The sequence below is a fragment of the Astatotilapia calliptera genome, chromosome 16 (genome assembly GCF_900246225.1).
Source record: "Astatotilapia calliptera chromosome 16, fAstCal1.2, whole genome shotgun sequence".
In the NCBI taxonomy this organism is placed as follows: domain Eukaryota; kingdom Metazoa; phylum Chordata; class Actinopteri; order Cichliformes; family Cichlidae; genus Astatotilapia; species Astatotilapia calliptera.
In genome coordinates, this window is record NC_039317.1 from 25,307,183 (window position 1) to 25,360,245 (window position 53,063).

The window sequence follows — 53,063 nt, forward strand, 5'->3', positions numbered from 1 at the left end:
CATCTAGATTGGATGGAGATGCGTTTCCAGCAAGCTGCAACCTCACTGTGTGTGAAGGACTTTTGAGAAGACTGTCTGAGTTTGACATTTGCCATGTTTGGAGTGAGATGGCAATGAAAGAGATAGTGGGACAAAGAGATACACGGGACAAAGCTGAAGAAAACTGACTGCCATTGGACTGAAAAGTGGGAGAGAAGAAAAGGAGCAGAAGAGGGCTGAGGCTGCGGTTTTAGTGTGGGGAATCAAATTGGGTTAAAGCATCCGGGGAGACAAGCGACTGCCTGGAAGTGGAGGATTGACACAGTGTCCAGACCACCACAAAAGGGGGAGGAAGACAAGCACTGAGGTATGCAAGTGTACTGTTAGAAAAATGGAAAGGTGACACCACACATGCAGAAAATATGCACCAGAGATAACAAAAAATCATACACAAAGTGTTACACATTAAAAGATGGTATTTGTAGAAGGGGTTGACAACACTCAGCGTGGTTGCCTATGGTAACCTGCAAGCATTTGGGGTTTAGCTGTGCCTGCCTATGACAGAGTTTTTCATTTAGATGTTTCTGAAACAAAATTTGGAGTGAACGGAGTCTTGTTCCAGAAAAAAGGGGGAAGGTACATAAAAGGATACATAAAAACAGAAAATGTATTAACCCGACTAACACACAGACACACACACACGTAATGAAGATCAAACATAATTTTAAGTAGGTGACACTGTTACCGTCATCCTGTCTGGTTTATTGAGTGGGTTGAGAACTGATACATAGATGACTGAATTTGTATTATTTTGGGGAACATGATAGCAGGGGTGAACAGAATCCTGCAGCCAGAGTTTAAATGAGTGAAACTAGCAGATTTTTTGGGGGTTTTTTTGTTTTGTTTTGTTTTGTTTTTGTTTCTGAAGTATGGGGAAGGTTTTACCATGGCACCATGTTTTAGATTTGGTGTTTTCTCACCTATAAGAGAAAGAATATTCTGTGACAAGTCTTAAGACCGGGCTTCTGTATTTTTTATTTTCTTTTGTTTTTCAGTTTTATTTGTCATTTTTCAGTTTATTTTTATTTTTTGAACAGTGCACTGATTTCTGTTTGTGAATCTCTTTTCTTTAAGCAGATCTGCATGTCGAGAATTAAAAGTGCTACACGTCGTCGAGAAAATTGTTGCAAGTGAGTTTCTCCACATTAAAATGGGCTCTGGAGAAAGCCACTTATTTGGGACAATTAGAAAATGAGAGTCCCTGCCTAAAAAGGATTCAGCGTAGTAATCCGATCTAAAGTTCTTTTCTTTTGAAATGACGTCATTTTGCTGAGAGTGGAAACTAAATGCGACGATAGGTTCCACTATCAGCAAAGAAAGAAAGAATGGATGAATGAATGAATGAATGGAAATAAAAACAAACTGACTGACTGGTAAAATCTGACAAGACTTGACCACGACTCAAGGTTAACCTCCACCTAGACAGGATAAAAGGGTGGATAAATTTATCTGTTTCCTTTTACAGGAGCAGAAAGATGAGAGCAACATCTGAGGTTGTGTGACGGTTTAACCTTTTAAATTTTCTATGTTTGTGAATCTACCAGGGGTGTGTTGCTCACAGAAGTTACTGTGAGAAAGTGTGTACACACCTGCGCAGCGCTAACATTTGCATTCTCTTTTCTACAGCATTACAGTTCTTCATGTGATTTGATGATGTGATTTCTAACAGAACAATTGGTGGATGTTTGTTTCTCTACTACAGGTTATGAGTTGGTGATGCTGTTACACTGTGTTGTTGGGAAAATGTTGAAAGTTACTTTGACGATGTGAATAATGTGAGAAATTTCCTGTGTTGAAACCAGTGTCATTCTTTTTACAGCAGGCTTAATTTTATGGCCTTTTACAGCACCTCTGGAATGTGGATGGCCGACGCCTGCCCACCACACGATCCATGTGTGTTGCTAATGTTTGTTTTTTTCTTTAAGAGTGCATGTGGAGGATTCAGCAGAAGCGGACAAGTGACATGAGAAAAACAAATAAGGGATGCAGTGTTTATGGAATAGTTGAATATGGGCTCATTAGCCTGCCACTATTGAACTCATAGTGATAAAATGGGTGGAGTGACATTGTTTAAGGAAAGTCACAGATTAAATTATGGAATAAATTGGGATGATTCATGATTTGGGACAAATTATGGTAATAATAGTGATTTAATGATTGGAGAAAACCTGCACATGATACTTGTCTGTTATGCTGAGTACTTTATCACTCTTATGATCTATAGTTGGTTGCAAATGTGAAGTTTGATTTAACAGATTTGTCTTCCAGGTTATAGGCTCCAGGTGGAGCTGGGAATTAAACAAGCTTAACATGTGACCGCTGGTTAATGTTTTTACACAGGGTTACAGGTTGGAGTATGGCTGCTCCAAGTGGGAAACCCTGGAGATTGTTTTAGAGAGAATGTGCAACATTCTTGTGCATGTCTCATTGGGGAGTTGACACATGGTGAAAGCCATGAGGCAAGAGGAGTGTTATTTTTTCATCTGTAGATGTCGTGAGGTGCCATGACGAGAAGGAGTGGCTGAGAGGATCGTCCAAAAGATGGGAGCTGAGGCCAGGAGAGAGGCTTCAGGAGGATCAGAGATCATCTTCAGCACAGCAGACATCACACAGAGAGCTGTGCTGCTGAGCTTCCAGGAGATCAAGAGGAGACTTCCCACAGCAAGATTTTAAATAAAATGAAAGATTCAATGTTGACGCTGAGGAAGACAACTAAGGTGTATGACGTGCTCTGCCTTAAATCTTCAGCAGCGTTGGAACATGAGAACCTGAGGGATGGAGAGAGCGTGCCAAGCTCTAAAAGTGACAGCGCAGAGGAACTCCAGCGATGGAATTGTGATTCTGTGTGAGGCACAAATACTAGGAGACTGGGAAATAGTTGACACCACTTTTCCCAAGGATGAAGATCACCTAAAGTGTGTCACTTTGCCATGCAGATTTGATGCTCTGCAGAGAAGCCTTCTGTGAGGGAGAGATGTAAACAGACGAGCCTTTTATCTACATTTAATTTATGTCAACTTCTCTAGGCTGGTTGAGGCGGAATTGGAGAGAAACGGTAGTGTTAGGTGTGACTGTGGTTATTGTAACTATGATTATTTTTTTATAAGTGAATTGCCCAGAGACAGACCTGAATCCATTCCAGCGACTTCAACGTCACAGGCCACGGTGAAGCAAACCAAACGTAGTGAAACAGGTAAATCAGATGAGTGTTTTGATTATTATGGCGGTATAGAGTTGGACTACGTTAAAGGGTCCACAATCTCGTATACATTTGATCTTTGTGCTGTCATTAAATGCAAGTGCTTGCTGAACAGTTGAGTCCAACATCTTTAATGGCAGTACAAAATCGGATGGCGTTAGATATGTTGTTGGGAGAAAAAGGGGGCGTTTGCGCGATGTTTGGGGATATGTATTGTACTTTCATTCCAAATAACACAGTTCCCGACGGCTCTGTGACCCGAGTTCTGGAAGGCCTAAAGATTTTGTCCACCGCAATGTATGAGCATTCGGGATTAGATGACCCGCTGGAAGCGTGGATGACCTCTGTCTTTGGGCAATGGAAAGATTTCATTATGTCAATTATGGTTTCTTTGTCTGTTTTTATTGCAGTATTAGTGACGTGTGGGTGTTGTGTGCTTTGTATCAGAGCCTTGTTCGTAAGACTCATCAATCGTGCTGTGGGAGAATCTGATACAAAGGCAGACACCATGATGCCACTTTTGGGAAATGGGGAGTCACAGTATGAAAACATTATGGTGAGAGATTTAGTTTAGTTTTATCTGCCATATGGCAGATAAAAAGGGGGATTTGTAGGAGTGTTTAGCTTATTTTAGAGTTTAGAAATGTGTTAACATAGAATGTAGAACTATTGTAGAGATACTGACACTGCCGTCAATATAATAAAGGCCTCACTGTGTCGTGAACTTAGGAGTAGATTGTAGGAGACCCCTCCCCCACTTCAACTGTGAAAGTAAAACAGAGAGGAGTTAATGCTGAGTGGAAATTCCCCAGAGAATGTTTGGGTGGGGGTCTCAACATTTGTAACTGGATAACTGTGGTCTGGAAGGGACATGGTTTTATGACCTAGGGAGTCACCTACACCCACAGTGTTTTAACTGTCACGCACACACATCCACATGCACACTCACTCATGTGCACTCAGACATCCACACAGGTATGCGTACACAGTCACACACGAGCACTCACATAGACACGTGGGAACGCGCACATGTAGGCATTCATGTGCTCGTGCACATAGACAAAGACACAGAGTTTGCAGCACACCGTGGGGGGTTTTATGATAGGGTCGCCCCTACAAAACTGTGTTTCACAGACAAAGGAGTGAAGATTTCTTGCAGAGGGACACACGGGCCTCGTCTTCCCTTCTAGAAATGCATGCTTGAAGATGAATAAAGATGAATAAAGGTTTTGTGAAATGACTACTGAGTTCCGGTGGCGTCTCTGGAAGTTTCGATTAATAAAAGAACCGGGGTAAAACTGATTTCATAACACTGGATGGACTGAACTGAAAACACACATGAGGAATGGACGGAATGACAAGACTGGGAACTGAGGGCTTAAATACACAGTGTGGAGTTGTGATATGATGTGATAACATTAGGTTGCTGCATTATAATTTGAATGTATAATATTGTTGTCAGGCCTCTGTGTAACTGTAGGAGAAAAATAGTTTGATAGAAACAGCATTAGAATAGAATAGAATAATCCTTTAATTGTCCCACAAGGGGAAATTTGGTTGTAACAGCAGCCAGAAAGACACATATAGAAACAAACAGGACACAGAACAGAAACATATACTCATCCCTGCTGGACAACATCTCCCACCCCATGCAGGAGACTGTGACAGCACTGAGCAGCTCATTCAGTGGCAGGCTGCGGCACACACGGTGTGGGACCGAGAGCTTTCGCAGGTCTTTCCTCCTCACTGCTGTCAGACTCCACAACAAAGACTTTAACTGATCAAACACACACATCCACACACTCTGAGTGCAATACTCTTTTTCTGACAAAGTTGTATTTTTACTCAGTTGTATAAAGCATTTGCATTCTATTTATATCCTATTGTATATTTTATTCTATTTATTGTACTGTATATAGTATTTTATTTTATTCTATAATTAATGGGAGGTGAAGAGGGACAGCAGACATTAGTCAGGTACAGAAGCAGCAGCTCAGTGCTCTGTTATGTTGTTATTTTAAAAAGGTAGATGTGCCCTCTGATCATGGATAATCAGTCTAATGAAAGAAGTTTCATTCTGTCAGGATTTAATGAGACGATGAATTTCACAGTACCCCTCTTCTCAGTTACTTTACTGTATTACTGTGTGATTTTGTTCTTCAATATTTCTCTTGTGCTGCTCATTGTCTTGGATGAAAGCCTCCATGAACCTATGTACATTTTCCTGAGTAGCCTTTGCATTAATGCACTTTATGGAACCACAGGTTTCTACCCAAAATTCCTTTCAGATTTACTGTCGTCTTCTCACAGAATCTCCTATGAAGGGTGCCTTTTACAAGCTTTTATCGCGTATTCATTTTCTTTTTGTGATTTGTCTATTTTAACTGTCATGGCCATCTGACTTCTGTGATCATAAATGTCACTGTAATGGCTTTTGATTCGATGTACTTGCGCTTTGGCTCCAGAGATTTATCCCAAAGCCTCCAAAACTTCATCGCTCTTGAATTTCTCATCATCACTCCAGTTACAAATCCTCTCATGTATGGATTTAAACTCACCAAAATACGAAACAGAATCTTGAGTTTAATTCATTTGAAAGGGAAATGATTTCCATTAAGGTTTGATTTCCTTATTTAAAATAATTCAAAAATATTCAAAACAGATGCAGCAATATAAATACAAGTCTTTCTGAAGGCACTTGATTCAGAAACATTTAGTCATGTTTGCCTTGTCTAAGGCAAACATATATTTGGACTAGACTAATTTTACTAATATTCTTTGTTACATTTGTCATAATATGACATATATTTGTCATATATGTCATATATTTGTCATATATGTCATATTTGCTCGATCCAGCACGAACGTTAAATGAAAACAACATTTTTTTTCATGTTTTTGACTAAGAATTTCATTTTAAAAAGGATTCTGCATGAGTTTTTAAGTACTGTTGTAAAATTCATCTATATACCATTCAGAAATCATCACAAATTGATATTTCATTTCTTTGCCTTGCTGTGTCTTCATGTTCAAGGTAGATGAGCTGATATATGTGCAAGTTGATTAAACAGGTTTATTTCAAAGTGTTTTAGGTTTAAAGTAAACAAAATATTGTATGAAATATTCTGTTGTAAATGGCTGGTTAGTGCAGGCATCCCTGTGTGTTATATCTCAGTTTATCACAAAGATCAGTTAACAATGCTTAATGTTTCTTTTTTTTCAATAAACATGTTGCATGTATAAATATAAGGATCAGTGTTATTAGTTTGTATTTATATTTTCAGTAGTATGTATTTATTTATATAGAGTTTTTTTTATTATTATTTTGGAAAAATAGTAATAGTAATTGAACTGTTACCTACTTTTATTTGGCTTTTTTTCTTAATTTATATGTAAATTTCTCTCTGTACATTAATTAATGACACCATAATTCTGTACTTTTTGAAATCTGATCATATATCCCCATTGCTTGACATACTGTAGTATTTATCCATTCATCCATCCATCTTCATCCGCTTTATCCGAGGCCGGGTCGCGGGGGCAGCAGCCTAAGTAAAGAGGCCCAGACCTCTCTCTCCCCAGCCACGTCCTCCAGCTTATCCGGTGGAACACCAAGGCGTTCCCAGGCCAGCTGAGAGATATAATCTCTCCAGCGTGTCCTGGGTCTGCCTCGGGGCCTCCTCCCGGTGTCATATGCCCGGAACACCCCAATCCGTCTGTCGATCTCCGGCTCCCTTCTCCCATCACTCGCGAACAAGACCCCGAGATACTTGAACTCCTCCACTTGGGGCAGGAACTCATCCCCGACCCGGAGTGGGCACTCCACCCTTTTCCGGCTGAGAACCATGGCCTCAGATTTGGAGGTGCTGATCCTCATTCCCGCTGCTTCACACTCAGCTGCGAACCATTCCAGTGCGAGCTGGAGGCCATCACCCGATGAAGCCAACAGAACCACATCATCTGCAAAAATCAGAGATGAGATTCTGAGGCCACCAAAGCGAAAGCCCTCCGCCACTTGGCTGCGCCTAGAAATCCTGTCCATAAAAATTATGAACAGAACCGGAGACAAAGGGCAGCCCTGGTGGAGCCCATCACCCACCGGGAACGAGTCCGACTTATTGCCGGCAATGCGAACCAAGCTCTTACAACGGTTGTATAGGGATCGAATGGCCCGTAGCAATGGGCCAGACACCCCATACTCCCGCAACACCTCCCACAGGACACCCCGAGGAACACGGTCGAATGCCTTCTCCAAGTCCACAAAACACATGTAGACTGGTTGGGCAAACTCTCATGCACCCTCAAGTATCCTCGAGAGGATAAAGAGCTGGTCCAGTGTTCCGCGACCAGGACGAAAACCGCATTGTTCCTCCTGTATCCGAGGTTCGACTAGTGGACGAACTCTCCTTTCCAGCACCCTGGCATAGACTTTCCCAGGGAGGCTGAGGAGTGTGATCCCCCTGTAGTTGTGTTGGGATTCAGAGATTCTTTTATTGCTACCATATAATTTGCCTTATGAAGAATGTATTAATAACATGTTTCACAGTATCATTTATCAGTAATATTTCCTACAGGGTTTATATTGTATTGAATATGTCTGTCATCACATTGACCTTTCTATTTTTATAGGTTGAGTTCATTTTATACACAATGCATAAATGTGCTTGGTTAGAGTTGATGTTCCATTCTAGAAGGTTTTAAGCTTCACTGGTGAAAGTGTCCAGATGATACATGCTGAGGGGAGATGAGAACATAGCAGGTTAATTGCATGCACGCTTACGATACACATATTAATCTAGTAGCAGGTCTGAGCGAAGGCCTAAGCGTCTTCTGCTTCAGTTTGAGACTGGCTGCAAAGTACTCTACTTAGTGATTAATGACGAGGGTCCATTATTAGCTCTCAGAGATGCTAAGACCTGAAGTTATTACCTTAAAAGGCAAGTAATGTAGAAAGGAGAAGTTATATGTCGGTGTAAGGTTATATGTACGTGATGTACCCTTGTCTGCACGAGTTGAACTTTTGCCCATCTGTCACCATGTATTTTTGAACTGTATTGACGTAGGTGTGATATTTTGTCCTATAAAACCAGAACCCAATGTATTCTTGTCAGAGCAACCCATTCCGTATGCTGACGGTTGGTTGTTCTCCTGTGATAATAAAACTCATCGTTTGATTGCACTTTTCCGGAGCCTCCGTAGTTTGCTGTCTGGTCTAAAGTTGATCGATCTCGCAGCAGTTGGAACACACCCTCCGGTCCCCCTTCTTAAAGATGGGGACCACCACCCCGGTCTGCCAGTCCACAGATACTGCCCCTGATCTCCATGCAACATTGCAGAGGCATGTCAACCAGGACAGCCCTACAATGTCCAGAGCCTTCAGGAACTCGGGGCGGACCTCATCAACACCAGGGGCTCTGCCACCAAGGAGTTGTTTAACTGCCTCAGTGACCTCACCCCCGGAAATTGGCAGGTCATTCCCCTCATCCCCAGACTCTGCTTCCTCCTCGGAAGACGTGTCAGTGGGATTAAGGAGGTCATCGAAGTATTCCTTCCACCGCCTGACAATTTTCTCAGTCGACGTCAGCAGCGCTCTGCCAGCACTATACACAGTGCAGGTAGAGCACGGCTTTCCCCTCCTGAGACGCCTGACAGTTTTCCAGAATCTCTTCGAGGCAGTCCGAAAGTCTTTTTCCATGGCCTCTCCGAACTCCTCCCACACCCGAGTTTTTGCTTCAGCCACTGCCCGAGCCGCATTCCGCTTGGCCTGTCGATACCTGTCGGCTGCCTCCAGAGTCCCACAGGCTAACCAAGCCCAATAGGACTCCTTCTTCAGCCTGGTGGCTCCCTTCACCTCTGGTCTCCACCATTTGGTTCGGGGATTACCACCACGGCAGGCACCAACCACCCTGCTGTAACAGCAGTCTGGCGAGGAAGGAGCGGCTAGCCGGTCCAGCGGGCATGTGGTGTGGAGGTTAGCCGGATAACACGGAACCAGTCGGTTAAATCCAATAACAGACCTTTATTCGCCGTCAGCAACATTACACTTTATAAGCCAGGTCTCCTCGGCTGTACTCGTCCGAACCTACATGCGCGGGGATTGGTACCACCAGCGCCAGCTTGTCACAACAGTAAGTAAGGTGCTTTCTTGGAGCATGGAACATGAGCAGCATGAAATGGCTGCCGCTAACAACTCACACACCCACTAGGAGACCCCCACAGCTACTACAATAGTTGGGCAACCCCCCCTAGTGGTGCTATAACCCAAAAGGTTTGTTACACTGCGGCCGCAGCTCAATGCAGCAGCTTCGGCAATGGAGACGCTGAACATGGTCCATTCGGACTCAATGTCCCCAGTCTCCCTCGGAATGCTGTTGAAGCTCTGCCGGAGGTGTGCGTTGAAGATCTCGCGGACTGGGGCCTCTGCTAGACGTTCCCAGCACACCCTCACTACGCGTTTAGGTGCACCAGGTCTGTCCAGCATCCTCCCCCGCCACCTGATCCAACTCACCACCAGGTGGTGATCAGTTGACAGCTCAGCCCCTCTCTTTACCCAAGTGTCCAGAACATATGGTCGCAGGTCTGATGATACGATTACAAAATCGATCATCGACCTACGGCCTAGAGCGTCCTGGTGCCACGTGCACTTATGGACACAGGGTGTTCGTTATGGCCAAACTGTGATTAGCACAGAAGTCCAATAACAAAACACCGCTCGGGTTCAGATCAGGGAGGCCGTTCCTCCCAATCACGCCCCTCCAGGTCTCGCTGTCGTTACCCACATGAGCATTGAAGTCTCCCAGCAGGACAACAGAGTCTCCAGGTGGAGCACCTTCCAGCACCCCCCCAGGGACTCTAAGAAGGCTGGGTACTCTGAACTTCCACTCAGCGAATAAGCGCAGATGACAGTCAGGACCCATTCTCCAACCCTAAGGCGCAGGGAACAAAACCTCTCGTCCACCGGGAAAAACCCCAACGTACCGGCAGCAAGCCGAGGGGATATTAGAATACCCACCCCAGCCCGTCGCCTCTCACCAGGGGCAACTCCAGACTGAGACAGAGTCCAGCCCCTCTCCAGGAGACTGGTTCCAGAGCCCAAGCCATGCGTAGAGGTGAGCCCGACTATATCTAGCCGGTACCTCTCAACCTCACGCACTAACTCAGGCTCCTTCCCCACCAGAGAGGTGACATTCCATGTCCCTATTGCCAGTCTTGGCAGCCGGTGGTCAGTCCACCAGGGCCTCCGCTCCTGGTCGCCACCCGGCACACAATGCGCCCGAACCCTATGGCGCCTCCTGCGGGTGGTGGGCCTGCGGGAGGATGGGCCCATGTCTCCTTTTCAGGCTGTGCCCGGCCGGGCCCCATGGACTAAGGCCTGGCCACCAGACGCTCGCCCTCGGGCACCCGTTATCGACTCTGCTTCTAGATTAATTAACCAGTGGTTAGAGCATGAGGGAGAAGCCTCTCTTTACACTGTGGAAGCCAACCTACAATACCTTATTTCGGGTTATCCCTGGCTATTGGACTCTCTGCATCCGCTCGTGCAGAATTTCGTTCTCCACGAGCTTCACCTACACCCCCCCGCCGCTACCGCTTGCCTGCTCGCTTCAACGGAGGACGTGCCGGCCGAATCGCCGGACGAGGGATTACCCGGCCTGTCGGAGCCATCTCCAAGAAAGAAGCGACGTTTGTGCCGTCGGCGTGGCACCCCACAGCCGGATGTCGGGACATGTAAGCAATCGGCTGTGGTGAGTGAAAGGAAAGCTTTTTCTGCTGCGTCAGACTCTGTGACTGTGTTTTCTGGAGCTAGTTTTTGTGTTTCTACTGAGGATAACAATGATTTCTCACCCATGGCCATAGCTTGTAAGACTGCCTGTTCTGAACCCTCGTTCCATGTTTATGACCGTGTCCGCTCCATTGTCTCATCCTCACTTCCATCCCAGTCAAATGCCACGCTGCCCTCAGTTCAGTCAGTTCAGTCAGCAGCCGTGATGCCCTCAGTTCAGTCAGCAGCCGCGCTGCCCTCAGTTCAGTCAGCAGCCGCGCTGCCCTCAATTTAGTCAGCAGCCGCGCTGCCCTCAGTTCAGTCAGCCACTCCACCACTTATTACAACTCCACTACAATCGTCTCCGCTACCTGTAGGTCAGTCTGTAGCCGCTTCGCTGCCTATTGCACTGTCCCCACCAGTTCAGCTGTCTGCCCGCTCATTTACTCAGCCACCATCCTCACTGTCTCATTCAAAGCAGGGAACACACTTCACCAGAATATCTGCTGGTTCTCTTAAGCTGGCCATGTCAGAGACAGTTGCTTCCTCTAGGGCCTCCCCAGAGGCTGGGTGTCAGTCACCAGCCAACTCTGGACCCCTAGAGGTCAAGACGCCAGCGCCAGCAGCCTCACCGGAGAACTCACCAGAACAGTGTCAGCTCTCAGCACCCCCTGAGAGCTCAAGTGAGTTCACCCGTCCGCCTCCGTCCTCTGCTGAGTGTATTGGGGAACACTTTCAGCCCTCTGAGGACTGCTTAGTCCCAGCCAGGGTCCACACTGGCAGAGGTCTCTGTACCTGCTGCTTCAGTGTCTGTTTCCACTGGAGGGCCAGAGGAGCCCGTCCAGTCTCAAGCCATGTTAGCTGGGGGTTCAGGTGAACCCAGCCAGCCTCAAGTGTCGTCTGCTGGAAGGCCCGAGTCACCCGTCCAGCCTCAAGTGTCGTCTGCTGGAGGGCCCGAGTCGCCCGTCCAGCCTCAAGTGTCGTCTGCTACACAGCAAATTCAAAAGTGTTAAATGTTTTGGTGTTAATAGTCTTCTTGCAAAAGTAGAGTTAATTTTACTCTAAGCAGAGTCACATTCTTTTAATGTAACTCTGAGGTGTAAAATGATAGTAGTTAAAATCGAGTGTTAAAAATGAGTGTTTCTCTGTCAACAACTCAGACAACATGGCGGCGCGTGCACACGCAGCGGCTTCTCTCTCTCCCGAACAAACTACTTTTTCGTGTTTTTCGTCCTGTAAGTTGCAGTGTTTTTGTAAGTCTTTGTCGCGTCTATCTGTGTGCAAGCGAGGATATGCCCGAACACTTCTTCTCGACATCGGCAGAAACAAACATTTTAAGTTAAACTCTGTGGACATCGAGAAGCTGAAAGATCTGGGTTTACTCCGAAGGCCTACTCAATCACCGACCCCCACTCCTGCACTTCGCCCACAATGGATGCGCCTCAAGCGGTGTGAGAGGAAGCAGAAGAGGGGTAAGCGCGGTGGCATCCGAGCTAGGCTAGCGGCTAGCCCACACAAACCCGCCATCCCCTCTATCGTTCTGGCCAACGTACGCTCGCTAGAAAATAAACTGGACGACATCCGACTGCTACGTTCATCTCAAAGGAATGTAAAGGACTGCTGTGCTTTTGTGTTCACGGAAACATGGCTTAGCGACAGTGTCCCGGACCGCGCCATTCAGCTCGACCAGCTAACATGCTACCGTGCTGACAGAGTCATCGTCGCGGGAGGTAAGACCTGCGGGGGAGGACTTTGTGTTTACATCAATGACGCCTGGTGTCGCGATGCTGTTGCGGTCTGCAAACACTGCTCACCAGTGCTGGAGTTTATGGTTATTAAGTGCCGGCCTTTCTATCTACCGAGGGAATATACAGCCATACTACTGTGCGCTGTGTACATCCCTCCCTCCTCCAATGTCAACAACAGGAGCGAGGCACTGAATGAACTGTACCAGCACATCAGCGAGCAGCAGACAGCCCATCCTGATGCTTTTCTCATCCTGGCTGGGGATTTCAATCATGCAGACTTAAAGTGCGTGTTTCCAAAAATACAACAACACATAGACTTTCCAACAAGGGGAAATAACACACTGGACTTTGTTTACACCACCCAGAGAGGAGCTTACAAAGCTTTTCCCCTCCCCCACCTCGGCGCCTCAGACCACATCACTGTCATGCTAATGCCTGCTTACAGACCGCTCGTTAAAGCCACCAAACCGGTTCGTAAGTAGATACAAGAGAGAGTGATATTATACCCCTTATGTCAAACTGAGTGATTTATGACCCCCTTAATTGATTTATGACCCCTAATTAAATTATCCCCTAATTAAATTAGCTCCGGAAGTCCGGAAGTAGGAAGTAATTAAATTATCCCCTAATTAAATTAGCCCCTAATTAAATTAGCTCCGGAAGTCCGGAAGTAGGAAGTAATTAAATAATAAAAATATGATATTCATAAAAATATGATATTCATAAAAATATGATATTCATAAAAATATAATTGATTATTTAGAAAGTTTCTTATATATCAAATTAGCATTCTTTTATTTCTTTAAGCAATTAAAAAATTTATTTATTTTTTTATGCTCAAAAAACGCCATCTGGTGGCGGGTCAGTGTGTGTGCGCGCGCCCGCGCGCGCCCGAGGCTGTGTGTCTGGGCGCGCGGGGGCGCGCCCGTGTCTCCGGACCGTGCTCTCTCGGGCTCCGTGCTCATGTGTTTAAAAATGTATTAAACCATATTAAAATTGTTTAGTTAAACTTGTGCTTTTGTAACGTTCAGTATGGCCACAAACACATGCTGCATGCCTTGGGGGAAAACTTTATTTAGATTTATATGCATTTGTAGATTTAGAATAAAACTCATACTCAGAAAAAACTCGCGATCCCCTAACCCTCCTTAGATACATAAGCAGGGAAAACTCCTTAAAAAACCCTCCGCTATTTCTCCAAAACCCTACAATAACTTGTTAGGGTACCCCCTCTATTCCCAAAACCTTATATTCCATAACAGGGAAAATCCTGAAAAAATCCTTAGTCTTTTTTCTCAAATTCAGCGCCCCGCGGCTCCCTTCATGCTCAGCCAAACAAAGCCAAAACTCCTTTTAAAAATTTCTCCGCGATTTCTCCAAAACCCCTAGAATAACTTGTTAGCTACCCCTCTATTCCCAAAAACCTTATATTCGATAACAGGGAAAATCCTTATTCTTTTTTCCTTCAAAAACTTCCCTCTTACTAGCAAGCTCTAAAATTCAACCCACACTCTAAGTTCTACCTCGCTCTTAATCTCCGATCCACAACTTCTTGCAGAGCACAATTTTTTCCTGCTTGTTCGCTCCCCGCTCTGCTCCCGAATGCGCTGCTTACCTCGTTTGAAAATTCCCCCCTTAGACCAACTCCGCCTCACTGCGCCCCGCTGCCAATCACATAACCCTTGCACCGCTCCCTTCGCACCCCGGTTAGCCAATCCGCTCCAGGTCTGATTTTACGATCTCCCGCTGATGTTAAGACTATCTTCGAACCCCCAGAAGACATCTGACTTCAGACGTATCAACAACTGGCGCCGCTCAGACTGCTTGCGAGTTCGCATAGGGAGCGGCCGATTTCAACAGCAACTACCTTCGCGTGCCCTATGTGCATATCACTCGGTAAGTGTTAATCTTCCTCTCTAACTACATTTTTGCATTTTCCTTTTTACCATTCTGTCAATCCTTTCATTTAAAAAATAAATAAATATCACAATGGTTTGTAACAGGTACAATACACCATCCATCCATCCATTCGCCTCCACTTATCCTTTTCTCAGGCTCGCGCGGTGCGCTGGAGCCTATCCCACGTACAATACACTTTAAAATATATATAAGCTCCACTTTTAACTCCCGTAAAAGTTTATACATTACATGTCTACATCACCTATCATGGCCTCATCGGGTATCTCATATCATCTTGTTATTGTTATTGGTCTTGACCCAGATGTGTTAACCTGATCCCTGCGAAACACCAGCTCTGCGTGGATTTTGACCGCGAGTGACCGGATGTTGTTTCCGGCCTGAGGTTGCCTGAAATGCCGTGAGGCTCGTTTGAAAGATTGCGCCCGAGACCAACTCCGCCTCCAAGGCATGCCTACCTTTAGCTGCCACCAGTGAGATATCAGAGCCGGGCTCCACATATCCAATCAGGAGCACGAGCAAGACAGCTTTTGCAGACTCTCCAGAAATATACAAGTCCTTACCAACTGCTCTGCAACCCAGTGTTTCTGGTCCCCTCACTAACATCGCTTTTTGAGATATTTTTTATGAACCACCAAAAAAGCAATTTTACCCCACAGACTGGGTCTGAGGGCAGCAGCGGGGACAAATGATTGTAATGAAGCGACGGACATTTCATGGCTGGTCTTGCATAATCGTGAGTTATTATGTCATATGGTGATAAGTACATAGTTTTGCAAGAGGCATACAAGCACTGTGGAAAAAGTAATCATAAAACTGTTTTTGTGAACACCCTACGTTATGCTTTAAAAAATGTGATACATGTAATGTGATCATCAAAGAACATGTTTTTTTTTTTTTAACTTTTATTCTTATGCTTTTAAAGTATGTCAGATTATCTTAAAACACTTATTTGTATGTTATAATGTTTTTCTTACACCATTTTTATAGACACCTTATTCATTGTATCAATGTGTAATTATGTATCTTTGATAAATAAATAAAATATTTAATCTTGTATTTGTGTACTTTCTGGTGATTCAATAAAAAATTAGTCACATATCGCTCTGATAAACACAGATGGCTGAAAGAAATGTTTGATGGAACAAAGGAAACAAGTGTCTTGCTGCTAAACTTTTAAGTCACCATGGTTTAAATGAGAAAGTCTGTATGTAAAACATGAAAAACTCCATATCAGTGATATCTACAAAGGTGTACTCATTTCTTTGTAATGGTACTTTACTGTTCCAATGAAACAAAAAGAAAATCTCATTTTTAAAGTACATTTTTCGGCCACCCTGACCTATTTTCAGGGGCAAGAATGTTGATGTTAGACTGTGTTTTAAATCAGGTTGTGATCTTAAACTAACTATCACAGCACTGATTTCAGTTGTAATGTCAATTAGAATCCCAATTTGGCTTTTCTCCAGTCAGTGTTATGGTGAAATTTAACTTGTTCTTTTGTGTAATTGCTCATGGCCCAGCAAAGGACCCCTTAGTAAACTGTACAGCATAAGTTTTCAATTCACTTTTGTCAGAAAACTTCACAGTATGAGAAGTTACAGCACAGTTTCTCCAAACGTGTGGTTCTTTTTCAGCCAGCGTGCTTTTAGAGCATCTACATTAGCTCATGTAGTAAAAGTACAATCAGTAAGTGTACTTTAACATTTGAGATTCCGAGTCACTCTTGCTTAGATCATGTGAACTATATCATGAACCTTTTTTTGTATAATGCATCAAACGTGTTCAAATCAGTTTATTTTCAATTTATTTTAACTAATCTAGAGACAAGCAACTCCTTTTTAGCTTCTGTTATGTATTTACCTCTCACACCTTAATCTAGATGTTAGTGTTCTCAGAGTTAACATGTCTCATGTTGCCATGTTGTATTTCTAATACCCAGCCTCAGTGTTCGCCCTGTTGACCCTCAAATCCAAACACCAATGATCTAGATATTCACAAAATTCATAAGGAGATTCTTAAGGTCTTAAGTTTTGTTGTTTTTATGTTTTACAAAAAAAAACTTCACATTTTTTATATTTTTAAACGAAAGTGACATGCAAGGATATTTTTCTTTAGTGATGTTGCTTCAGCAATCTCAAATACTAATTATTCTGGGAATTTTTATGGTCAAACTATGTGATTTTCCAAATGTGTGTGTGTGGAGTAAAATGACCTTGTTCTTATGATGTTGTCACCGTGAATCATTTAGGATTAACAACACAAATTGTATCGATAGCAGAAACAGTCTTATAACTTAGAATTCTCACACGTTACCGCTAGTTTTACAAACGCAGTCTTCTTCAGCTCTGTTTATGTAGCTTTTATGAAACTGATTTTCCATAGTACAAGTAGAATTTAATTTTTCTTTGCTCTCCAGTATAAATGCAATAATTTGCAGGCTTTTTACTGAAACTCTCACAATGCAACACTCAATGCTCAGAGCTTCATATATCAACAGCTCTGAAAATATCTTCTTTTTAAAAGTAATGTAGGACAGGATCTCTCACTCTCTGTGTCTCAAAAAAACCCAACTAAACTGGCAATCACCACTAAACAAATGAAAGTAGTTTATGGCTTTTTTATCAGCTGCATTTCTTTCATTTATGTATTGATCCCATTGTTTATTGGTAATGCTTTTAGGTCACTGTTTTAGCATGTCTGCCTCACACTCCATTTAAACAGTTTAACAGATAGTGGGGTCTGGTAAGGAAGTTGGGGGGAAGCAGACAACTCCACAGGAAGAGTCTTTTTGTCTTTTCTCCACTGTAAAAGATAGCAAGGCAGTGTGAAACTTTCTTTGCGGGAAAGACAAAACTGAGAGCCATGCTAGGCTCAGTGAGAGACTCTGCTCACCCTCTGCCCCAGCGATGGCAGTCCCTCACCAAGCTTGATTTCTGTTCTTTGTCTTGATTAAAGAATGTTAGCTACCGCTCATCGCTTGTCTGCAGGCTTTATTAAACGGAAAACTTCCACAACAACCTCTAAACAGTGGTTTATGGCTTTTTGTCACCTGCAACACCATGTAACACTTGGATGTTAGATTCTTTTACCAGTCAGTGTTGTTAGCCCCAACCCCCAGGCTCCAGGTGTCTGAGCTCTAACCCTGGCTGCCAAATGTCCCCCTGAGGCCTTTGTGCCTTTTACCACCAGACTAAGTTTGTAGTCCTATCTACTAATATTATTTTATTTTTTTATTATAGCACAAGGTTCAGTTAGGTTACTACTTTGACTTCCTCAATTTGAGCACATTTCTGACCCGATACTTTATCAAGCTTTTACTCGAGTGTTTTTGACACTAGCAGCTGTACTTCTACTTAAGTGAAAATTGCCTGCAATTTTGCCACCTCAGTTGCCACTTTTCTGGAGTTTGTACACTTTTTATATTGAAACATTCAACGTTTTACGGGTTATCCTTGATCACAGTTCTAAACAAGTTAACTTTCTTCACTTCAAAGTAACCCAAAAAAGAAACTATATGTCCAGTTCTCTTTACTCCAAACCTGGTTTAAGGCTATGCTGTTGTTGTGATATGGCCATACAAATAATATTAAGTTTAATTAATCTTTTAAAAAAATGGCTGCTTCATGGCTACCTGTTCAGAGAATTTGCAGACTTTTATGGAAACTGTCACAATGTAACACTCTCACTGTCAAAACAGGGTTGATCAATGTTTTTATGAACACTGATTAATATATCAACAGCTCTGAAAATCCTTTTTTTTTTAAAGTAAAGCAGAACAGGATCTCTGTATCTCTAAAAATCCCAACAAAACTGGCAATCACCTCTAAACAAATGGAAGTAGTTTATGGATCTTTATCACCTGCAACACCATGTAACACCTAGATGTTAGACTCTTTTACCATCACATTTGCAAGGGTTTATGTGTTATCCTTGATCACAGTTCTAAATAAGTTAACTTTCTTGACATAAAAGTAGCCCAAAGAAGACAAATATATGTCCAGTTCTTTTTTACTCCAAACCTACTGATCGGAAAACATTATGTGATGCTGGAAGTTTTCATCCTATCCATCTGCAAAACAAGTTTACCTGTAAGCCAACACATTAGACGTAAGCAAATTTGTGAAATTCCTGAACAATGTGCTTTGTGGAGTAGCAGTAGTACTAGAACTAGTACTAGTAGTCCTAGTATTCTGCAGCAACCAGGCTTCAAGAGTGATCACTCTTCTGGCTTTCAAATGGTGAAAACATGTCACAGTCTTAACCGCAAATCAGAAATGTTGGTAAATTTAAAAAGGAATTTAAACGTCAGCTTTGACATAGACACAGACTTTATTAATGCCACACTCAGGAAATTCACATGTTACACATGATTTAGCTCACCTGCTAAATCCCCAGAGCAATAACCCCATCAGCATCATTAGCCTGAGTGTGGCATTAATAAAGTCTGTGTCTATGTCAAAGCTGACGTTTAAATTCCTTTTTAAATTTACCAACATTTCTGATTTGCGGTTAAGACTGTGACATGTTTTCACCATTTGAAAGCCAGAAGAGTGATCACTCTTGAAGCCTGGTTGCTGCAGAATACTAGGACTACTAGTACTAGTTCTAGTACTACTGCTACTCCACAAAGCACATTGTTCAGGAATTTCACAAATTTGCTTACGTCTAATGTGTTGGCTTACAGGTAAACTTGTTTTGCAGATGGATAGGATGAAAACTTCCAGCATCACATAATGTTTTCCGATCAGTAGGTTTGGAGTAAAAAAGAACTGGACATATATTTGTCTTCTTTGGGCTACTTTTATGTCAAGAAAGTTAACTTATTTAGAACTGTGATCAAGGATAACACATAAACCCTTGCAAATGTGATGGTAAAAGAGTCTAACATCTAGGTGTTACATGGTGTTGCAGGTGATAAAGATCCATAAACTACTTCCATTTGTTTAGAGGTGATTGCCAGTTTTGTTGGGATTTTTAGAGATACAGAGATCCTGTTCTGCTTTACTTTAAAAAAAAAAGGATTTTCAGAGCTGTTGATATATTAATCAGTGTTCATAAAAACATTGATCAACCCTGTTTTGACAGTGAGAGTGTTACATTGTGACAGTTTCCATAAAAGTCTGCAAATTCTCTGAACAGGTAGCCATGAAGCAGCCATTTTTTTAAAAGATTAATTAAACTTAATATTATTTGTATGGCCATATCACAACAACAGCATAGCCTTAAACCAGGTTTGGAGTAAAGAGAACTGGACATATAGTTTCTTTTTTGGGTTACTTTGAAGTGAAGAAAGTTAACTTGTTTAGAACTGTGATCAAGGATAACCCGTAAAACGTTGAATGTTTCAATATAAAAAGTGTACAAACTCCAGAAAAGTGGCAACTGAGGTGGCAAAATTGCAGGCAATTTTCACTTAAGTAGAAGTACAGCTGCTAGTGTCAAAAACACTCGAGTAAAAGCTTGATAAAGTATCGGGTCAGAAATGTGCTCAAATTGAGGAAGTCAAAGTAGTAACCTAACTGAACCTTGTGCTATAATAAAAAAATAAAATAATATTAGTAGATAGGACTACAAACTTAGTCTGGTGGTAAAAGGCACAAAGGCCTCAGGGGGACATTTGGCAGCCAGGGTTAGAGCTCAGACACCTGGAGCCTGGGGGTTGGGGCTAACAACACTGACTGGTAAAAGAATCTAACATCCAAGTGTTACATGGTGTTGCAGGTGACAAAAAGCCATAAACCACTGTTTAGAGGTTGTTGTGGAAGTTTTCCGTTTAATAAAGCCTGCAGACAAGCGATGAGCGGTAGCTAACATTCTTTAATCAAGACAAAGAACAGAAATCAAGCTTGGTGAGGGACTGCCATCGCTGGGGCAGAGGGTGAGCAGAGTCTCTCACTGAGCCTAGCATGGCTCTCAGTTTTGTCTTTCCCGCAAAGAAAGTTTCACACTGCCTTGCTATCTTTTACAGTGGAGAAAAGACAAAAAGACTCTTCCTGTGGAGTTGTCTGCTTCCCCCCAACTTCCTTACCAGACCCCACTATCTGTTAAACTGTTTAAATGGAGTGTGAGGCAGACATGCTAAAACAGTGACCTAAAAGCATTACCAATAAACAATGGGATCAATACATAAATGAAAGAAATGCAGCTGATAAAAAAGCCATAAACTACTTTCATTTGTTTAGTGGTGATTGCCAGTTTAGTTGGGTTTTTTTGAGACACAGAGAGTGAGAGATCCTGTCCTACATTACTTTTAAAAAGAAGATATTTTCAGAGCTGTTGATATATGAAGCTCTGAGCATTGAGTGTTGCATTGTGAGAGTTTCAGTAAAAAGCCTGCAAATTATTGCATTTATACTGGAGAGCAAAGAAAAATTAAATTCTACTTGTACTATGGAAAATCAGTTTCATAAAAGCTACATAAACAGAGCTGAAGAAGACTGCGTTTGTAAAACTAGCGGTAACGTGTGAGAATTCTAAGTTATAAGACTGTTTCTGCTATCGATACAATTTGTGTTGTTAATCCTAAATGATTCACGGTGACAACATCATAAGAACAAGGTCATTTTACTCCACACACACACATTTGGAAAATCACATAGTTTGACCATAAAAATTCCCAGAATAATTAGTATTTGAGATTGCTGAAGCAACATCACTAAAGAAAAATATCCTTGCATGTCACTTTCGTTTAAAAATATAAAAAATGTGAAGTTTTTTTTTGTAAAACATAAAAACAACAAAACTTAAGACCTTAAGAATCTCCTTATGAATTTTGTGAATATCTAGATCATTGGTGTTTGGATTTGAGGGTCAACAGGGCGAACACTGAGGCTGGGTATTAGAAATACAACATGGCAACATGAGACATGTTAACTCTGAGAACACTAACATCTAGATTAAGGTGTGAGAGGTAAATACATAACAGAAGCTAAAAAGGAGTTGCTTGTCTCTAGATTAGTTAAAATAAATTGAAAATAAACTGATTTGAACACGTTTGATGCATTATACAAAAAAAGGTTCATGATATAGTTCACATGATCTAAGCAAGAGTGACTCGGAATCTCAAATGTTAAAGTACACTTACTGATTGTACTTTTACTACATGAGCTAATGTAGATGCTCTAAAAGCACGCTGGCTGAAAAAGAACCACACGTTTGGAGAAACTGTGCTGTAACTTCTCATACTGTGAAGTTTTCTGACAAAAGTGAATTGAAAACTTATGCTGTACAGTTTACTAAGGGGTCCTTTGCTGGGCCATGAGCAATTACACAAAAGAACAAGTTAAATTTCACCATAACACTGACTGGAGAAAAGCCAAATTGGGATTCTAATTGACATTACAACTGAAATCAGTGCTGTGATAGTTAGTTTAAGATCACAACCTGATTTAAAACACAGTCTAACATCAACATTCTTGCCCCTGAAAATAGGTCAGGGTGGCCGAAAAATGTACTTTAAAAATGAGATTTTCTTTTTGTTTCATTGGAACAGTAAAGTACCATTACAAAGAAATGAGTACACCTTTGTAGATATCACTGATATGGAGTTTTTCATGTTTTACATACAGACTTTCTCATTTAAACCATGGTGACTTAAAAGTTTAGCAGCAAGACACTTGTTTCCTTTGTTCCATCAAACATTTCTTTCAGCCATCTGTGTTTATCAGAGCGATATGTGACTAATTTTTTATTGAATCACCAGAAAGTACACAAATACAAGATTAAATATTTTATTTATTTATCAAAGATACATAATTACACATTGATACAATGAATAAGGTGTCTATAAAAATGGTGTAAGAAAAACATTATAACATACAAATAAGTGTTTTAAGATAATCTGACATACTTTAAAAGCATAAGAATAAAAGTTAAAAAAAAAAAAACATGTTCTTTGATGATCACATTACATGTATCACATTTTTTAAAGCATAACGTAGGGTGTTCACAAAAACAGTTTTATGATTACTTTTTCCACAGTGCTTGTATGCCTCTTGCAAAACTATGTACTTATCACCATATGACATAATAACTCACGATTATGCAAGACCAGCCATGAAATGTCCGTCGCTTCATTACAATCATTTGTCCCCGCTGCTGCCCTCAGACCCAGTCTGTGGGGTAAAATTGCTTTTTTGGTGGTTCATAAAAAATATCTCAAAAAGCGATGTTAGTGAGGGGACCAGAAACACTGGGTTGCAGAGCAGTTGGTAAGGACTTGTATATTTCTGGAGAGTCTGCAAAAGCTGTCTTGCTCGTGCTCCTGATTGGATATGTGGAGCCCGGCTCTGATATCTCACTGGTGGCAGCTAAAGGTAGGCATGCCTTGGAGGCGGAGTTGGTCTCGGGCGCAATCTTTCAAACGAGCCTCACGGCATTTCAGGCAACCTCAGGCCGGAAACAACATCCGGTCACTCGCGGTCAAAATCCACGCAGAGCTGGTGTTTCGCAGGGATCAGGTTAACACATCTGGGTCAAGACCAATAACAATAACAAGATGATATGAGATACCCGATGAGGCCATGATAGGTGATGTAGACATGTAATGTATAAACTTTTACCGGAGTTAAAAGTCGAGCTTATATATATTTTAAAGTGTATTGTACGTGGGATAGGCTCCAGCGCACCGCGCGAGCCTGAGAAAAGGATAAGTGGAGGCGAATGGATGGATGGATGGTGTATTGTACCTGTTACAAACCATTGTGATATTTATTTATTTTTTTAAATGAAAGGATTGACAGAATGGTAAAAAGGAAAATGCAAAAATGTAGTTAGAGAGGAAGATTAACACTTACCGAGTGATATGCACATAGGGCACGCGAAGGTAGTTGCTGTTGAAATCGGCCGCTCCCTATGCGAACTCGCAAGCAGTCTGAGCGGCGCCAGTTGTTGATACGTCTGAAGTCAGATGTCTTCTGGGGGTTCGAAGATAGTCTTAACCTCAGCGGGAGATCGTAAAATCAGACCTGGAGCGGATTGGCTAACCGGGGTGCGAAGGGAGCGGTGCAAGGGTTATGTGATTGGCAGCGGGGCGCAGTGAGGCGGAGTTGGTCTAAGGGGGGAATTTTCAAACGAGGTAAGCAGCGCATTCGGGAGCAGAGCGGGGAGCGAACAAGCAGGAAAAAATTGTGCTCTGCAAGAAGTTGTGGATCGGAGATTAAGAGCGAGGTAGAACTTAGAGTGTGGGTTGAATTTTAGAGCTTGCTAGTAAGAGGGAAGTTTTTGAAGGAAAAAAGAATAAGGATTTTCCCTGTTATCGAATATAAGGTTTTTGGGAATAGAGGGGTAGCTAACAAGTTATTCTAGGGGTTTTGGAGAAATCGCGGAGAAATTTTTAAAAGGAGTTTTGGCTTTGTTTGGCTGAGCATGAAGGGAGCCGCGGGGCGCTGAATTTGAGAAAAAAGACTAAGGATTTTTTCAGGATTTTCCCTGTTATGGAATATAAGGTTTTGGGAATAGAGGGGGTACCCTAACAAGTTATTGTAGGGTTTTGGAGAAATAGCGGAGGGTTTTTTAAGGAGTTTTCCCTGCTTATGTATCTAAGGAGGGTTAGGGGATCGCGAGTTTTTTCTGAGTATGAGTTTTATTCTAAATCTACAAATGCATATAAATCTAAATAAAGTTTTCCCCCAAGGCATGCAGCATGTGTTTGTGGCCATACTGAACGTTACAAAAGCACAAGTTTAACTAAACAATTTTAATATGGTTTAATACATTTTTAAACACATGAGCACGGAGCCCGAGAGAGCACGGTCCGGAGACACGGGCGCGCCCCCGCGCGCCCAGACACACAGCCTCGGGCGCGCGCGGGCGCGCGCACACACACTGACCCGCCACCAGATGGCGTTTTTTGAGCATAAAAAAATAAATAAATTTTTTAATTGCTTAAAGAAATAAAAGAATGCTAATTTGATATATAAGAAACTTTCTAAATAATCAATTATATTTTTATGAATATCATATTTTTATGAATATCATATTTTTATGAATATCATATTTTTATTATTTAATTACTTCCTACTTCCGGACTTCCGGAGCTAATTTAATTAGGGGCTAATTTAATTAGGGGATAATTTAATTACTTCCTACTTCCGGACTTCCGGAGCTAATTTAATTAGGGGATAATTTAATTAGGGGTCATAAATCAATTAAGGGGGTCATAAATCACTCAGTTTGACATAAGGGGTATAATATCACTCTCTTACAAGTGTGGCCAGAAGGGTCTTCAGAGGCTTTACAGGACTGCTTTAACACCACAGACTGGAACATGTTTAAGCAGGCTGCCACCTACAACAACACCACTGACCTCCAGGAGTACGCAGACTGTTACAGCCTACATCAACAAGTGCATTGAGGATGTAACAGTCACGAAAACCATAACTGTCCGGGCCAATCAAAAACCATGGATGACAGGAGAGGTCTACAGGCTGCTGAAAGCTCGGAATGTTGCCTTCAGAGATGGAGACGAGGCAAGCCTGAGGACAGCTAGGGCCAACCTTTCCCGTGGCATCAGAGAGGCTAAGAGACAGTACTCCAGGAAAATATCCCATCACTTCAAAGACAGCAGAGACTCACGGAGCCTGTGGCGGGGCATTCAGACCATCACAGATTACAAGCCCCCACCACAGACTTGTGACAGTACTATCCCCCTGCTGAACGAGCTGAACACTTTCTTTGCTCGCTTTGAAGTCCAAAACAGCACCACTGCACAGAAGACCCCACCTCCTCCTGGTGACCAGGTGATGACTCTGTCCCCGGACAGCGTGAGGAGATCCCTCAGCAGGATCAATGCACGTAAAGCTCCGGGTCCTGACAACATTCCTGGTCGTGCACTGAGAGACTGTGCAGTGGAACTCACTGATGTCTTCACAGACATCTTCAACATATCACTCATCCAGGCTGTCGTCCCCACATGTTTTAAAGCCACCACAATCATTCCGGTCCCAAAAAAGTCATCTCCCTCCTGCTTTAATGACTACCGTCCTGTTGCACTTACTCCCATCCTGATGAAGTGCTTCGAACGACTAGTCATGCAGCACATCAAGACTGTCCTGCCCCCCTCCCTGGACCCCTTCCAGTTTGCGTATCGGCCCAATCGCTCAACCGATGATGCCATCTCCACTGCACTCCACTCAGCACTCACACACCTGGACAAAAAAGATTCATATGTTCGAATGCTGTTCATAGACTTCAGTTCAGCATTCAACACTATAATCCCCCAACAGCTCATTCAAAAACTGGTCCAGCTGGGGCTCAACACCTCACTGTGCAACTGGCTGTTGGATTTCCTCACCGGAAGACCTCAAGCAGTACGGGTCGGCAGTAATACATCCAGCACCATCATTTTAAACACGGGGGCCCCACAGGGATGTGTGCTGAGCCCCCTCCTCTTCACTCTGCTGACCCATGACTGCACTCCATCACACAGCTCCAACCTCTTCATCAAGTTTGCGGACGACACAACGGTGGTGGGTCTCATTAGCAACAGGGATGAGACCAACTACAGAAATGAGGTGACGCGCCTGGCCACATGGTGTGCTGACAACAATCTCTGAATGTGGAGAAGACGAAGGAGATTGTTGTGGACTTCAGGAGAATGCACACCCAACATGCTCCTCTGACCATTGACGGAGCGTCTGTGGAGAGAGTGAGCAGCACCAAGTTCTTGGGTGTGCACATCACAGAGGATCTCTCCTGGACGTACAACACCACAGCACTGGCCAAGAAATCACAGCAGCGTCTCTTCTTTCTCCGCAAACTAAGAAGAGCAGGAGCTCCAGCCCCATCATGTACACTTTCTACAGAGGCACCATCGAGAGCATCCTGTCGAGCTGCATCACTGTGTGGTTTGGAGCCTGCAATGCGTCCTGCCATAGAACCCTCCAACGCATAGTGAGAGCTGCAGAGAGGATCATTGGTGTCTCTCTCCCCTCCCTCCAGGACATTTACAGCACCCGTCTCACTAAAAAAGCCCTTTGCATAGCGGCTGATCCCACGCACCCAATGCAAAGCTTCTTCAAGCTGCTGCCGTCAGGGAGGAGACTGCGGAGTCTCCAGGCCAGGACCAGCAGACTGAAGGACAGCTTCATCCATCAGGCTGTCAGGAAGCTAAACTCCCTCCCGATTCTGCCCCCCTCTCCCCTCTTCTCCACCACGGTCTCACTGAACTCTGTCACACACACACACACACTCACTCTCTGACGCACTCACTGGCCTGCTCCAGTCACTTTGTGGAGCATTGGACTGCCATTACCTCATAAGACTTTGTTGTTACACTATCTCTTACCGTACACTACTAAATCTCCATTTGCACTATTTGCCTATTTTGCACCACTATGCCTTCTTACTTGAATATTGTATATTGTATATTGCATAGCTTTTTTTTTGTTATACGTAAAATTGTATTGTATTTATTTAAATTTTTACTTTTTAATTATTTTATTTGCATTTTTCTAATCACTAGGGTTTGAGAGTAACGCAATTTCTATTCTGTGTATGTCCTGTACATGTGGCAGAATTGACAAATAAAGTTGACTTGACTTGACTTGACTCAAATCTGGGGGTGTTACAATGGAAACATTAACTCCTGACCTCTTAACTCTGAACTCCGACAGGGGCTATGACACCAACAGAGTAAATTCACAGACTCCGCCTCCAGCACGGCTCCAGTCGAAGCTGAAGTGAAGCTGTTTCAGAACATTTTGCTCTACATATTTGAGTTGTTTGCCATGCTTGGTAAGTCATTTTTTCAAAGATTGTTTCAATTATTATTATGAGCTTTTACTTCTGTGGCTCTTTGGAGTTGAGACAAAGCTGTGTGAAAGGCATTAGCCGTGTTGCTCGCCGATAGCATAATATTCTGTTTTAGCTAGCTGAAAGGTATTGTTTGCGGGAAAATACCACAGCCTTGAAAAAAGCTTGCATGTGAATTTTCCAATCCAATCCAATCCAATTTTATTTATAAAGCACTTTAAAATACCCAGCACAGGAACAAAGTGCTGTACAGAAAATAAGTTAAAACAATAGAATAACAAAAAACAGCAAATTAAATAAATAAAACACATAAGACATAAAATTAAAACAGCCCTATGTTAAAGCAAAAACAAGATAAAACAGCATCGAATCACCTAAAAACAACTAAAATAAAAATAAAAAACCAACATCTCACGTGGTGTCAAAGGCCAAGGTAAAGAGGTGGGTTTTCAAGAGTGACTTAAAAACAGATAAAGAAGTGGCCTGTCTAATCTCTAAAGGAAGCTCGTTCCACCGTTTTCAGTCAAACCTTTGGTCAAATACACCTAAAATAATGTCTAGAATGTGAAATGTTAGTATAATGGTGCTACTTGAAGTCTGACAACGATCGCCCATAAAAAAAAACGAGCAAACAGCAGTAGCAGACGTCCTGACTGGATTCTACGTTAGCATTTAGATCCCTCCAGAATTTTGTGCACACGGTTTAGGTAAAAATGAAAAAGGTTGAGGTTTTACATTTAGTTCAGTATTACCTGTTGCCTGTGTCCTTGTCCTTTGGGAAAATACTTTACACAAGTAATGGCTCAAAAAGGATTCCTTTTTTTTTTTTTTTTTTTAACTGTGCTGCAATTGTTTACTGGATTATTTGTGCCATTAATTAGTGTCAACTAATTTTTATTCAATCTCCGCACAGGATATGCTTGTGAAGATGGAATATGGGGGAGAGCAGAAGTGCGTTGAAGTTCCACAAAGGGATGAATGAAGGACATGCATATTGTATTGAAGAAATAAGTGATGAGAATGCTGTTATTTGCATTTACCAGCTCACCTATGTCAGACCTTTTGATAAACACAATTCTAATGAAAGTGAGAACATGTACACTGAACACAGTTCAGAATAAATGTTTTTCAAAAACCATTGCGTCTTTTTAGTAAATGTTTATTTCCAAAAGAAATTTCTAGAAGTTCAGAACAGTAAAATTCCCGCTTTTTAGAATGAATTAGAAGATAACTCTTACGTAGTTAAACTAAAATACTCTTGAGAGTTAATATATAAACTCTTAACACCAAGTGTTAAATTATCAACTCCAGACAGATTTGGTGTTTAACACTAAATCAGAGTTAACGTACCAACTCTCCAAAAAGAGTTAAATTACCACTCTCTGGTGTGGACTCATATAGACACTTTAATAATGTTGAAATCAAATCCGACAGTGTTAATTTGGACATGCTGGATTTGCTGTGTAGAGGGCCCGAGTCGCCCATCCAGCCTTAAGTGTCGTCTGCTAGAGGGCCCGAGTTGCCCGTCCAGCCTCATCCAAGTGAGATGAGAGAAATGTTTCATTCATCCAACTGACAAAACATTTCTCCCACTGAAAACGCAACGTCCAGATGAACAGAATCAACTTTTGGAGATTTACTTACCTGGACGATTGAGCATGCATGAAGACGATATTATATTATATTATATTATATTATATTATATTATATTATATTATATTAACTTGTGCCATCATCAATTTTATAACTTTTTTGCCCTTCAATCAACAGAGGTCAAATTCCCAGGTGTGTGTTTGTTGTTGAGCCAAAGGCAGCATTTAAGGGAAGGTGACGAGGGAGAACAGATACTGTTAGGGATCTAGATACAGCAGCTCTGTGCTCTGTACACTTACGTATTGTTACACAAAGAAGGTAGATGTGTTCTCTGATCATGGATAATGTGTCTATTGTAAGAATTTTTATTTTGTCAGGATTTAATGAGACAATGAATTACAGAGTACCACTCTTGTTAACCACCTTACTGTATTATTGTGTGATTTTATTTATCAATATTTCTCTTGTGCTGCTCATTGTCTTGGATGAAAGCCTCCATGAACCTATGTACATTTTACTGAGCAGCTTCTGCATAAATGCACTTTATGGGACCACAGGTTTCTACCCAAAATTCCTTTCAGATTTACTGTCGTCTTCTCACAGAATCTCCTATGAAGGGTGCCTTTTACAAGCTTTTATCATGTATTCATTTGCTTGCTGTGATTTGTCTATTTTAGCTGTCATGGCCTTTGACAGGTATCTGGCAATATGTCGACCTCTGCACTACCACTCTTTCATGACTAAGAGGAGGCTTTCACAGTTGGTGTGTTTCTCCTGGCTGACACCTTTCTGTGTTTTTGCCATCAATGTAGTGCTTACAGCAAGACTCAAGTTATGTGGTATAAAGATTCAGAGAGCCTTATGTCTAAACTGGTTAATTGTTCAACTTGCTTGTCCTGAAGCTGACACTTTTTCAAATAACATCAGTGCATATGTGATACTTGTCATTAATGTGTCTCATTGGCTTTTCATAATTTGGACTTACTTATATCTTATTAAAACATGTGTGAGGTCCAGAGAGGACAGAGTAAAGTTTATGCAGACCTGTGTGCCCCATCTGACTTCTGTGATCATAAATTTCACTGTAATGGTTTTTGATTCGATGTACTTGCGCTTTGGCTCCAGAGATTTACCCCAAAGCCTCCAAAACTTCATCACTCTTGAATTTCTCATCATCCCTCCAGTTATAAATCCTCTCATGTATGGATTTAAACTCACCAAAATACGACACAGAATCTTGAGTTTAATTTATTTGAAAGGGAAATGATTTCCATTAAGGTTAGATTTCCTTATTTAAAATAATTCAAAAATATTCAAAACTTGTCTAAGGCAAACATATATTTGGACTAGACTAATTTTACTAATATTCTTTGTTATATTTGTCATAATAGGACACATATTTGTCATATATGTCATATTTGCTCAATCCAGCACGAACGTTAAATGAAAACAACATTTTTTTCATGTTTTTGACTAAGAATTTCATTTTAAGTACTGTTGTAAAATTCATCTATATACCATTCAGAAATCATCACAAATTGACATTTCATCTCCTTGCCTTGCTGTGTCTTCATGTTCAAGGTATATTAGCTGATATATGTGCAAGTTGATTAAACAGGTTTATTTCAAAGTGTTTTAGGTTTAAAGTAAACAAAATATTGTATGAAATATTCTGTTGTAAAGGGCTGGTTAGTGCAGGCATCCCTGTGTGTTACATCTCAGTTCATCACAAAGGTCAGTTAACAATGCTTATTTTTTTTTTTTCCTATAAACACGTTACATGTATAAATATAAGGATCAGTGTTATTAGGCTGTATTTTTTCAGTAGTATTTATATATATAGTTTTTTTTTATTATTATTTTGGAAAAATAGTAATAGTAATTGAACTGTTACCTACTTTTATTTGGCTTTTTTTTTGTTTTTAAATTTATATGTAAATTTCTCTCTGTACATTAATTAATGACACCATAATTCTGTACTTTTTGAAATCTGATCATATATCCCCATTGCTTGACATACTTTAGTACTTACTACTTTAAAAATTAAAGTTTTGTTTAGCATATCAAGCATAAAATTGTGCTGTTGTTGTTTGAAGTTTTTCAATCCCATAGCATAAAATTAAAAAATAAAAAAAACAACAAAAAACAATGCAATAATAGTATTTTAACAGTAACTCCCTTCTCTTCTATTCCTTCCTCGCCTTAACTAGGAAGGAGGCTCTCTCAGCTGGTGTGTTTCTCCAGGCTAACACCTTTCTGCCTTTTCTCCATCAATGTCCTGCTAACATCAAGACTCAAGTTGTGTGATATAAACATTCTGTCACGGCTGCCGAGGCGAGCCATGTGGTATTGATGGGAGAAAGGACCCAAATCGCAGGCAGTAGATGATAATGCTGGTGATGTTATATTTACACAGTGGTGAGATGACAAAACGGGCAAGAGGGAAGACAAAACTAAAGACCTAAACTGGGAAAGCTAAATGACAAACCTGAGAGGGTACCAGAATGGGGTGAGAGGCAGAGAGACACGGACGAGGAACAGGACACCGTGGACCACAGAGTAACGCAGACTGACACGCCGTAACGCAGACTGACACGCCGTAACGCAGACTGACACGCCGTAACGCAGACGAACCGGCATCAGGCAGGAGAACACACAGGGCTTAAATACACACACCAGTAATCAGGGGATGAGAGACAGAAGGGCAACACAGCTGGGAGAAATCAGAGCTGACGGGACAGGGGAAACGTAAACTGAACACACTCACATCAGACAGAGACCTTCACAATAAGACAGGAAACTCAGACACAGAGAACCAAACACGACACAGAACTAAACAGACAGATTCGCAAACAGTGGGGGGGGGGGGCACCATAGACAGACAGAGACAGACCGAATATAACACATAGAACTCAAACAATAATAATCATCATCATAATAAACTAAAAGCGCTGGGTCACTGACCCAGGACCATGACAGTACCCCCCCCCCCCCCCCCCCCCCAAGGGCTGGCACCAGACAGCCCAACACAAGAAAATGAAAGAAAAACACAAAAACCGCCCAAAACAGAAAACAACCCAACCAGGGCGGGCAGCGGGGGTCCATGAAGGAGGGCTCAAAACAAAACACCGAAGCACAAGAAAGTCCCAAAACAAAACAGGAGTCCAAAAAAGAACAGTTCAGGGGGCCGGCCGTGCGGAAGGCAACGGCGGCGATGTGGAAACAGTTCAGGTGGCCGGCCGTGCGGACGGCAACGGTGGCGACGTGGAAACTGAAACCCAGCCTCAGGGGAGGCCCTGGCGTGCATCTCAGTCTCAGAACTGGCCAGCCTTTGAGGAATGCTGACATTATTAAATTTGTCTCTCTGCTTGGAATGGATGGGCGAAGAACAGTGTTTTTCAGGTTGAATTGACTTGTATTGTTGTACAGGTGGAGAAACTGACACAGGATGCAGGGCTGGTGGCTGCTGAAAAGGAGGCTGAACTGAGGGTGACTGACATAATGGTTGTGATGACAATGGTGGTGGAGTGGGAGACTGAACGGATGATAAGGCTGATGATTCTTCTGCCAACTGGGCTTCTGACTGGGCTAGGGATTGCAACATAGTTTGCAGTAAGTCTGGCTGTGACTGTAACTGAGCTACGGGTGGTGAGGCTGAATGTGGTGGAGGTGGCGATTGAGCTTCTGGCCGGGCGGCTAACCGAGCTTCTGGCCGGGCGGCTAACCGAGCTTCTGGCCGGGCGGCTAACCGAGCTTCTAGTAGATAGTCTTTTTTATTTTCAGATTCCGGATTAAAAGTCCTGGTTAGCATAACACAGGACTCGGAAGAGGCAGAATGAAAGCAGTCCTTTAAATCCTCAGCGCACGTGTTAACGGACCTTGGAGTATCTGACAAAGAATTAACAGTTTCTGAATTAATCTTTTCACATTTGAATAAACCTGAGTTGACTGGCATTGAATTACTAGACTCAGGATCAACTGACAGAGTGGTCATGAATGCAAGCTCAGATGGAACAGAAAAAACACTGTGTTCCTGACTCACAGAATCTGCCGGTAACTGACGGCCGCGTGGACGTCGCTTCCACCTGGGAGAAGGGGCTAGAGCGGCAGGGGAAGCGGGCGGTGATATGAGGCAGCTCTGAAGTGGCTGCTCCTGCTGTGGGGTGGATAGGCTGGGTGGAATGAGGATGATTCCCAGTGCTTTGTAAAAAGCCTGGGCTGGTGTGAGCTGGCCACTGGGGGGCTGCATGTACATGAAACAGTCACTCTAGCTGACCCCGAGGGCTTGCTTGGCGAGCGAAGGATGACGACGGCGTGACCGCCGTTTTGCCCAGAAGGAGGGAGAAGCCGAATGAACGGGCGGCATTTTGTCTGGCTGAGAGTCCTCTGGTGGACTGGGGAGAGGATCTTCCGGTAAGCCAGGCAGGTCAGCTGTCGCAGTTGGGGGGTGAAGATGAAGTGTGTTGAGGATGAAGTCCTGTACGAGTGGGTGAAGTGAATCCAGCAACCAGGAGTGATTGGAAACTAGCCGCTGTAGTCGGGCCTCCAGAGCATGACGAAGTTCCTCCCCCTCATGCTCTAGCCACAGATTAGTCCATCTTGAAACTGAATCGGTTAATTCCTCCCGAAGCTCCTTGGAAGGTGCGAATGCCGCTGGGTCCATGTTTGGCCGGTTCGTACTGTCACGGCCAGAGATGGGCAGTAACGCGTTACTTGTAACGCGTTACTGTAATCTGATTACTTTTTTCAAGTAACGAGTAAAGTAAGGGATTACTATTGCAAAATCGGTAATTAGATTACCGTTACTTTCCCGTAGGAACGCTGCGTTACTGCGTTACTAAAACCGTGATTTTTTTTGCGAGAATGTCTCATGACAGTGACGTGAGCAAGTGCGACGTTGGTGACAGCAGCTGTGTGCAGATCAACAATGGATAATATATCGAGTGCGGGAGAGAGTATGAGCGTGCAGCGTTTAAAGTGTGGAAGTACTGACCTTACTTTGAGTTTGATTCCATAAAAAGTGACAAAAACATTAGCGTCCATCGTGCGTGGGAAGAAAACTTCTTTTTACAGCGAAAAAAACCCCTAAACTTCCGAGCAAGCACCGAGTAGCTACGACGTGATGGGAAACTCACAGAGACACTCGCGCAGATTCTTCAACTGACCGCAGCACACCTACACCAGGGTAACCCTCCGCCTACCCTGCTCCTGCTTTACAGGTGAAAATAGAGCAAAAGGACCGCTGAGTCTTTGACTTTATTTATTTTCTGCTGTGTTTTACTTGCATCTGTTTGAAAGAGTGAGTGAAAACACAAAAAATATTTTATTTTATGTGCTGGAATGTGTAGAAAATAGGTTTAAATGTTAAACTAATTTATTCAAGTCAGAGAATGTTGCATATAATTAAATGTTTTGCTTGATGCATAAAGTTAAAAGATTAAAACTGATAAAACAAGTTAAAAAAAGAGACTTTTCCATTTGATTACATTTTGTATGATGGATTATGTAGAAAAAGTAGAATTGGGCTGAAAGATCTATCACTTTATCACCTCTTCAGGTTGTAAATCGTGTTTTTAAAAAGTAACTAAGTAACTAAGTAACTAAGTAATTAATTACTTTTGAAAATAAGTAATCAGTAAAGTAACGGGATTACTTTTTGGGGGGAGTAATCAGTAATTAATTACTGATTACTTTTTTCAAGTAACTTGACCAACACTGGTCACGGCTGCCGAGGCGAGCCGTGTGGTATTGACGGGAGAAAGGACCCAAATCGCAGGCAGTAGATGATAATGCTGGTGATGTTATATTTACACAGTGGTGAGATGACAAAACAGGCAAGAGGGAAGACAAAACTAAAGACCTAAACTGGGAAAGCTAAATGACAAACCTGAGAGGGTACCAGAATGGGGTGAGAGGCAGAGAGACACGGACGAGGGACAGGACACCGTGGACCACAGAGTAACGCAGACTGACACGGCGTAACGCAGACGAACCAGCAACAGGCAGGAGAACACACAGGGCTTAAATACACACACCAGTAATCAGGGGATGAGAGACAGAAGGGCAACACAGCTGGGAGAAATCAGAGCTGACGGGACAGAGGAAACGTAAACTGAACACACTCACATCAGACAGAGACCTTCACAATAAGACAGGAAACTCAGACACAGAGAACCAAACAAGACACAGAACTAAACAGACAGATTCGCAAACAGTGGGGGTGACACCATAGACAGACAGAGACAGACCGAATATAACACATAGAACTCGAACAATAATCATCATCATAATAAACTAAAAGCGCTGGGTCACCGACCCAGGACCATGACACATTCAGAGAGTCTTGTATCTAAACTGGTTAATAATTAAACTTGCTTGTCCTGATGTTGACATCTTTAGAAAAAACATCAGTGCAAATGTAACACTTATTGTTTATCTGTGTCATTGGCTTTTTATAAGTTGGACTTACATATATCTTATTAAAACATGTGTGAGGTCCAGAGAGGACAGGTTAAAGTTTACGTAGACCTGTGTGCCCCACCTGATCTCTTTGATGACTTTCCTGTTTTTTCTTGATCCAGTGTACATGATATCTGGCTCTACACGTTTACCTCAAAGCCTCCAAAACTTCATCACTATTGAATTTCTCATCATCCCTCCAGTTATGAATCCTCTCATATATGGATTTAAACTCACCAAAATACGAAACAGGATATTGGGTTTATTTTATTTTAAAAGAACTTCAAAATTAAGAGTTTTTTGTTCACCAAATAAAAATAGAGCAAAATAAAATTTCAAAAATGTACATTATTCTCTTGTACATGACAGCAAATGAAGGCCTCATAACATTAACTATAAATGCACCAAGACAACCAAGTCTCAGTAAAAAGCATTATTGTTTACTTAAATTTGACCTTTAGACTATCAAAGATCTAAAGACAGCTAACACATATTTTACCTTTTGAAAATTTATTATTATTGTTTCTTGTTTTTACATTTTTTCAGATGTAAACTAAAATGCATTTCCACTTCTGGTTTTAGGTTTAATCCAGGTCATCTTATCGTTTGAACTTAAGGTGTCATAATGCCATATCTCTAACACGTTCCATTGAGATGTAAATTGGTCAATTTATTGTCATTTACAGTAAATAGGTTTATGTTTCTCAAGTAACAGACTCATATTTATATCCTTTTTTCAATTATAAAATGTTTGAGTCTCATGAGTGACGTGTTTACTGTGGCTCAAAGTTTAGCCAGTTTTCCGGGTGCCTCTGTAGTCTCGCTCATTGTACACTTATATCACAAGGCTAATTCAGAAAATATAACTGACATGATGTCTATATTTAAGAGAATATCAGCATTATAATGTGAATGTATAATATTGTTGTCAGGCCTCTGTGTAACTGTAGGAGAAAAATAGTTTGATAGAAACAGCATTAGAATAGAATAGAATAATCCTTTAATTGTCCCACAAGGGGAAATTTGGTTGTAACAGCAGCCAGAAAGACACATATAGAAACAAACAGGACACAGAACAGAAACATACACTCATCCCTGCTGGACAACATCTCCCACCCCATGCAGGAGACTGTGACAGCACTGAGCAGCTCCTTCAGTGGCAGGCTGCGGCACACACGGTGTGGGACGGAGAGATTTCGCAGGTCTTTCCTCCTCACTGCTGTCAGACTCCACAACAAAGACTTTAACTGATCAAACACACACATTCACACACTCTGAGTGCAATACTCTTTTTCTGACAAAGTTGTATTTTTACTCAGTTGTATAAAGCATTTGCATTCTATTTCTATCCTATTGTATATTTTATTCTATTTATTGTACTGTATATAGTATTTTATTTTATTCTATAATTAATGGGAGGTGAAGAGGGACAGCAGACATTAGTCAGGTACAGAAGCAGCAGCTCAGTGCTCTGTTATGTTGTTATTTTAAAAAGGTAGATGTGCCCTCTGATCATGGATAATCAGTCTAATAAAAGAAGTTTCATTCTGTCAGGATTTAATGAGACGATGAATTTCACAGTACCCCTCTTCTCAGTTACTTTACTGTATTACTGTGTGATTTTGTTCTTCAATATTTCTCTTGTGCTGCTCATTGTCTTGGATGAAAGCCTCCACGAACCTATGTACATTTTCCTGAGTAGCCTTTGCATTAATGCACTTTATGGAACCACAGGTTTCTACCCCAAATTCCTTTCAGATTTACTGTCGTCTTCTCACAGAATCTCCTATGAAGGGTGCCTTTTACAAGCTTTTATCATGTATTCATGTGTGTGCTGTAATTTGTCTATTGTAGCTGTCATGGCCTTTGACAGGTATATGGCTATATGTCGACCTCTGCACTACTACTCTTTCATGACTAAGAGGAGGCTTTCACAGCTGGTGTGTTTCTCCTGGCTGACACCTTTCTGCATTTTTGCCATCCACGTCCTGCTTACAGCAAGACTCAAGTTATGTGGTATAAAGATTCAGAGAGTCTTATGTCTAAACTGGTTAATTGTTAAACTTGCTTGTCCTGAAGCTGACACTTTTTCAAATAACATAAGTGCATATGTGATACTTGTCATTAATGTGTCTCATTGGCTTTTCATAATTTGGACTTACTTATATCTTATTAAAACATGTGTGAGGTCCAGAGAGGACAGAGTAAAGTTTATGCAGACCTGTGTGCCCCATCTGACTTCTTTGATCATAAATGTCACTTTAATAGCTTTTGATTCGATGTACTTGCGCTTTGGCTCCATAGATTTACCCCAAAGCCTCCAAAACTTCATCACTCTTGAATTTGTCATCATCCGTCCAGTTATGTATCCTCTCATGTATGGATTTAATCTCACCAAAATACGAAACAGAATCTTGAGTTTAATTTATTTGAAAGGGAAATGATTTGAATTCAAAAATATTCAAAACAGATGCAGCAATATAAATACAAGTCTTTCTGAAGGCACTTGATTCAGAAACATTTAGTCATGTTTGCCTTGTCTAAGGCAAACATATATTTAGACTAGACTAATTTTACTAATATTCTTTGTTATATTTGTCATAATATGACATATATTTGTCAAATGTGTCATATTTGCTCAATCCAGCACGAACATTAAATGAAAACAACATTTTTTTCATGTTTTTGACTAAGAATTTCATTTTTAAAAGGATTCTGCGTGGTTTTTTAAGTACTGTTGTAAAATTCATCTATATACCATTCAGAAATCATCACAAATTGATATTTCATTTCTTTGCCTTGCTGTGTCTTGATGTTCAAGGTATATTAGCTGATATATGTGCAAGTTAATTAAACAGGTTTATTTCAAAGTGTTTTAGGTTTAAAGTAAACAAAATATTGTATGAAATATTCTGTTGTAAAGGGCTGGTTAGTGCAGGCATCCCTGTGTGTTACATCTCAGTTTATCACAAAGGTCAGTTAACAATGCTTAATGTTTCTTTTTTTTCAATAAACACGTTACATGTATAAATATAAGGATCAGTGTTATTAGTTTGTATTTTTTCAGTAGTATTTATGTATTTATATAGGGTTTTTTATTATTATTATTTTGGAAAAAGTAGTAATAGTAATTGAACTGTTACCTACTTTTATTTGGCATTTTTTTTGTTTTTAAATTTATATGTAAATTTCTCTCTGTACATTAATTAATGACACCATAATTCTGTACTTTTTGAAATCTGATCATATATCCCCATTGCTTGACATACTGTAGTATTTACTACTTTAAAAATTAAAGTTTTGTTTAGCATATCAAGCATAAAATTGTGCTGTTGTTGTTTGAAGTTTTTCAATCCCATAGCATAAAATTAAAAAATAAAAAAAACAACAAAAAACAATGCAATAATAGTATTTTAACAGTAACTCCCTTCTCTTCTACTCCTTCCTCGCCTTAACTAGGAAGGAGGCTCTCTCAGCTGGTGTGTTTCTCCAGGCTAACGCCCTTCTGCCTTTTTTCCATCAATGTCCTGCTAACATCAAGACTCAAGTTGTGTGATATAAACATTCAGAGAGTCTTGTATCTAAACTGGTTAATAATTAAACTTGCTCGTCCTGATGTTGACATCTTTAGAAAAAACATCAGTGCAAATGTAACACTTATTGTTTATCTGTCTCATTGGCTTTTTATAATTTGGACTTACATATATCTTATTAAAACATGTGTGAGGTCCAGAGAGGACAGGTTAAAGTTTACGTAGACCTGTGTGCCCCACCTGATCTCTTTGATGACTTTCCTGTTTTTTCTTGATCCAGTGTACATGATATCTGGCTCTACACGTTTACCTCAAAGCCTCCAAAACTTCATCACTATTGAATTTCTCATCATCCCTCCAGTTATGAATCCTCTCATATATGGATTTAAACTCACCAAAATACGAAACAGGATATTGGGTTTATTTTATTTTAAAAGAACTTCAAAATTAAGACTTTCTTGTTCACCAAATAAAAATGGAGCAAAATAAAATTTCAAAAATGTATATTATTATCTTGTACATGACAGCAAATGAAGGCATCATAACATTAACTATAAATGCACCAAGACAACCAAGTCTCAGTAAAAAGCATTATTGTTTACTTAAATTTGACCTTTAGACTATCAAAGATCTAGACAGCTTACACATATTTTACCTTTTAAAAATTATTGTTTTTTGTTTTTTACATTTTTTCAGATGTAAACTAAAATGCATTTCCACTTCTGGTTTTAGGTTTAATCCAGGTCATCTTATCGTTTGAACTTAAGGTGTCATAATGCCATATCTCTAACACGTTCCATTGAGATGTAAATTGTTCAATTTATTGTCATTTACAGTAAATAGGTTTATGTTTCTCAAGTAACAGACTCATATTTATATCCTTTTTTCAAGCATAAAATGTTTGAGTCTCAAGAGTGACGTGTTTACTGTGGCTCAAAGTTTAGCCAGATTTTCGGGTGCCTCTGTAGTCTCGCTCATTGTACACTTATATCACAAGGCTAATTCAGAAAATATAACTGACATGATGATGTCTATATTTAACAGAATATCAGTTTCACAGTTTGCAAATTAATTCAAAGACAGGGGAAGAAAGAAGTGATTGCTTAGTAGGTTATAGATTCATGCTGCTTTAAAACTACCTTCTTTCCACAGAGCTGCTGTTAAAAAATAAAGGCCTGACAGTACTATATACACAGCAAGTGTGTTTTTGTTTATGAGTTGGCACCACAGATTGTACAAGGTTCATGTTAGCACAGAATTCTGGGCCCTATGTATAAACAGTCTCTATATATGTGACACAATGTGATGTGTGGAAGGAAGAGAGGACTCAAACACAGGACTCGCAGGCTGGTGAAGGATGTGGATGATGTTTGTTGTGAAGCCAGGATGAACAGAACATGAGAAGATGGACTGACTATACCAATTGAATAAATGAATGAATGAGTGAGGGAGTGAGTGAGTGAATTAATAAATTAATGGTTGGCTGGCTGACTGGATGGACTGAACTGAAAACACACATGAGGAATGGACGGAATGACAAGACTGGGAACTGAGGGCTTAAATACACAGTGTGGAGTTGTGATATGATGTGATAACATTAGGTTGCTGCATTATAATGTGAATGTATAATATTGTTGTCAGGCCTCTGTGTAACTGTAGGAGAAAAATAGTTTGATAGAAACAGCATTAGAATAGAATAGAATAATCCTTTAATTGTCCCACAAGGGGAAATTTGGTTGTAATAGCAGCCAGAAAGACACATATAGAAACAAACAGGACACAGAACAGAAACATACACTCATCCCTGCTGGACAACATCTCCCACCCCATGCAGGAGACTGTGACAGCACTGAGCAGCTCCTTCAGTGGCAGGCTGCGGCACACACGGTGTGGGACGGAGAGATTTCGCAGGTCTTTCCTCCTCACTGCTGTCAGACTCCACAACAAAGACTTTAACTGATCAAACACACACATCCACACACTCTGAGTGCAATACTCTTTTTCTGACAAAGTTGTATTTTTACTCAGTTGTATAAAGCATTTGCATTCTATTTCTATCCTATTGTATATTTTATTCTATTTATTGTACTGTATATAGTATTTTATTTTATTCTATAATTAATGGGAGGTGAAGAGGGACAGCAGACATTAGTCAGGTACAGACGCAGCAGCTCAGTGCTCTGTTATGTTGTTATTTTAAAAAGGTAGATGTGCCCTCTGATCATGGATAATCAGTCTAATAAAAGAAGTTTCATTCTGTCAGGATTTAATGAGACGATGAATTTCACAGTACCCCTCTTCTCAGTTACTTTACTGTATTACTGTGTGATTTTGTTCTTCAATATTTCTCTTGTGCTGCTCATTGTCTTGGATGAAAGCCTCCATGAACCTATGTACATTTTCCTGAGTAGCCTTTGCATTAATGCCCTTTATGGGACCACAGGTTTCTACCCAAAATTCCTTTCAGATTTACTGTCGTCTTCTCACAGAATCTCCTATGAAGGGTGCCTTTTACAAGCTTTTATCATGTATTCATGTGTGTGCTGTAATTTGTCTATTGTAGCTGTCATGGCCTTTGACAGGTATCTGGCAATATGTCGACCTCTGCACTACCACTCTTTCATGACTAAGAGGAGGCTTTCACAGCTGGTGTGTTTCTCCTGGCTGACACCTTTCTGTGTTTTTGCCATTAATGTCCTGCTTACAGCAAGACTCAAGTTATGTGGTATAAAGATTCAGAGAGTCTTATGTCTAAACTGGTTAATTGTTCAACTTGCTTGTCCTGAAGCTGACACTTTTTCAAATAACATAAGTGCATATGTGATACTTGTCATTATTGTGTCTCATTGGCTTTTCATAATTTGGACTTACTTATATCTTATTAAAACATGTGTGAGGTCCAGAGAGGACAGAGTAAAGTTTATGCAGACCTGTGTGCCCCATCTGACTTCTGTGATCATAAATTTCACTGTAATGGTTTTTGATGCGATGTACTTGCGCTTTGGCTCCAGAGATTTACCCCAAAGCCTCCAAAACTTCATCACTCTTGAATTTCTCATCATCCGTCCAGTTATGAATCCTCTCATGTATGGATTTAAACTCAGCAAAATACGAAACAGAATCTTGAGTTTAATTTATTTGAAAGGGAAATGATTTCCATTAAGGTTAGATTTCCTTATTTAAAATAATTCAAAAATATTCAAAACAGATGCAGCAATATAAATACAAGTCTTTCTGAAGGCACTTGATTCAGAAACATTTAGTCATGTTTGCCTTGTCTAAGGCAAACATATATTTGGACTAGACTAATTTTACTAATATTCTTTGTTATATTTGTCATAATATGACACATATTTGTCATATATGTCATATTTGTTCAATCCAGCACGAACGTTAAATGAAAACAACATTGTTTTTTCATGTTTTTGACTAAGAATTTCATTTTAAAAAGGATTCTGCATGATTGTTTAAGTACTGTTGTAAAATTCTGATGATTTCTGAATATACCATTCAGAAATCATCACAAATTGATATTTCATTTCTTTGCCTTGCTGTGTCGTGATGATCAAGGTATATTAGCTGATATATAACACGTTACATGTATAAATATAAGGATCAGTGTTATTAGGTTGTAATTTTTTCAGTAGTATTTATTTATTTATATAGGGGTTTTTATTATTTTGGAAAAATAGTAATAGTAATTGAACTGTTACCTACTTTTATTTTGGCAGTTTTTTGTTGTTTTTAAATTTATATGTAAATTTCTCTCTGTACATTAATTAATGACACCATAATTCTGTACTTTTTGAAATCTGATCATATATCCCCATTGCTTGACATACAGTAGTATTTACTACTTTAACAATTAAAGTTTTGTTTAGCATATCAAGTATAAAATTGTATTTTTCAATCCCATAGCATTAAATTAAAAAAAACCAACAAAAAAACAATGCAATAATAGTATTTTAACAGTAACTCCCTTCTCTTCTACTCCTTCCTCGCCTTATCCTTCCAACCAACCCTCAGCTCTATCATATCTTCTTTCTAATAGCAGATCCTTTAAATTCAAAGTGAAATATATTTCTAAAGCACGTTTAAAACAATAGCTTTTGACTAATGTGCTATCATGTAATAATAATAATCAAATGACAAAAAAAAAACACGGGACAAAATGACAGAATTTAAGGAAGGAAAAATAAAAAGAGAAAACATGAGTAAGAAATACCACAAAAAAAGTAATCAAATCTTCTGATTTAAAAGACAAAAAATAAAAGTGGCTTTTCAAATGGGTTTTAAAAATGTCTAATGTTGGGGTGATCCTGATGTGAAAGGGCATTTTGTTCCACAGTTTAGGAGCAGCCACAGCAAAGGCCCGATCTCCTCTGTGCCTTAATCTGGACCTCAGGAAATGTAGGAGCATGTGGTCTGCAGACCTCAGTGATCTTGAAGAATTGTACAAATTAAAAATATCAGAAAGGTACGAAAGGGCGATAATCCATGAAATACCTTAGAAACAATTAATGAGCTAAATAAAGCTTCTACAAGGATAAAGATCTGATATGATCCATTCATCTCACCTGCTGTATTATACTATTTCCAAACTGTTTGGTACAAAGATAAATCAGAGGTCAAACCAGATCATCAAGGAACTATTATTTGTAAATATAGTTTCATTTTAAAAATGTAATAATTTTAATCATTTTGAACAATTAAAACGCTTAAAATGTAAGACTTCCCTCAAAAAGAATGAAACCATCACTACCGCTACTCCTTCCATCTTCACAGTCATATCTATCTCCTGCTCCTTCACACACATGTATTCTATACATGCTATACATATGCATACTATACATCGCATCTAAAGTGCTCTTTCTTGTCATGAAGCCTGAAGTCATACTACTGCTCACACATCACTCTTCCACCTTTACAGTGCACCTGTTTTATTGTTTATTGCAAAAACCTGACTTGTTGCCTGCAAAACGCAAGTAAGTACAGGGTACTGCACCTTAGTCACTCCATAACAAGACCCGCACCCCAGAAAAGTACAGGGTACTTACAGTGTACTTGTTTCATTGTTTGTTGCAAAAGCCTGACTTGATGTCCTCAAATTGAACTTAAATACAGGGTACTTTCACCTTTGTGGCAGGTTGTGTTATAATGTGTTACCTTTCATTAGTTTACATAAATTCATTACATATGTTTGTGACACACGCTAGGCACAGATACACCCACACACAGGTCGTTGTCATCAGATCCCACATTTATTAAGAGTGTGCACTGAATTACAACAGAACACCGTCTGACAGCGGTCGGTTTCCCCAGCGTCTCTCTCCTCCGCTCCTCTCCACCTCACTATATAAAGGAAAGGAAAACCACCATCAGTCCAAAATCGCCATCAGCTGTTCTTACCAGCACCGCCCCGTTGAGCTCACTGCACCACTCCTCCCCTGCAGCTGCGCCCCGGACCACACCTCCGCCACAATGTTAAACTATAAACACTTAAAATCATATAGAGATCAGTCTCAATAAGCATATGCATCAGCGCGTTCTTCTGGTTTTTACACATTAAATAAAAAATGAGTGAAACTAAGCACATTTCCTGCACATTTTTTTAGGTTTGTGGTGGCAGATTTCTTTTCTCATGTATTAGTCACATATTTAATCATATCACATTAGTTACAGTAATATCACTTTCTCACTTTATTATAGTAAGAGCACTCCTGTCACCAGGTGCATGTGGAATGTTAGCACAATGAGGCCATTGTAATGGGAGACATTAAATATATAGAGGGACTCTATATCTAGAGTATCAGGGATGTAAATCCGGCTGCAAATCCTTAGGTGACAGCCAAGTAGAAAACAAGGTTATAATTCTCTCTGTGAGGGAGAAGGTATACACCCCCGTCCTTGGGAAGGACTCTTCTGTCCTTGGGTTTATTGTTTTTAGCACTTTGTACCAAAGCAAAGGCTGCAATGCCACTCTGTCTGTCTCTCTCATCATGGTCACCTAAATGCAGCGCACAGTAATGGCAGGTTTTGTAATATGCACTGTTAGTTGATTATTTACCTGCTGCATTAACGGGAGAGGACATGCAAACGTTACCGCTGCTGCTGGGTTGAGTTTCATGACTTCGGAGCGGAATTAAAAACACAACATTCATTTAAGGTTATCGCGTGTTTTGTGAACAAATGCTTTTGCATATTCGTAGTGTTTCCTCCCTTAAATGAAATATCTACTTTGCAAATATTGCAAGTTGCCCTGTTGTCATCCGTTCTCGTAAAGTATAACCAAACTTTTGAGTGTTTGAGCCACTTAGGCGCCGTGTTTCCTGCCAGGTAAATGAAGCTCCGCAACGTGGTGACATCATTCGGGGCGACTGGAATCGATAAGGGAATCGTTTGTTAAAATGGCCAACAATTCCAAGGAATTGAAACAGTGGGAACCGGTTCTCAACAAGAACAGGGTTTCGATACCCATCCCTAGATGTAAGCATCAGTTATTAATTAAAGCCAGAAGCAGTGACTGCAGCACTGCGTGGCAAGTTCTAATCCCTATAGCATGTTGTTTCACCTAAAAGCAAAACTTTTCCTGTGATGTTTCTGGCTGATTTTAGGGTTTTGTTTTAGTACCAGGCTGATTCTGCCAGTTAGGTTTGTTTTCTTTTTGTAAGAGAAAGACTGTTTTGTTTTGTTTTTTACACTCAGACATGTCTGGAACTGTGCCTAATATGTTTTTGGTTTTTTTTTTTTGCAACAGTGCACTTAGGAAAAAACCTGCCAGGTATTATCCCTCTGGTGGTGATATTTTGTGTGCTGATGATTTAAAAGCAGGCTTGCAAGATTGGGAGTAAAAGCGCTATAAAACACTTTAATTGAGAGCAAATATATGGTGAGCTTCTCTTTAAATTACAATGGGCTTCTGAGGAAATTCACCTAAAGGGGCGCTGACCATATTAGATGGTAAGACCTGTGTTTAAAAGGATTGTAGCAATTCAATCCATTTCAAAAGCAAAAAGAATTGATTTTATTTTTGGAATGACGTAATATTGCTGTCAGTGGATACTTAAATTAGGGCGCAGTTTTCCACTATCAGCAACGATTGGTAAAAACTAAGTCAACTAAGAGTGACCTAGACAACGCTAGGATGCAGCTGAACAGCTGAGGCAGTGGGGAGGTGGAAACTGGACTATGAAGTGGCCGGGGCACTGTAATGAGAGGAGAGCACAGTCAACTGGATCCGGCAGACAATCAGTGATCCTCCACAGTTAAACTGAGTTGCCTTACTTGGTTTTAGGTGGAGGTGACAGGTGGGGCGGAAGGCCCGGATACAGTCGAGGCGTGGGGAGGCAGGCAAGTGAGTGGCGGGCCAGTTGGCAACGTCGTACCAGCAGCAGGTGGCCCAGGTCCAGGAAAGCGGAGATGAGGGAGCCAAGACCCCCACTCCAGGAGCTACCTCTGAGGACAAGAAAAACAGGTAAGTCTTCACACGGGTTCTGGACAAAGCACTCAAACACCACTTGACTAACATGGGATAGCAGATACTCAGGCGATGAACGGTTGAGTGCGCAGGTCTTATATGCTGCCGGAATAATTGCCCACAGGTGGTCAGCCAGGGAGGAGCAACCAATCTCCACCTAAAGGAGGAGGAGCCGCTGTTGGAGACCTGCAGGTACCCACCCAGACCATGACAATAACAGGTGCAGTGGCCAGAGTATTGCTGGAAAAAAATCATCCCAAGGGTGGAATCTCCAGACTGAGATTGAGACTGGGTGCTGATCAGAAGTCTTCAGAGACCCAGCGAGAAGTAGGAAATATTCATGGCATAGCTGACAGCCCAAGCAGTGGTTGAGGTCAAAGGTCCTACTAGTGATCATGAGAAGATTCAGGAACCACAGCAATAACCATAAAGCTGTGCTGGAATGAGAGAGTGAGGGGTGAAAAGAGCACCCTCCTCCAACAAGGGCGTGCTAAGCTCCAACTAAGCGACTGCAGAGCGAGTCTCTGTGCCAACCAAGGAGGGATCAGCGAATGAATACAGATGACAACTGATTAATCAGTCAGGCAGTTACATATGTTAAACTATAAACACTTAAAATCATAGAGACATCAGTCTCAACAAGCATATGCATCAGTGCGTTCTTCTGGTTTTTACACATTAAAATAAAAACTAAGCACATTTCCTGCACATTTTTCTTAAGGTTATTGTTGAAAATTTCAGGGAATAAGTCATTTTTTCTGCTTCTTTTAGGGTTAAACATTATACAGAGGCCAGGTTGTTAGTGTGAAATACATTCTCATTTACAAAATATTTAAATATTCTTATCTTTTACAATCTAAAAACCAAAGGAAGACTCATTATAACACAGCTATATTGTGTATTTTTGAAGGAAGGGAAAAGTATGTTGCTTATCAAACATATAATAACCTTAGTCACTGTGCTGATGTTTTACACTCAAAACAAAGGTCCTAATAGACAATCTATTAAAGCTCTATAGAGAGCAGTTACATAAGACACAAAGAACTTTATTCGTAAAAGTGAATTTCATTTTTTTTTTTTTATTCAGCTCAACAAGTGAAAGCACCACTTACATCATGCTGACCACGTAATTGTGGCTGACACACAGAGTATATAAACCTCTGGTGACATACTTTGTCACTTAGACAGTACACAGAGAGATTTCATTTTACCCTGACTTTAACTTGTAAAAATGTCATTTGCTCTCAGTTTGAAATGACATCTACTAAGGTAAACTAATATTTTATTATGGATAATGTTTCAGTAATTACTGTTTTTACTCTCTCAGGTTTAAGTGATATTGCAAACTACAGGGTCATTCTCTTTGTTCTCACTTTACTGTGTTACTGTGTGATTTGGCTGGTAAATGTGACGATAATTGTCACAGTCATTGTGGATAAAAGCCTTCATGAACCCATGTACATCTTCCTCTGCAGTCTGTGCTTCAATGGACTCTATGGGACAGCTGCATTTTATCCCAAGTTTCTCTATGATCTTCTGTCCACCACTCATGTCATCTCTTATGCAGGATGCCTTTTACAGGGTTTTGTATTGTACTCTTCAGTTTGTGCTGACTTCTCTCTTCTAGCTCTCATGGCCTATGACAGATACGTGGCTATATGTCGACCTCTTGTGTACCACTCTCTGATGACTACACAAAAAATTTGTATTTTAGTATTTTTTGCTTGGCTTATTCCCATTTACCTTCTCTTCATGAGCACAATAACAACAGCAGTGTTGAGGTTATGTGGCTCACACATACCAAGAATCTACTGTGTAAACTGGTTAATTAATAATCTAGCTTGCTCTGCCTCTGTAGCAAGAATTGTTATTCCTGCTTTTAATTACACCTTTTATATCGGCCATGTCCTTTTGGTTTTCTGGTCTTATGTACATCTGATCAAAACATGTCAGTCATCCAAAGACAACTGGAACAAATTCATGCAGACATGTGTACCACATTTATTCTCTTTAACAGTTGTTGTTCTGTCTTTTCTTTTTGATATGTTATACATGCGATTTGGCTCAAAGGAAATACCACAAAGTTTTGAGAATTTCATGGCAATGGAAATTTTCCTCATCCCACCAATTATTAATCCTCTCATGTATGGATTTAAATTGACACAAATAAGAAACAGAGTTTTGAATTTTATATGTGGTAAAAGTTCAGCTTTGAGACTAAAGTCATGAGTGTTTCCGCAGAGAGGGGCAAAGAAATCTGTTGATATATGTACATATGTGATTTAAGCGAAATGTGATCTGTAGTGTAAATGAATAGATACTATGACAGATACACATTTCCAGACTGTTTTCATTAATTGAAATATAAGTAGAATTTCCTTTTGGTTCTGAAATTTAAAAAAGAAAACAACACACATTGAAATTAAACACATTTCCTGTACATTATTAGTTTCTGTCTTGTATGGACAAAAAAAAGGTTTCATGTGGTTACATCTTTTTCTGATGTTTAGCTTCTTTTTCTGGTTGACTACAATGTTTTTACTCACCTAGTTTTGTTACACTTAATTATAGTATCCTTGGGTCTAAAATTTTATTCTCAGGTAAGTATCAAAATGGTACTAAAGCTCTGCCAGAGGTGGGAGTTGAAAAACTCTCTGACCTAGGCCTCTGCACACCTTTACTTTGAAAACAGTCTTTTGGGTTTTCTTTACATCCAAAATTAAGTGGCTGTCATCACACCAGGCTACAAACCACTGTACAGGGAGTGCAGAATTATTAGGCAAGTTGTATTTTTGAGGAATAATTTTATTATTGAACAACAACCATGTTCTCAATATCAAAGCTGAATGTTTTTGGAAGTAGTTTTTAGTTTGTTTTTAGTTTTAGCTATTTTAGGGGGATATCTGTGTGTGCAGGTGACTATTACTGTGCATAATTATTAGGCAACTTAACAAAAAACAAATATACCCATTTCAATTATTTATTTTTACCAGTGAAACCAATATAACATCTCCACATTCACAAATATACATTTCTGACATTCAAAAACAAAACAAAAACAAATCAGCGACCAATATAGCCACCTTTCTTTGCAAGGACACTCAAAAGCCTGCCATCCATGGATTCTGTCAGTGTTTTGATCTGTTCACCATCAACATTGCGTGCAGCAGCAACCACAGCCTCCCAGACACTGTTCAGAGAGGTGTACTGTTTTCCCTCCTTGTAAATCTCACATTTGATGATGGACCACAGGTTCTCAATGTGGTTCAGATCAGGTGAACAAGGTGGCCATGTCATTAGTTTTTCTTCTTTTACACCCTTTCTTGCCAGCCACGCTGTGGAGTACTTGGACGCGTGTGATGGAGCATTGTCCTGCATGAAAATCATGTTTTTCTTGAAGGATGCAGACTTCTTCCTGTACCACTGCTTGAAGAAGGTGTCTTCCAGAAACTGGCAGTAGGACTGGGAGTTGAGCTTGACTCCATCCTCAACCCGAAAGGGCCCCACAAGCTCATCTTTGATGATACCAGCCCAAACCAGTACTCCACCTCCACCTTGCTGGCGTCTGAGTCGGACTGGAGCTCTCTGCCCTTTACCAATCCAGCCACGGGCCCATCCATCTGGCCCATCAAGACTCACTCTCATTTCATCAGTCCATAAAACCTTAGAAAAATCAGTCTTGAGATATTTCTTGGCCCAGTCTTGACGTTTCAGCTTGTGTGTCTTGTTCAGTGGTGGTCGTCTTTCAGCCTTTCTTACCTTGGCCATGTCTCTGAGTATTGCACACCTTGTGCTTTTGGGCACTCCAGTGATGTTGCAGCTCTGAAATATGGCCAAACTGGTGGCAAGTGGCATCTTGGCAGCTGCACGCTTGACTTTTCTCAGTTCATGGGCAGTTATTTTGCGCCTTGGTTTTTCCACACGCTTCTTGCGACGCTGTTGACTATTTTGAATGAAACGCTTGATTGTTCGATGATCACGCTTCAGAAGCTTTGCAATTTTGAGACTGCTGCATCCCTCTGCAAGATATCTCACTATTTTTGACTTTTCTGAGCCTGTCAAGTCCTTCTTTTGACCCATTTTGCCAAAGGAAAGGAAGTTGCCTAATAATTATGCACACCTGATATAGGGTGTTGATGTCATTAGACCACACCCCTTCTCATTACAGAGATGCACATCACCTAATATGCTTAATTGGTAGTAGGCTTTCGAGCCTATACAGCTTGGAGTAAGACAACATGCATGAAGAGGATGATGTGGACAGAATACTCATTTGCCTAATAATTCTGCACTCCCTGTATATCAAAAAAGTAAATGGTTATGTTCTCTTCTTTGTGAAGCAAATTGTGAAAAGGAGTAACCTGCCCTGTCCCTGGCACGACCTTAAGGAGCACTGGTACTTAATCAATTAAAATTAATAATACTGTTCCAGCTGATGATTTGTACAAATGATACCATTTATTTGAAATGTCTCCACTCAATTTGATTTGCTTTTGAATAAAAATAAATAAATTAATAAATAAAGACTGGAACGTCCTAACCACAGAGCAAAGATCAACAAAAAGCAGCCAAGCATAACTTGTGGGTCTTCAAGGTAATTTAAAAACAAAAATGTCATGCTATTTATAACATCAGCTGTACCCTATCCTTGTAAACTATAATGGATCTTGCCTTCTGTATACATTTTCCTTTAAGACACCTAAAACACATTTATTAAAACATTTTATAACTAAAGGTGTTACTGTTGGTACGAGTCTAGAGTCATTTCTAAGAGTCAATGGAATTTGGACTGAGTAGCCACATAGCCACCAGTAGCTTTCCCTCACTCTCACGTTCTCGTGTGATGGATTGTTATCATCCTCATCTAAACTACATACTGGTTGACTATTTTCATCCTCTCTCTCGGCTTGCTCTGGTTCAAACTGGAAAGGTTGAAAAGAAGCCATTTCCAGTGCACTGCTAACTGTGAACTCGGTGCGGTACAACCGTGTGACGTCACTACCCAGAATGCATTGAGAAGTAAATGACAATGGCGGCCTACTGGTAAATCGGTTTTATATAAAATGTGCGTAAAAGGAAAACATTTGACGTATTTTAATGCCACATATATGTTGTTGAAAGCACAGTGCATATTTTAGCGCAAACATGTGTTAATAGGGTTCCCTTTAAGGGTGTCCTACTCCCTACCTTTACAGGGACTTCATTCTTCTATGTAGCGTCATATAAAATAATTTATTAACAACAGTCTGTGGTTCTCTCATGAGGCTGGATGAAGTGGGCAGGATGGAGGATCTAAAGTGCAGACTCTCATACGAAAAATAAATTAAAAAGCGGCTTCATTGCTGGACTTAAGAAATACAAAAAATAAACTGGAATGAACTGGAAATTAATCAAACAGTAAAACAGTGTTTTCCAAAACAGAAAGCACTGGATACAAGACCCAGGAACATGAGAGAATTTTATTTCTCTGCTCATTGAAATAATGAAAAGCTTCACCCCTTAATACTTATGGTTGAAGTAAAATGCAGCACTTTAAGCATTTCACATGGTGAAGAGCAACTGCGTATTATTCAATCTAACCAGTAAGTAAAGTCTATAGAGTAAGGCGTGTGCTGCTGTCATCACCATGGCACCATGAACAACTACAAAATTGAACTTAAATCCATCTTGTCTTGTCCTTTAGTCATTTTTTTTCTTGTTCCATAGACCAACAGAGGCTGAATTCCCAGGTGTGTGTTTTGTTGTTGAGCCAAAGGCAGTAATTAACAGGAGGTGTAGAGGAAGAGCAGATAGTGTTAGGGATGTAGCTACAGCAGCTCTTTCCTCTGTACACTCACAAGTTGTTACTTGTGAGTGTACATCAGAAAGTCTACGTCAGAAAGTACGTGGTTTTTCATATCATGGATAATGTGCATAATGTAAGAAGTTTCATTCTATTAGGATTTAATGAGACGATTAATTTCAGAGTACCCCTCTTCTCGGTTACTTTACTGTATTACTGTGTGATTTTGTTTTTCAATGTCTCTCTTGTGCTGCTTATTGTCTTGGATGTAAACCTGCATGAACCTATGTACATTTTTCTAAGTAGCTTTTGCATTAATGCACTTTATGGGTCCACAGGTTTCTACCCAAAATTCCTTTCAGATTTACTGTCGCCTTCTCAGACAATCTCCCATGAAGGGTGCCTTTTACAAGCTTTTATCATGTACTCATCTGTCTGCTGCAATTCATCCATTTTAACTGTCATGGCCTTTGACAGGTATCTGGCTATATGTCGACCTCTGCACTACTACTCTTTCATGACTAAGAGGAGGCTCTCTCAGCTGGTGTGTTTCTCCTGGCTGACACCTTTCTGCATTTTTGCCATCAATGTTGTGCTTACAGCAAGACTCAAGTTATGTGGTACGAAGATTCAGAGAGTCTTATGTCTAAACTGGTTAATTGTTAAACTTGCTTGTCCTGAAGCTGACACCTTTTCAAACAACATCACAGCATATGCAACAGTTATCATTTATGTGTCTCATGGCTTTTTTTATCATTTGGACTTACACCCATCTTATTAAAACATGCGCAAAGTCCA

General features: G+C 40.7%; 4 protein-coding genes and 1 pseudogene across 4 annotated transcripts; all 5 read left to right on the forward strand.

Annotated features, from left to right (window-relative positions):
- Positions 1-29,336: 29,336 nt before the first annotated feature.
- On the forward strand, positions 29,337-30,281 carry LOC113008196 (olfactory receptor 6F1-like). The gene has a single exon (XM_026145438.1). It carries the CDS (start codon positions 29,337-29,339, stop codon positions 30,279-30,281), a length of 945 nt encoding a protein of 314 aa, XP_026001223.1.
- Positions 30,282-36,985: 6,704 nt separating this feature from the next.
- LOC113007597 (olfactory receptor 10Z1-like) lies at positions 36,986-39,713 on the forward strand. The gene is made up of 4 exons (XM_026144312.1): positions 36,986-37,489; positions 37,553-37,803; positions 39,334-39,424; positions 39,703-39,713. Exons 1-4 carry the CDS (start codon positions 36,988-36,990, stop codon positions 39,711-39,713), a joined length of 855 nt encoding a protein of 284 aa, XP_026000097.1. The 5' UTR covers positions 36,986-36,987.
- Positions 39,714-41,095: 1,382 nt separating this feature from the next.
- Positions 41,096-42,159, forward strand: LOC113008226 (olfactory receptor 6F1-like). The gene has a single exon (XM_026145499.1). It carries the CDS (start codon positions 41,215-41,217, stop codon positions 42,157-42,159), a length of 945 nt encoding a protein of 314 aa, XP_026001284.1. The 5' UTR covers positions 41,096-41,214.
- A 5,611-nt stretch (positions 42,160-47,770) lies between these two features.
- Positions 47,771-48,712, forward strand: LOC113008295 (olfactory receptor 6C1-like). The gene has a single exon (XM_026145619.1). It carries the CDS (start codon positions 47,771-47,773, stop codon positions 48,710-48,712), a length of 942 nt encoding a protein of 313 aa, XP_026001404.1.
- Positions 48,713-52,374: 3,662 nt separating this feature from the next.
- LOC113008198 (olfactory receptor 142-like) overlaps positions 52,375-53,063 on the forward strand; it is a 940-nt pseudogene continuing 251 nt past the window's right edge.

Excerpts from the sequence above, each read along its gene's own strand:
- LOC113008295 (XM_026145619.1), top strand. The coding sequence starts at position 47,771 with ATGGATAATGTTTCAGTAATTACTGTTTTTACTCTCTCAGGTTTAAGT.
- LOC113007597 (XM_026144312.1), top strand. The coding sequence starts at position 36,988 with ATGGATAATCAGTCTAATAAAAGAAGTTTCATTCTGTCAGGATTTAAT. Across the intron at positions 37,490-37,552 it reads AGCAAGACTCAAGTTATGTG|CTGACACTTTTTCAAATAAC; the intron begins GTATAAAGATTC and ends CTTGTCCTGAAG. Across the intron at positions 37,804-39,333 it reads CCCAAAGCCTCCAAAACTTC|TTCATCACTATTGAATTTCT; the intron begins ATCACTCTTGAA and ends AGCCTCCAAAAC.
- LOC113008226 (XM_026145499.1), top strand. The coding sequence starts at position 41,215 with ATGTGCCCTCTGATCATGGATAATCAGTCTAATAAAAGAAGTTTCATT.
- LOC113008196 (XM_026145438.1), top strand. The coding sequence starts at position 29,337 with ATGTGTTCTCTGATCATGGATAATGTGTCTATTGTAAGAATTTTTATT.